At 39.6% G+C, this 72,089-nt stretch overlaps 1 long non-coding RNA gene across 3 annotated transcripts; it reads left to right on the forward strand.

The window, feature by feature from the left end:
- Nucleotides 1-17,155: 17,155 nt before the first annotated feature.
- On the forward strand, nucleotides 17,156-29,840 carry LOC311439967. Of its 3 annotated transcripts, none has more exons than XR_014695114.1 (4): nucleotides 17,156-17,261; nucleotides 17,464-17,740; nucleotides 18,020-18,121; nucleotides 28,405-29,840. It is a non-coding gene; the product is annotated as an uncharacterized lncRNA (long non-coding RNA). The 3 variants fall into 3 exon arrangements; XR_014695115.1 differs by having other exon boundaries at nucleotides 17,156-17,256; XR_014695116.1 differs by lacking the exon at nucleotides 28,405-29,840 and adding an exon at nucleotides 18,680-18,802.
- Nucleotides 29,841-72,089: the final 42,249 nt, after the last annotated feature.

Genomic DNA, 72,089 nt, shown 5'->3' on the forward strand with positions numbered 1-72,089 from the left:
TTGTTGCTAACGGCACCAGAATCACCTTTACAGACAGAGACGATATTCCTAAAATAGCAGTTGCGGTCTGTGAAGTTTGTGCACACTCCATCACTGTGGCCCTTATTAATTCCCCTAGTAACTCTTCATTATTAGAAAAAAATTGCATTGCAGGACAGTCAGTATCAATCGGCGGGTATGCATCTCTCCTTGTTTTTAAGCCAGCTCCTAATGCCACAGCCTTTCATCCCTCTCTGCAAGATTTACCTTTAACCTAGAATCTTTCACCCGTTATCTATAATGTATAATTATAAATACATTGTAGTCTTGAGTAAGTACAATTAAAAAGGGTAATTCGTTTCCCTCCCTCTCTCCCATCCTCCCACCCAAGTCCTTAGGTTTAATTTTCATGATTATGTTAGATTATGAGTCATTTTAAATCATGGTATCCAGTAGAGACTACTCCTACTCTGCAGCTCTTTTCAACAGTTGTTTATGGTAGTTTCAGCCTCTTTCTGCCTCTCTGAGGCTCTTTATTTTTAAAGCAAGGCAGACAAGGCCTAAAATTATTCCATTAAAGAGGTGCAATTTTTGTAATGGGACTTAGAGTGCTCTGCAGAAGTGCAGGCAAGTTTCTTCAATATCCTGAGCATTATTCGCTCATTTAGTTAAATGATGTTTCTAATTCCCTGGTAATTACATGTAATGAGGCACTCTTTCTCTTCTTGATGAGACTTTAGCTTAATATGAGATGTCGTATTTTTTTCTTTCTTTTTTTTTTTTCTTTCTTTCTTTTTTTTTTTTTTTTTTTTTTTTTTTTTTTTTTAGGGATAATTACCCTTCCCAGGAAAAGCAGGGGGTTTGTTGTGCAGAATATATAGCAAATTATTTTATTTCCTGCCATCTTGACTGCCAGTAAATTATAAAATTAAGTTTCAGTGGAGCATTAGCACCATTTTGGAAAGGCTTGAGGTTTTTTTTTTTTTTTTCTTATTCATGTATTGATGTCCTTTGGGACTGTTGAGCTATTATTCATAGAATAGATGTTTTTCTGCCAATTCCTAGTATTAGGCAGTATTGAAGCAGCAACATAGGTTTAAATCTTTTTTTTTTTTTTTTTTTTTTTTTTTTTTTTTTTCTGGATAATATCTATACAGAATGGACTTGTTAGTTGCTATTCATATTTTCATATCAGGTAATTTTCTTTATAAAGTTTTAGTAACACTCTCACCCGCCCCATTGTTGACTAATTGCATTTATTTTAATGCATGTTATAATATTATTAAATGCTGCGGGGTTTTTGTTTTCAATTCTGGAGGGCCATTCTTTCTTAAATTTCTTACATTTGAATAACATTTAGGGTATTGCAATGAATGAGAAGCTGTAGGATGCATAAGTTAAACAATAATGCATCATTTAACTTCAGTAAAAAAAGAATCAAAGATAATTTTGATTACTCTGAATTTCCTATTTTTTTTGTCAGTGACATTTACATTTTCTTCCTGTTACTGATGAGGTGTTCCTTGTCTGCTTTTTTATTTATTTATTTTTTTAAATTAAAAATGCTGTAAAAATTATGAATGAAATAGGATCTGAGAATTGTTTAATGCCATTATCTGCATCAGGAGCTGAATGGCTCCTAAAAACAACAAAAAAATTAGTTGTCTAAGTCCTATGGAAAATCTAGGATCAGATTCACCTCACTTACCTTTAGCTATCTAAAAGCAAGGTTTTTAGTCTAATTTAGAAAGCTGCTGAGGCTCCCCATTTTCCAGTTCTTTGAAGTATTGTAAAATGGCACTTGTTTGTGAAAGAAACTTGTACAAAGGGTGAGGTGTAGTGGTCACGGCGTTCCGCTAGTTCATTTCTTTTTCTCAGCTGTGGCTTGAGATAGGACTGGCCTGAGATGGGGCTTAAAGGTTTTGATGCCTGGCAGCAAGCAAAACCTGAGCTTGGGTGTATCTGTTATGTCGGTGGACTTTGAACACATCCCTTTACCTTTTCCACACCAGTGATAATGGTGCTAATGATGACCATTTCCTCAGCAAAGCCCTATGAAAGGTACAGGCTGAAAACACCATATAGCAGCCCCAGCCTCTGTGATTAAAACTTTCTCACACCATTGCAGTGAATATTACACCTAGCCATACACACAACATGCATCTACTGTGCACACCCACCTTGCAGGAAGAGATAAATTACAACCAAAATCTGGCTGTGCTGGGGAAAACCTTAATTTAATAATGGCAGGGGTGGCTAAGGCTGACCAAACTGGGGAGGGAGCAACAGCAGCAGTGACGGTGATGTTTGGTACCAAAGCCTTGTGTGAAGTCCCTCTTGCTCCTGCCCTTCAGAGGAGATTGTTTTGCAGCTGGTTGGGAAAGCTTGTCCTGTTCGTCCCATCACAGCAGTGCCATACTGGTAAGAGAAGACCATGTAAGAAGGTTTATCTATAGGGTGAGGTATGTTCTTGTATGTAAGTATATTGCCATTATGCTCTTTAAGTCAGTGGGACTACTTTAAATGTTCATTTAAAGGGTTTTGCAGGGTCAGCATCAAAATCCATAGAGATTGAAGGATCAAGTCTTGAAAATGGTGGGATCTTGTATCAAAAGCACACCTACTCTGTCTGAGAAGCCACGGTGCAGCAAAGTTCTAAATATAAAGGCACATCTTTATGATAAAACCAAGAGTTTGAGAGGCTAAAGTGCAATCAGCAGTAGAAAATAAATGTCATAAATAACTTTTTGATCCCAAATACTGTGACCTCAATTCTATAGAAAGAAGCTGGAAAAATATGACTGCATCTCACTCTTTATTTCATCTTAAGCAATTTGACATCAATCAAGTGACTATAGAGGCAAAGGCATGAACGTTTATTTCCCAGCCCACAGGATTGCTGTCAAATTGCAATTTTCAAAATTGAAAGAGTTGTTAAGCTAGATTTTCTCCATTTTCTTCCTAGTTCTTTCCCTCAAACTTTCCAAAATGTGCCTCTCAATTTTGTAGTGTACATTGTGGGGAGAAATTAAAGAAGCTCCTGAAAAAATTCTTCACTATGCAGTGGTAAAATAACCTTTTTCTGTCTGTCTGCAACTCAGTACATAATCTAAAGAAGGATCTGTATCAAAGAATAAGGAACAAATGAAATTAAAGTGTTAAGCTATCACCCTAATGAGGCTGACAGGTAGAAGAAACAAGTGTTACAGCCAGGTTAGGCGATATAAAACCGGCTGGCTGTGACTGGGTACTTGCAGGCTGCCACAACTCTACGCAAATACTCATCCCTGCTAAGCAGGGCACATGCTACATGGTTATATTTTATGGGTGCCAAAATGGTGAGTAAACCCTTTTCCTCAGCTTCAGGAAACCAGTGAACGCATTTACTTAGTGTCTATGGTATTTAAACAAATGGGGAAGCCACAGCCTAACACTACAGAAGTTCAATGCAAAATGTTTCAAAACACAAAATCAGATTTCACAGACTTTGACCATCTACTTCTACTCTTGTCAGAACAGAGTTTGGGCAGCTCGGGCAGAGATGTGTGCACCCTGGTAAAGAGCTACACAAACCCGAGAGACAGCACTCACCCAGAAGAATCCGCACTCAAACCAGATGACACTCATGGCAGGAATTACTCTCATTCTTACTATTCAGACTCAGAAGTAATTTTCTGAGAAAATGTGTGCCTTCTTTTTGTTTAAGGTGCTTAAGCCTTAAGCACTATTTATGAAGAACGCAACCGCTTTCTCAAATGCCAGATACTTTAGGAGGCACCTAGATTCGACTGGTGCTTTACTTTCTCTTACCTTAAATTTCTCTCTGTTTCTGAAACCAAATCTCCTTGATAGACCTGAGAAGGTTGGCACTTTCCTCGTGTTTGAACCCAGCCCTAGTGTTCTGCTCGCATCTCCCAGTTATCACACTCTGGTAGGGTCTTCAAAGCTGGCCGAATGTATGCTATTTTCTGCTAAAATAATAAAGAAGCTTATAGAGGAGGGAGTGCCCATTTAAACTGTGGTGACCTATATTCAGCAGGGTGCTCTGCTAGAAGGAATTCCAGCACCTTTCTGGGGTACTGCCGCAGCTCTTGGGGTGTGGAGTTACTGAGGTGGCAGCTATGATACCAGAGGTAATGATCACCATCACAACTGATTCACTTTCATATTTAAGTAAGTGAAAATGATTAGACTTATTTTGCTACAATTTAGACTTCTGAGAAGCTCTAGGCTCCAGGGATGAGGCCAGGTTCACTAGGGGAAGGTTGTCATTGCAGATATCCCTGTGTGAGTTTATAAGAACCAGAAGCCAAATCTAGAGAATTTGGAAATTATGCAGCTGTCTTTGCAGTTTTCTCCGCTTGGTATTTCCTACCAGTGGAAATCTAAAGCATTACAGCATAGGCATTGCAATAGCTTGTCTGTGTAACAGGCTGCAGATGAAAGTATAAGTCACAGTAACCATGGGACGGTGTGGTGAAGGTTGTGTGTGTAGGCACTGTAATGTGGAGTAATGGTGAGTTGAGCTGATACAGGAGGCTGGGGCTGCTGAAGAACCCGATTTGCTGTTTTTCAAATGCTAGTTTTTCTGAGCTACGGTGTCTGGGGTTTCCATTTTCATCTGCACCTCAGTCAACCTTTCATTTTTTCGAGGAACTTTTGTATCCAATGAAAGGAAAAAAAAAAAAAAAAAGAGCATGGGAGTAGAGAAGGGAAAACTGATTTTTTTTTTTTTTTTTTTTTTTCCAGTATATTTCTGCTCATATTGTCCATTTTAGATAATACCTGGTTGGGAAGCTTCATCTTAAAAGCCTAAAAAATCATGGTAATACATGGTTTGTGTTGACAGACGTCACCAAGTTAAGCTTGCCCTGCTTGTCAGCATTTAGATATTTAGATGTGTAAGAAAAGCAGTTCAGAGCAGTGTAGTGTTGGAAAACTATTCACTGTTATTATGTGGAAATGGTGATAAACTGAGAGGATAAAAACTACATTTGTGCTGCGTGTCCTGGCTGAGCGGGTGGCTGGGCCTGTGGGTGTGAGCCTCTGCTTGGAGCAGTAGGGCCCCAGGGCAGCACTGCTCCAGGGTGAGCCCTTCAGCCTGGCCTCAGCCTTGTGTGAGGGCTGTCCTGTTCTAAATATGAGCATGGAAGGGGGACTGCTCTCAGCTGTGTGCTGCCAAAAGCTGGAAGAGCTCACCCCAGCCACTAAGCTCGCTGTGGTGCCATCTTGTTGGGGGTGTAAGCCCTACTAAAGTCTTGCTGCAATCCAAGTAGAAAATCATTCCTTACTCATTCTGCTGAAAACTTCTTATCTACTGCAATGTATTTTGCAATGCATTCTCTGAATTAGATTGTGATGTTTTTAGTATATGAGCCCATAATGTGATCTTGGTGCTCTGGGAAAGGAGCAGGTTGCATGCAGGTTGGCAACAGTCTCTTAGTTGTCTGTAAGGCAGGAGAGAGGTGGCCTGTGCTGGTTTATGCCTTCCTGTAGTACGTGGTCCAAGAGCTCTGGAGTCTGTTTAGGAAACAGGTTGCCTTCCTCTCTGCTTTCAGCACAGGAAAGGACTCCCAGCAGGACTCATGCTGCAGAGCACCAGCTATGGTAGCATCCGCGTGGACACTTGTCTACTGGAACTGGACTAACTCCAACACCCCTTTCACAAGGGCTAATTAGGAGCCATCAGATTAAATTCACTGTTCCTTATTAGCTTAAAGTAGCTTTAAGCCAATGGCCAGTAGGCAAAAACCTGTAAGTAAATCAGAGAAGCAACCATTTGTTGACATTTCTGTCTGTTAGCCCCAGACATCAGCCGTTATCCCGATGGCAATGTGGCTCTTTGTCGGATGTGCTTACACCACTGCAGATTAGGATATTCAGTTCAGATTGTTACAAATGCCTTTATCCATTCCCATTGACATTTTAAACAAACGGTGATATATTTAGTACAATAATTACAGTTATTTGATTACCTTTCTTTTAGCCTGAAGTAGAAGGCAACTGACAGATGTGAATACCTCTGAGACCAATACTCTGTAATAAACTAACATTATTTATTACAAGATGCATTTTATTAATAGGAATTGGCAGTAATTAATTCACTAAAGTTGATGTTACTAATAATTACATGTAATTCATGAAATATTTATGAAAGAAAATTGTGTATAAAAATGATGCAAAGGTCATTTAGCTAATTAGTTAATAAATATCACCAACATTTCTAGCGAGTCTCTTTAATTCTGACTAGTTTCAGATTTTCCTTAATAAAATAATTTTTCAAGCATTTTTTTCTTCATGCACGGCATCTGACATGGAAGCTAACATTTCTGGTTATTGTTTTGAGTCAATATATGTACTGTTTCCTTTGCTAATTCACTTTGTCCTCTTTTCTTGTTCATAGTGAAAGATCCTAATTAGAGATAGCACTAGCTCAATCTAATTTAGGTTATCAGAGAGTTGCGGTGTCTCCCAGTTTAAGAATATATGAATATATCTCTGTCTTTTTAACTTGATTCCACTGGCTTTCTTTGGAATCAAATAACCATCATCCAAATTAATAGCTGACATCTGAACTGGAAAAATCTTAGCGTCATTTCTGCTCACATTGAATTCAATGACAAAAATACCCATTGACCTTGTGAGATACAGGATCAGACCCCAGGCCGTTTCATTGTCTTGTCTTGAACATTGCACTCATTTGTTGGTAGCCTTTGTTGTAGGATATGCTGGCGGTATTTGTAGGGTAAGGTGCCGAATGAGGTTATTTTGTTGATTAGGTCATCCTGTGTAGTACAGGCTATGGGGAACTTCACCCTGTTTTGAATTAAGCCAGATGACTTCTGTTTGGTTAATGCCAGTCTTTCAGACATTCAGACTCAATTCGAAATGTTGAAAACCAGGGAATCCATGCACCTTTTTGTCAGAGGTTCCCATAGCTAGCTGCGCTCACCTTTCAAACGTGGTTGTAGCTGGCTTCAGTTTCTTGCTGCAAGCCGTTGTCAAACGCAAATTATTAGGCTCAATGAAGCGTTTTCCATATAAAATTCCATGCTGTCTTCTGATAAAGGTCAGACCCAGTGATCTAATATTATGCTTTTCCATGAACCTACACGTGTCACCTTTGCACTTTCCTCATTCTGGCGTTGCTTTATGCTCAATCATAAAAACAGTACTCAGCACTCAGTCTTTTGGCAGAGACGAGAGTTGCTTAAGGACTTCAGGGATGAGAGAGATGAGGAGGTGAGGAGCACGTCATGCTCGCTGCATTAAACTTGGGAGCGAGGAGTGGTGACTAGGGGATGGTGTCACTGCTGCTCCCTGCGTTGTGGGTGGGGAAAATGGCTCCGGCACAGCTCCGAGCGGGGAGATGGACACAAGGCTGCCCTAAATCAGAGAGGAGCTGGCCCCTGTTCCTAAACTTTCTTGAGCAGTTGTTCTCTGGCTCGGCGTTGATCAGAAACAGATTGCAAAACAGATTGCACTTGGGCAGCCAGTGCTGCAAGGAGAAGGAGCAGCTCCCTCAGGCTCTGCTGAGACACTGTAATGATCGCTGTGCTGGAGGGGGGCATCCCACCTTGGTGTGCACAAAGTGCCATGGACAGGCAGGCAATCCCCGACCCTTTAGGCAATGCTTTCTTGTCTGTAAAGGCAAACCTCTGAGTGGAACCACAGTTCCTGCTGTTTTCCTGAACTGCAGACTGGTGAGGAGACCAATCTTCAGTTCTGAGGCTCATGTTTCTTGTGTGCGTCATTCACAGCAACATAATTTGTTCGTCATTCACAGCAATACAACTACGATCCCCCCTTTACTAAAACCTGTCTACTTGGGGCAATGCATATGAGGTTTCTTCCGAGGCTGCCTGCCCACTGATGTTCCAAACAGACATAGATCAAGTCCCTAACTGATGTCTATGATCTACTCATAAACTGAATTACAGATCTGCAACTGGCCTATCCAATGTCTCATGCCTTATTCAGTTTTTGTGGACTAACTTTGTAAAATAAATCTTCTCTTAAGAACAATTTTATTTTGTAGTAAGATCCAATGTAGAAAATTTTATTACATTAGACAATAAAATATATCTGGGTAGGCCATATAGTCTTGAATGGCTAATAAGCATCAGTAGAAATGATTCTGGCTGATAAACATTTATCTTTTACTTAATAGCTGTTATCCTTTTTAAGCACAAATCGTGCCCAATAAAGGCTGAAGATGTTCAGCCTTAGTTCAATAGGACAGGACAGCTCTTTGCATTTTCTGCCAGTAGGGTTAGTTAGTCTTCAACATAATGAGTTCTGCAGAAGCCATTTGTTTCTGTGCAAATATGTTTCTGTGCCATTTTTCATAAGGCAGCAGAGATGGTGTCGTGCCTGCTGGCCTGTGTGTATGTGGATGAAATTGGCTTGCAATGCTTCTCCAATTGGTTATCTTTGAGAAGAAGATTTTGAGGAGGAAAGGATGGCACACAAGTGCAGTTTGTGTCTCTCTGTGTATCAGCATAATAAAAAACGATGAGAACAGCAGTGTGGGCTTGTGTTGGCAGAGTCCAGCCCCATCCGGTGCTTGACCAGGGATGCAGGTGAAGGATCCACAGCAATGCTCATTGGGGCCCGTGGTGCATCCTCTCTTTACCCTTCTCAGCTTGTTCACAGGCACACAGACCCAGGCTGAGCACCTGCTGCCTGTGCCACCTTCCCACCCTGGAAGTTCCCTTTTCCTTTAATACACAGGGGAAAGAAGGGTCTTGAAGGAAAGGTCTCTATCTTGTGTTGACTTCAGGTGAGAAAGGCAGATGGCCAAATGGTGCATATATATATATATATGGTAGTATATTAGCATATAAGTGTTTATATTGGCATATATATAATCTGCTATACATATATATATAGTATGCCAGTAGAATACACAGATTATCTCAGGTCTACTTTGTTGAAAGTGAAGAATCACTCATGTATAAATAATATCAGAATGATGAAATCACCACCATAGTTATAGATTTATAGATTTGAAAGGAATGATTTGTGAATCCATATTTGGTTTCACAAAATGATTTTTTAACTCAATAACTCCTATTATGGTAAGATGTGTGCTCCCATACTTGGATAATGGCAGTCCCAATCCTCTGTGGTGTTAAAGAGGATGGGCTAGAGCCATATCAGTCTCTTATTCTCCTCTATTAAATCCATCTCAGCTCATTTATGAATGCCAAGATTTGGTCTTGCATTATTACATAGCCTAATTGAATAGGAAAATAATTTTCTGAGATTATTTGAATTACCTGCCTTGGAAAACAAAAATGAAAAAGCTCCTGTTATTTTCAACTAATAAACAGACTGTCAGGCAGAAAAAGCTTCAGCAGTAAACAGAAGAAACGCAGCAAAGCAAAATAAGGGAAATATGCACAGAAGGGTCTATTGCACAGAATATGTACAAATCCAGAGCACCTCTTCCTGCTATGTAAACCATTTTAGCCTTTACTTCAGTTGCAAACAGTCTTCCTGATGGGCAATCGCCTTGTAAAAAACTGAACAATTTTGAATTGCCTCGAATAAGCTTCCTAACAGGCAACTGGTTCTGATGGAACAATTTTAAACTCTCTGTCTCCTTATCTTCTGTCGACATCATTTTTCAGAAGGGGCAACAGGACCAAATTAAATCGTTTTGCTGCAGACAGTCTGTCTGTCTGATTGCACTGTGACTGTTGCCCATTTTGAAGATTTTCTCCAGCAGTTTAAAACTAAGAAGAGAGGAAAGTTCATGTGTACTTGCAGGCTCAGATGCACACAAACCTGTGCCTCCCTTTACTTACGCCTACTCAATTATGGGATACATTTACAACGTTAGAAATTCAGAGTCCAGCTGTTATACTGCATGGCCAGATCCATCTGATTGAATGTGTCTTGAAACTGTCCCTCAACCCTGCCTTCTTTTTAATTATTATTATTATTTTTTTATTTTTTTATGCCAGACTAAGATCTCAAAAGAAAGAAAATAATGAGAAGATGTACGTGAATTAGTTTAACCCATGCATTACTTGTGCAAAGAAGCATGGGGAACTGTTACAGACAGTATTCTCACCTGATATGTTGTGTTCACATTAAGGTAGGAGTAAAAGGCCTGATCCTCTTTTGTCTTATTTTTGTCTGGTATTTCTTAAGCCTTCTTCTCATCTCAAGCCTATCTTGTCTGCAGAAAGTTTGATTTTTGACTGAGATGCAGCTGTTAGGATCGAATGGAAACAGTGAGCACAGTGGAAGAGAAAGAAACTTGAAAATGAGATGCGTTGCAGTCAGCAAATGGATTTGGAGAACCTGATTGCTGTATAACAAAAGAAGCCTCTGGGATATATTTTACTTACTGGCGGAAAGGAGAGAGCTGTGGTCTTGGGACATGTTTCTAAGGCCTGCAATGCACAATCATCGCTTTTGGATTGTGTCCAAGTGCTGCTCAGAATCCTGATGGCTCTTGAGCGGCATTAAATCAAGATGGATGTCACTTTACATCTCATTGCGAATGCACTACCTGGAGCATGGGCTTGCATATAGCATTCCTTTCCAAGCAGAGACTTCTGCCTCGAGGGGGATTTGATCTAGCTAGGAAGAAAGGAGGAAAACCTTTCCTCATGGCCCAGATTGCTAGCCAGTCTGTGTATAGCCCTGATTTGCCAAAGCCCCTTCCTTCAGAGCTCCACGTTATGTTCAGGGGGTCTAAGCCAACTCTCCTTAGCATGCCTCTGTACTGAGGGCATAAACAAAGCACGAAGATGAGCTGGAATGACTCCTTATTATTTTAACAGTTTTAGTAAGCTATTGCTGCATGTTGGCTCCTATCTCAGTTCACCAGCTTGTGTAATTGCTCCATCTCCATTGACTGCATTGTGATGCTGCCTGTGTGTTCCTGCTGAAGCCTTGCTCCTTTGTTTCTTATGTCTTAGAATGTCACTAGTTGCAGGGCAAAATCCTTCCAGCTAACTTTATAGGGACAATATAAATATGTGTGAAGAGAATATTTCATAATTCCTATGTTGGGAATTAACTTCATAGTTGATCTAGTAGTTACTCTTGTATTTACATAAACCACAAGTGCTATCAGTAAAGAAGCAAACACAAAAGACTGGTAATTGTTTCTTCAACATCAGATTAAAATAGAGTATATTATTAATTTAGTATTATATATGTAGATAAAAAAATATATTAAAAAAAAAAAAGGATTAATACCTTATGAAAGCAACAATGATGCATTATTAAAAGAGGGTCTTCACTATCTATTCCCCAGTGCAGAAAGATAGTTTAACTAACCCAGACAGCTTTTAACAGCAGTGGGAAACCTGATCTTATCAACTCTGGAAGTAAACTCTGCCATACATTTGGTTCATGGCATTTGAAAGCACCGTCTTGAACTGGGTGGCTATATGACAGGGTGAGGGGCTTTTGGTGTTGGATCAATGGATGGTGGTGACTGGCTGCAGCTGGAGTCCCAGCACAGGCACGCTCTGCAGCAAATAATCCAGGTCAGGAGCTGGGCTCTGCACTAGGCGAAGCACCAATTTTGCTCTCTGCAGGGATCTAGCACCCTGTTTCTCTGGATGTGCTTTGTTTTCTTATCTGTCTGCTCAGCCGTGCTCATGAACACCGAGCATTCACAAGTGAAGAAGATGCAGGGTGAAATTAAACAGAGAACATTAATGAAGCAAACAGTGAAAGCATCAGGAAAATAAAACCGCACTTTTCTGTAGGAACACTTGGTAGAAACCTTAGAAGGTGTTATACTGATTTAATTCTTGCCTTGTTTTATTTGGCTACCGCTTACAAAATGCTGCTGTTGATTTTGGCATATGAAATGAATTACACCATTTTAGACAGTGTTTCTGAACACGATGGTCTTGAACAGGGGTATTTTGAGATGCTTAAAATTAGGAGGTTTTTTAAAATGACAAAAGCTCTCACATCCAGTAGAATGGAAGATTTTCTAAAGCTCTTCCCCCCTCCTTCTTCTTGAAAACACATTTGTAACTATTACTTTGGTGTTGTGTCCTGCGATGGGGCTGTTCCACCCGTTGCCTCAGTTGCTTCAGGCTGCAGCCCCCCCAGGGCAGGGGAGGCAGGGCTGGTGCCCTCCTTGGGTGCCCTCCTGCACTGCCCCCATACCACCAAAGCTCCCAGCTTTACAACTTCATTTCTGCTGAAATTTTCTGTGGAGAGATTTTTTTAGGTGACGGAAGCAGCCGTTCCTCAATGGCACCATTACATTAGAAACTAATGAGCAGGCCTTAGAACTAGAGGTTTTCTGTCAGACTTTGTACAAAAAGCAGTTTCTCCTGTCGCTGTTGAGATGCCATTATGCAATAAGGAATACTTCTAAGCTTGTTGTAAAAGCATAGGCCCAACCAAGCAACGATGGCAGAATAGATCCTTTCTACTAATGTCACCGAATCCTTGGCTGATGTGGGCAGGGACCTCAGTCCCTCTGGGCGCCCAGCCCCAGGTCACAGTGGGTTTGAACTCCCCAGGAGGAGCCCCCAGCCCCTCTCTGGGCAGCCTGTTCGAGGGCTGCAGCATCCGCCCAGCACAGACGTACTGCTGGGGGCCTGGGGCAGCCCCTGGAGCTCCAGCTTGGGGCTGAGACCTCTGGGCCTGGCCCTGGGTGCTGCTGAAAGGAGCATGGGTCCGTCCTCTTAGCGCCCTGCCCTCCCTTTGGGTAGTTATATGCCTTGATGAGATCCCTCCTCAGCCTCCTCTTCTCCAGGTTTAACAGTACCAATAACGATCCGTCAATACAAGTTTTAATTTAAATTATGAATCTGGAAACTTTTTAAATTGCTTTCTAAATGTGTGGGCTCTGTGTATTGTGAGCTTCCCATTTAAGGATTGTCCTCAAGATGAAAAAAGATTAAAATTTGAAGACTAAACAAGAATATTTTCCCCAGAAAACAATTTCCTGTTGGAATCCCTACCTTTGATAGTGAAATATTCAATCACGTAGAGTTCCATAAATAAGAGCTGGAAAACATTTAGTTAGATATTAGAAGAAAGAAGGAGATCAGAAGGGCAGTTTTTCTAGGTATTGTCTTTTCTGCAGTGGCAACCCAATTGTTTACAGAGATGTGTCTTTTTAAAGTCTCGTTTCCTTTCTATGGGCCTGATCCTGCACACAGGTGTGTGCACAATGAGTGTGCAGCAGCGCTTGCACATGTACCATGAGCTATTTGCTTGAATAAGGCTAAATAGTAGTGACATCATGGCCTTTGACAATTACAAAATAGAGGCTATTTTTTGGTTCTGGCTCACATGAGGCTCAATACAGAGCCAGCAAGCTTGGTGTTAGTAAATTATTGAGCATATTTTAGTGTGGTGAGTATCTGATAAATCTACATTGAGATCCAGTGATTAGGAACCTATACAGTGTTTTACATGTCAATGACACCTCGGTTTGTACAATGTCTTTGTTGTCAGTGTCTTCTGTCTCATTCCTTTACAGCCCATCTATAGTGTACTGGTACCAGGCATGCCAGAAATTTGCAAATGCAAAGTTGAAATCACACAGAAAGGAGCAGAGATTTTCCATACAACTGTTTTGTAGCACCACTGTTGATTGTGCATTGCCTAGATTTTTATTTTTTATGACACAGGTAATTGAGTGTAAGGTATGCGATTACAGAAAATTCTGTGTTTGAGTTCAAATAGCTCTGCCTCTGCCTGGCATTTGTCAATACTGCCTGTCACTGCTGACATGTAGACAATTTATCTACTTGCTATGTTTCTCTGATATTTCTCTGAACCTGATCAGTGCAGATTACTTTTTAATCCAGGGTAATATTTTGCCTCTTGTCTCTTGTTGCCTTTTCTTCTGAGCAGTTTTTGATAAAGTTTGCCAAAAGCCTTCAGCCAAAATTCTCTTTTCCCTGCTCCCTACAAGATCTTAATATTACATAAAAACAGCAATAATAATCAGCCTAAGTAAAGTAACATTTCTACTAGTGCCCCATGATTTCATTTTCGAGAAAAAGAAGAAAGTGAAGAAGAATGCGAGGAGTTCTGGCAGTATCACCAATGGCCAGCTATACAGTGCACAGTGATTTAACAAACTCATGAATATAGAGACCTCCTGTTTATCCATAATAATATCTATGAATTTCTAGGAAGGGAAGGAGGAAGGACATAATAGGGCCTGTAATGAAGCCAAACTTCAGAACTCCTCACGGCACCCCCAGAGTAAAGATTTTTAGGTAAATTGCTGTGGCTCTTTGTATATTGTTTCCATGTTGTTTGACTTGTTTTCACTTGACATCAGATTAGCCAACAGGTTAAATATTGTGGTTTCAAAGTGTTAATTTAGCACATTTGCAAATTAGAATTTTAACATATTTGGAATTTTGATGAGACTAAAAGCCAAATTGTAATGTTCAAAGCAGCTGATTCTAGGTGCAGTTCAGCAATTAAGTTAATTTCTAGCTTTCTGATGCTGAGAAGGACACTCAGTCATGATAATAGGTTATTTTCTCAGATGCAGATTGGGGAGCTGACTACAAACTTTCAAACGAGCACGTGTGCTTGATTTGTCTATTTGTATTCAAGTTTACCTTTTTTTGGTTGTCAGTAATACTACCCCACCTGCCCTATACAGCTTGTAGTGCTCAAACCTATTTGGAAAATCGTGTGAATAGGGATTTGCATCATTACAATTTCCTTTCCATTTAGGAAGCATCTGCTATATCTTTAAAAGTAACAGGTTTGAAGAGGCCACAGGCTGTGAAACAGACTAAACCATTATTAAAATGAAACAAAAACTTAAAAAAAAAAAAAAAAAGAATCTGGTTGGACCTACTTCAACAGCAGTTTCAGCATTTTTTTTTTTTTCTTTTTACCTCAAAAAGGTTAAAAGCATTTGGGTCCTTGTGGAAAATGTAATTGCATTTCAGCCTTGTTTATGTGTGAATCTAAAGAATACTGATAATCTGCCACGTGAAAAAGTTCTGTTCTTCTGCTAACAGGCAATCCTTCTTGTTCCTAACAGGTCTTTCTATTAAGTAAACAGTTAAGGCCTAATTGGAGCTTTTATCTGTACCATGTCACACTAACTGATCAACCATTGCTAGCAGTCATATAAATGTCATTTTAAGTACTTCAGTTGTACAGATCTGAGTACTACAAGGAAAGAGGAAAAACCTCAGCTGCAATTTTTCTTAATAACAAATAAAAAGCAAAGTTCTATGAAGCTGTGTTCAGGCAGGTTAAGTTAACAATATTATCCCACTAACCTTCATGCATATAATTTCCACAGGCAGCTGTATGTTTCATCAGGGGAATCGACTTATCCTAGGCCCATTTCTTTCTCTAATTGGGTTTTCTGTTCTTTTGAAGGTGGGCAGTGCTATCACTGCATGATTCTTAACGTTTATCTATCTCATAGAAAAGCTCTATGAACTATTTCTGCTAGATCATTTCTGCTAGGTTGGTGTGTCGATCTGTCTACATAATCACTGAGATTTTCTGCTGACCTCCGTGGACTTCACCGTGTGGGATACCTGTTCTTGTCCCCAGCTTCTGCCATCCTATCTGGTCTGTTTCTCTGCCCAAGGAACAGCTTTGCTGGAAAACAATCCCCCCACTCCCCTTCTCCCCTTTTAGAATTGTTTTAGACAAGGAGGATATTTTGGTTGGTTGTGTGTTTTTTTGTTCACTTCCTAGTCATTGCATGAAAGTCTGGCTTTGACTTCTCCTGAGTCCCATTGCACACATCCCAAATGAAAAATAAAAATACAACCTCACTTTCCAAAAGCACTCAACATTGGTATCTGCTTTGCTCTTTCAGTGGGAGCAGGTTTAGCCAGGGCAGGAGTCCCACCCAACTCTATGCTAGAAAACAAGGTCCATTGAACACTTGTATTGCTTTAGAAAAATTATAGACTGGCTTTCCAGGCTCAGTCCCTCCAGTTATTTTCACTTCTCTAAATACATCCCCTGACCCAGAAATAGAAGCTTCCTGTTTTCCTTATAGTATTGTGGTTTTGTACTGGCTGACAGGCATCACATAATTATTGATATCAATCAGATTATTACTGAATTTGTGATAAAACTGCAAGTTTTTTTTTTTTTTTTTTTTTTTCCAAATGTGATTTTGAATCCTGCAGTTTCGAATGCTGGACTTGAGAAAAGATCCTGACTTTGAAACAATGATAGCAACATCAAGCATTTTAAAATTGTCTCCCATCTGGCACTGTCAAATTAATGGAGCTAGTGCAAATAGGCCATTGAGCTCATTCCTTGTCTAAAGGCAGAACTGGATGTATCCGAGTCATTTGTAAGAAAGAAAGATGAATGCTGTCTTCCTTAGGTCCACCTAGCCCAGCATCCCTGCCCTCAGCAGCAGCTCTGAGGGTGCTGTGGACATGCAGAAGATCATGGCGATGAACCCCACATTCTCCTCCATCCCCTCACAGTTTGCCACTCAGAGAGTTTATGATCTGGAGGTGGGATCCCATTTTCATGGCAACATATGTTACCACAGGGTACAGATTTTACATCTGCTGCCCTACAGTGCCTGCATGAAACATGTAGAGCTCTTAAAGAGTGGGAAGGATCTGATATGGTGGCATCCCTTGACTTCAAGGAGCATAATGCAGCTGCCAACCAGATCTTCTTGCAAGTTGAAAACAAGAGTGCTTGTGCTTGGGTTACCAAGTAGAGAACACCAATTTTTGCCCTCAACATCCAACGTCTACAAAAAAGGCACCTGGAGAGCAGGTTCTGCACGTGGGGGTCTCACCTGCCAGCAGGGGAACGACACCTGCTTGTCTGTGTGGGACTTGAAGGCAAACCTGTGGTAAACTGAGGAACCAGGGTACAGCAGCTGTCCCCATGGGTCACTGCACGAGGATTTGCTTTGCTCACCCTACTTGCTGTGCTGCAAGCTGAGAACAGCTGTAGCTCGCTGGCTCCTGATTTTTCTAGGTTTGCTCTTTCTCTGGCTCACATATATATTGCAAGTCCTCTTGAGAATTTGGTTTTCCCCTCCTCTATCCATCCCCGACACCTCCTCCCACAGCTGGGATTCAAATGAAGGACTTTAGTTCAGATCCTGCTTACAGGCACCTGTACCCATCAGTGCTTGTTTTTTTTTTTTTTTTTTTTTTTTCCTGGAGAAAGGGGTTTCTTGTTTCTGGGTCCAAAAGAAGGCAATGCACCTCTTCACTTTGGGCAAAGTGAGAATAAAACATCTGGAAAAAAAGGCTGATGTTAGGCTGGATGAACTTAGAAGATGAGTGAGCAGCCCAGGTGTGGTGAGGCCTGGGCCAGAGGAGCAGGCAGAAGCATAGGAGTGTGCTTCTCCCGTGGTGCACGTCCTGCACCTGCACATCTGGTCCTGTTTGTGACACTGGGCTGAGTGGAACCTGAGTGCCATGGGGTCGTAGGTTCAGCATTTGGTGCTGTTATGGTGGTTTTATGGTGGTTCATTGGTGGTAATGCTGCCCTGTGACTCAGTTTCCTTCAGGTACACCTACAAGCTGGGACTCTGCTGCTGTGGCTGAAGCTGTTTCAGTGCCAGTGTTGCCCCCTTCACAACAAAAAAGAAATCAGTGAGATTTGGTGGAGGGACCACTTGCTCTTTATGAACTGAGACAAATAGGTAGAACGGTTTGTCTCTCACATCAGAAGAGGAACAAGGCATGCTTGGCTGCGTTGGGGCCAATTATTGTGCTCAGTTGAACTGAATCATAAAAGTTTTGTCTTCAGCGTGGAAGTCCAGAGACATGCAAAAGTACATACACTTGAAAATCCTTGTTGCTTTGCCTTTTTTTTTTTTTTTTTTTTTTTTTTCATCTAGAGTTTTGTTAAAGATTAGGCGGTATTGGGTTTCAGGGAGGTTGTTTTACACTCCGGGCTGGCAGCGTGCTCCATTGTGCACAGTAGCATTATGAAACTTTTGTGCCTGTTGGTGAGCTCATGGCCTCCGGGCCCGGGCAGATTGTTCTTCCTGCAATTAGTATTCATGGTTAGCCGAGCACAACTTATACAACAACTCTTCTCTGCTTTGAAGGTTATGTTACATGGTTTCAAAGCGGCCAGAGGAGATTCCTATATGAAGAAGATATCTGGGAATACCCATTGTCTTCTTGTGTATTTAATGCTTGCATTTCAGGTAGGATTTCCTTCTTATTAATTCAGTGCTTTCTAATTTAGCACATAACAAAGTCAGGCAGCCAGTAAGAACTCAGCAGTTTTAAAATTTTGCACTGAATTTTGTCCTTTTCAATCTCTTTCTTGGATTCGGGTAGAGAGGGGGTATTTTTATTTCTTCAAAAAATTCACGTGTTTTTCTTACAGTTTTTCCATTTTTTAAAATAGTGAATTTTTTTTTTTTTTTTTTTTTTTTTTTTTTTTTTTTTTCTCCTAAAGCTGTTTGTATGGAATACTTTTGTATATTTGATCTTCACTGAAAAGATCACAACATTTCATTAAGCAGAACTTAAAGTGCTTTGAAAAAAGGTGATACCACTTTTCCTCTGTTATAAGCAAGGGTAATTGAGGCAGAAAGAGTTAAAATGACTTTTCTAGGAGCAGAGGTAGAAATACAGTCAGACCTTCAGTGCAAATTGGTAATTAATGGGTTTAGTGATGTTTTCAGGAGAACTGTGTTTCTGAAAGGGATGTCCTAGATGGCAGCCCTGTGCTCTGAGATCTTTCTGTGTATTTACAGGGGAAAATACTGTTGGTGCTCTTCCGTGGGACATGGATGTATCAGCCACTCCCAGGACATAGACAGTGTCTTAGAAAGTACCTGGAGAGGTGGAACACTTTGTCAATTTTGTGGATAACCTGCAATAAACTCATACTTTATCTCATTACAGTATTTTCATGGCCCTAATGAACATTTGCACTGCTGTTGAAAGATAACTATAGGCAAAAAATAAGGAAGCCTTTGGTAACTGAGTGCTGGTACCCTCTGGAGGCAGCACCTCTTATCCTGTGAGATACAGGGATGGCTGCAAGTAAGAGATGCATGCAGTTTTGTTTTGGGATTTCTTTGCCTTATCCTCTGCCATTGACAAAAAAAAAGAGGTAAAATGGTTTAAATATTACTTAGATAATAATGATCCTGTTAAATGCATACATCAGAATAGACACAAGAAAGCTACATAAAATTGCTAACATGGGACTGGTGTATCCATTTTAAAAGACTGTTCAATGTTTGTTCTATTGTCTCGGTGTTTTCACTTAAACTGACGTATATAAAGTAAATTCTGAGTGGGATTTCCTAGGAGGAACATAGAGGAATAAAAATACTCTGAATAATGATGACACAGCTAACATTGCATAAATGCCTCCTCTGCTAAAAAACCCTCCAGGTCACAGCCTCTGCTAGCACAAAATGGTGTAAGAATGCAGAATTTGTCAGAGCCTGAAGACAGAAGAACTTGGGCAAAGATTTGCTTAGATGCAAATGAAACCACCTGACGAGCACGGCTCCTTGCTTGGCTGGGCTCGGCTGGAGGAGCAGTGGACGCTGCACTGAACTTGAATTTTAGATCCAATATTAAAAGGCATTGATTTTTCATTTCACTTGTATTTGTTTTCCCTTATTAGTCCAGGTTTTATTAGGAGCAATTTATTTATAAGACTCTTTAGACCATAACACTTCTGCCAAACTTAGGATCATATCTAGCTCCTGCACATAGCCGAATGCACACTCTCCGCTTTGACCCTCAGCTCCAAAGCTGCCTGGGAATTTTTCCTGTGTTTTTCTACATGCAGACAGCTTGCAAATAGCCCAGTGAACGTTGTCTGAGGCAGTGTACATGATGCTATATACAACTATCAGGCAAATTATAATGTATTCTTCATTTCTGGGTGCAGAGGCTGTAACTGAGAGCACAAAACAGCAGCACGGATGTGTGCAGACCTCTGTTCTCTGCAGCAACATTTGGTATTCCAGGAGACTCTCTGTCAAATGAAATTTTGCTGATATCATGAGCTGAGCAATTTCTCTTTTCTTACCAGTTTGCAGTGTGTTATTCACCATTTGCTTTTACCCCCCTATTCTAGAAATAACTGCTTTTCAAGAACATCACTTTTATTAGAGTATCTATTCTAGAAATAACTGCTTTTCAAGAAATCACTTCTATTACAGTAACTAATGCCGAGCATCTTATTCAAGCAACACTTGAAATCGACACTTATGGATTTGGCCTAAAAAATGCTGGGTGATTTGGGTGTTCATTGGGCTGAAGAGCAATAACCATTGCTGTCAGTGCAGCCTCTTGATTGCAGTCGTTGGGTTTGGGAAAGGGTCTCTAATTGTAAAACATTTTTTGTTGCCATTTTTGAAATGATCTGTGAAATAGATTGTTTTAATGGATCAAATTATCGGGATATTTAATTTTGGCTGTGGCCAATTTGTAAATGGCTCCTGGGAAAAGTTTGTTCTCGCAAGAAATAAACCTCAAAAAGTGGGTTATTCTATTATCCTCTGTGGTAAAGGCAAAAGTGTAGTTTGTCTGGAAGGTTTTAAATGGATAGTTACGAGTTCACTGTGACCAAAATATCAGTGAAAGTGGATCACAGGTGATCACTTTTTCTAATGTAAATCATTTAACATCAGTAATTTTCTTCTGTTGCCAATGCCATTAGTTATTTCAGAGGTAAAAAAAAAAAGGATGTTTTACTTTTTTTTTTTTTTTTTTTTTTTTAACTAGGTACCCATAGCTTAACTTAATGATTTGTATAAGTGATAGTAATTGCTGAAACTACAGTTGAGTATTATTAGCTATAAAATGAACATGGTTATATGTCCAACACAACTAGCAAGGAACAGAAATGCAGTTGTATCCAAGAGAAAATAATTACAGCAATAATCAGTGTAATTCATGATAATGGCTGAATTGAATTTCACACCATAGCTCCAAGCACTTACATTTAATGAATGTAGTTTGTGCTTGTTTACTAAAAAGGTTTTTAGCAGAAAATCGATAATGTAACTTCAGTGTTTCTAATTGCAAATGCAATTTTTTTTAAAAGTAGTGGTTCAATAAGGATTTTGTAGGGAAAATTAAGGTATGTAAGTGCAGCAAATGCTGTTACTTTAATTAGGCTACCTGTACATCAGTGGTATAGTTCCTTAATATTTATTTATTACTACATATTGATTAAAATTGGTTTGTATTCCATTTTTAAGACTAGCTAATGTAATGAACATTGAAACTTTTCAGTAAGCGCTGGCTGTGACTAAGCATATCACTTTATAATGGGACTGTCCTCACAAAGAGGGGTTTTCACCTTAAAAGCATTATCATAAGAGGAAGGGAATATAGGCCAGTCTACAGAGGTGATTTCTGCATGATGAATACAAAAGAGATGCTGGTCCTTTACCTGGAATAGCACAATAAATAAAATGATTGGCAGTTGGTGGTATAATTATAATTGCTTAATTGGCCCAAGCATATTCTTGTGCTTTGTATGACCCTGAGTGCTTTTCCTATGAGGGGAAACTGTTAATTTTTTGCAATGGCAGTGAAGCTGAGGAAAGTAACACCAAAATACAGTTGTGTGCTCCTAAGCCTTGCCAGCCACTGCGATCTAAAGTACGATGTAACAGGTTGGCTGCTGCATGCAGGCTATCAAGAGATACAACTCTAACAAGAATACCCATAAATACTCCCAGAGAGTCATATGTAGGAATAAAACCCACAACACTACTTTTGCTGAAGTCAACAGCAAATCTCCAAATGTCTTAAAGGGTGGAGCATGAAGGTTGATACACGTGTAAGGCTGCAGAGAATAAATGAGGTGGGAATGAAGGTAGGACATTTAGAAAACAGAAGGGAAAATGAAGCCCTTAACATTGGGTTTCCTGGAGCTTTGTTACATGCAAAGAGAAATTGATTTCACTTCTGTGCTCTTTCTTGCTCTTGGAGACATGGGCCCAAGTGCTATGTCCATGGGGATAGAGGGAGACCCATGCACCCCCTGTGAAGTTTCTCATACAAGTAACAGGCACCATTTCCATCTGAAGGAGACAGTCTTTTATGGGTTAAACATCATGGCTGCTGGAGATGTTTCATTCTAGAATATTTTGAGGTACCTCATGCTGGCAAGAACAAAGTCATTAAGTTAAATATCTTACCAAACTAAGCTGAAATTCCAGCAGGAGTAATGTCACTGCCTGACCAACAGAAGTAACGTGGAAACTAAACCTAAAAAGTGGCAGCAAACCCAGTGTGATTCATTGGGGAGAAAAAAAGGGCTTAAAAAGTAAAGCTGGATCGCTCAAGACATGTGCTCTGATTATTTTCCGTGGCTACCTGCCCTTGCTGCTAGAACCAGCATTGCATTTTCTGCTGGGTTCAGTAAGGCATTTTACTCTACAAAAACAACTAGCTCCTTTCCAACCAATGATTACTTGTAATTATGCTTTCCCCTGCTATTATTCTAATAGACTGTCATGCTGCACAGAGGAGGCATTTGGAGGCTGCTTTTATGGATGGACTGTTGGAACACTTAATATAGCTCTATTTTTGAATTATCAGGTTCTATCCTTTTGAAGTCTGTGTTAGTGGAACTCCTATTTATGAAATGTGCTGTGCTTAAAGGTTTGCTATTGATGAAGAGGTCCAACAGAGGCCTTTATCGTAAGTACTGTAGCATTCTCCCTGAGAAATAAATAGCCTTGCTAAAAGGTATGTTGTGTACCAAGGTTGCAAATTATCAGCCAAGCACCTTATAACTGTATACTTCAAAAATACCTTTTTGCTTTCTGTTTGTTCTCTTTTTCCACAACATGAGCGGTGTTTTTAAAAACACATAAGGAAACAAACCCAATTTGCTAGCTCTTTAATTGGACAGCATGTTCTCGACGAAGAATGTTACTCTTTAATATATACATATACCTGCAAAAGAAGTTGTTTACAGGCGTGTCCTTCTCAGCATTAAACACTGAAAGTTTGGAGGCAGTTTTCAGCTCTCATTCGGGGAGTGATTTGAATTGCTGATTTATTGCAAAATTCCATCAGTGTGCCAGCCCCGCCAGCGCTTCCAAAGCTGTGAGCTGGGGATTACTGCCAATTAATTAGGAAACAATAAAGAGAACAGTGCAATACATACAAAACTGAAGACAAAAAACCAGGAATCTTCATAGTAACTAAGCATTTACAGTCAAAGACCGGGTAGGAGGGATCTTTGTAGATTCATTTCCCTTTTGTGTTGAAATTAATGGGCGCTCACTCATGCGAGGTCCTGGGTGCTCTTTCTCCCCTTTGAAATCAGCTACCAAACCTCTCTTAATTCTGCTATTTACCGCTGCTCTGTGCCTTAAGCTTTTTGGACCTAAAGTCAAAGTGTGCTGATATGAAACACATTGATTTCTCTATCTCCTGTTGAGTTGTATGCTTTTTTTTTTTTTTTTTTTTTTTTTTTTTTAGAACCGCAATAAATCAGAAGCCTATGCCAATAGAATTTATTTGAAAAATTAAAAAGAAATACTATTTTTTTTTCATTATTTATGCTTTTATCATCACAACATGCAGACCTCTGTGGAAACTACTACATCCAGCCATTCCTTTCCTCTCCTTAGGAACTTTGTAGGGTTTTTTTTGCAAACCTGGGGTGTTGCACAGGGCAGGTGACCAGAGCTCCCTGCTGCCCTGGGACTGGAGGCTGGCGACTGACCTGGCATGTTGGGAAAGGCACCGCCGAGGATGCTGATCCAAAATGGCAAAGTGTGTGGGACAAGGGTGACAGCAGAGAAAAGAGTGGGTGCATGGAAATGCTAATGTTGTGGATGTTGCAACATGGAAGGGGGTTTACATTTAACACAACGAATAAGGCAAGTCGTAGCTCTAAAGTGTTTATCTGGAGTTTTTCATTTGGAAACGTAATGTATCAGAACCTTGACTTTGTACTCCCTAATTCATCTTTACTTATATATTTTACTATTACCGATAGCTTTCCCCTTAAGCCTGTCTATTTGCTAGTAGATTTGACAGATGACAGCTACTCTTTGGGATGTTAGATGGCGTTTGTATGGCTATGATGCCAGGAGCGTTCTGAGCGCTGGTGTTGCATATTTATTGATCTCCATATTCCCAATAATCTGATGCACGTCACATTTGACAACATTATGTGGAGAGGTCAGCTGTATGGGGCTAATGAAACTGTTTCAAAGATGGATGTTGTTTTCCACAACATTAACCTTGCAAATAGCTGTCACTAGTGCATTTCACTATGGGGCTCAGCGTTTGAGAACCTCCCTTTTTTTATTGTTGATGTTAACATTAAACAAAACCTGAAGCCATTAAATCTCAGTATTTATATATGATAGAAAACATGGACGACATGGCATCACTCCAAATGAAAATCTTATTAGCAGCATACGGTGCTTGTGGCAAAGTCCTGAACAATCTGAAAATTGGTTTGGCTGTCTGAAATGTTTGACAGATTAGCTAAGGATGATGTAAAAGGACTGAACAGGGAACAGCTGAATTCTAAGGATTAAAGTGGCAAATAGAAAACCCTGATGTAATCAGAAACTGCATTGCACTTTCATATTTTACTGCAATGTTACTGTTTTCACCCAGAGCTTATTACATCCAGGGCAATATAAAATTTAGATTACCCTTTTATTTTAAAATTATTTCACTGGCATGTATAATGTTACAAGGGAGCACTCGGTTTCTAAAGAGGTCTCTTGAAGTTCTTTTTCCTTAAAAAATACTGTTATGGTGATTTAAATATTTAATTGTAGGTTTTCTGCTGTCACGCTGAGGCACTTCAAAACAGGAGTCCTAGGGGCGATAAAAATAATCCTTGGAGGCCCCTTTTCCACATTGCAGTGTTTTAGAACAGTTGTAGTAACTCTTTTTCGATGTCATACTGCATCTTTTGTAATGTAAATTTTGCTCATACTTACAGAACACAATTCCAAATATGATTTTGATAGGCAAGCAATTTAGACAATGCTTGTGTTGGCCGTCAGTGCTGTGGAGTGCCACATATTTTCACAGCGTCTTCTGGGACTTCAGTGCTTTTTAAGTGAGCAGGAAAAAAAACCCTACCCTCGTCCTGGTCTGGAAACCCGTGATTACATTTTAATATTTTAAGCTGCACACAGTAAATGTTAATATAAAGCCTATTCACAGAGGGTGAGATTCTGACTCCTGCACTGAGTAAAGGTCAGACGACTGCCATAAGGACAGCTGAATGTGGCCTCAGAAGGCCTTAAGGTGATGTGGAGTTGTTGCAATGTCTCTGTGGAGTAATTGCTACTATGGCTGTTCTGCAGCTAGCCCCACTTGCCAGCTGTTGGTGCAGTCCTCCAATATTGGACAATAATTTTTTCCTTTCAACTTGCTGTAATAAAGCCACCAGCATTTATCAAGAGGTGTCCCAGGTGCTGCTCAGAGGTGACATGGCAAAAGGTGGTGGTGAGTGCTCAGACCCTGAGCCAATAAAGGTACCAGAAGGCATCTCCCAGTTGAGCGTCATGAGGTTCAGGTCATCCCCTCAAATGAATGCCTGAAATTAAAGGACAAAAAAAGGTCAGCTGAGATGGAAAACACCTAAGGCAACCCTTTTAAAAATGTTGACTAGGATGAGCTTAAAATAGACTGTGATTAGTTTAGCTTGCCGTAAACTCTCCAAAAGTTAAATGTTGTCTCTAAACTAGTCTCTGGACTGTCCATGAATTCAAAGAAGAGAGAGGGGGCTTTGGGGGAAACAGTTTATGGGTCAGGATGGGAGGAGCTGCCACCTGGAGGGAACTTCTGACTTTAGGTCTAGAAGGGTTGAGGTAGATGCCCAATTTTCAGTCAGTCAAAACCAACGAGGTGGCAGCCACCCCAGTGAAATACTTGACTATAGTTTTTATACTATAGGAACTTCCAGGTAACATAGTCCTCAGGCCAGTCTTGAGATTTGTTCTTAAGATGTGGTCAGGAAAGAAGAGTAAATTATTATTATTATTTTTTTAATTTCATATTTATTGTATAGCACAGTGTAATGCATTCTAATATGCATTTTTTTTTCTTTCTTATAACTTTGTTAAGAATGCAAATATTCACAAGTAATAAAAAGAAGTTCTCATCCCTCAATTTCTGGCAGTGTCTTTGGTGCCTGCATTATTTATTTTGTGACTCAGTACAGGATCATGAAGAGTTTCTCCAGAAGTAGACTCTAATGCCAAATGAACATTGTAAGGGGAGTTAAAACAGCTGATTTATACTTACAACATCACTTAGTAATGTGTACTATTACTAATTATAAAAAAATTCTCCTGTGATAATTCTCAGTTTGCACAGCATCATTATTGTGTGAGGCTGTGCAAAAACATTAATACACTTCTATAAGATGATTTCTGATATTGCTAAGCTCATATGCTATAAAATACTAAGTGTTCACCAAAAAAGAATCAATGGAAAAAAACCCTTTTTATTCTAAAAGCTAATGAGCTATGATTTCTTATTTGTCTTTTGAGTTTAAAACCTCCAGACCTTGTTTCGAAACTCTTTTCTGAATCTAAGAGATATAGTTTATTTTCTAAAGAAAATAGAGAGAGGTCAGCAGAGCCTCTCACAAGTACAAAGGCTTCAGGAGCTTGGGCTTTAAGATTTCAAGTGATTATGACATAAACAGCTTAAGCATTGTCAGCAATGCTTTTTACTTTTTTTTCAACCACAAAATAAATATAATCTATTGAAAGATGTTAACCTAATGGACAGGTTTCCTTGATGTAGAAATACACATTTATGTACTTGAAGGTGCAATGTTACCACAATGATGAATCTGTAGACTCTGTAATGCTCCATATCTATCCTGGGACTGGGAGCAAGGACCACATTTGTTTCTTGTCTTTGCCATTATAATCTCATGACCTGAGATTTTTTTCCTCTCTCTCTCTTTTTTTTTTTTTTTCCTTGTGAAATATAAATGCCACAGCAGTAAGCAGCTGCAGACTGGACGTCCACCTGGGAGAGCACAGTTTGGGCAGGATGGCTGTGTTGCCAATAGCACATAAAGGTATGGCATGGCCAGGATGACTGCTCAGATGCCTGGTGTGAAGGATCAGGTATCTGTTTTCAGATGGGTCATTTGGCCTTGGCTGCCATCTGGAGAAAGGCTAAGAGTTATGTCTCTGTGTCTATAATAAGGTGCTGCAATGCTCAGCTACTACATCCTTAAAGACTGAGAAATATCTAACCTTAATATCACTAATGCCTTCAAAATAATGCTTAAGTGGGACTTCAGGGGTGGAATGAGTCTAGTTCTAGACCTCTGGACAGAATCAAATTTAATCCTTAGGGAACCTTATCTATGCCTCAGAACTGCAAAGTGCTGTGCACTCTACCCTGATTGTTCGGTAACTTGCAGAAATGAGCCCATATAAAGCATTAAAGAACTTCAGAGCCCGGCATTTGATTGCGCAGAGTTAGAGAGAGAGGAGAGATGAGAATAGCGGCCATAGGACCCAGGCTGGCCCTCAAATTAGTGGGAATTTCTTAGCAGAAGCTCCCACCTGCTGGGAGAAGTGGAAGTGCTGCTGGTGTGAGGACTGCAGGATTTGTGCCAGGGTCCTTGAGACCCAGAAAAACTAATTGTTCACAAACCTTCATCTTCAAAAAGGCAGGATTAGATAGTTGCCTCTTAAAAAAAAATAATCTGAGAAGTGCTTTTAATAGCAAGGTACAGGAACACAAATGCTTGAATCTTGCTCTTTGCAGTTTGTTAATATGTGTGTCTGTGGCATCATCGCAAGGATGCCCATCTACAGAATAGCCCCGTGCTTGCTCCTGGCCCTTGGCTCAAGGATCAGGACCTGGCAGTCAGGGGGAGAACAGGCTGACCATGTCTCTTATGGAAAAGGATTTTCTCAATTTGTGTGTGTCATGAATATTTTTCATCTGAGGAAAAGTCTTTAAGGAGGCCATGTGTGTATGCGCTTGTGTAACATCAACATAAATTCCCACTGAATTTCCATATTTTACATTAAAATATGTATTTTTGGATCTTTCGAATGTGAGTTAAAATATTATTTTGTAAGTGTTGAATATGTATGGTTTTGGCCTAGTTATCTAAAGAGATGAAATGTTTTCCAAGGGCAGTGTACAGCAGGGAGTTGAGGAGATGCAGATGTGCTGGTGAGCATGTCAGGAAAGCTTGCCCTAATGAAAGTTTGGGGATATAAATACAGAAGTCATTTGTATGATCTCAATTTGTATGACCTTGTTCCAGTGTTAAGGAAAAATGTGTTGTTATTTTCATAGCATTTTGTATCTCAGTAGTAGCAGTCGAATTTAAAATGAAATACTGCAATATGAAATTGTGCTACAAATACAATGCAGCTGTAATATTCGATTTAATATATGTATTTTAACTCTCAAAGACTAACTAAAACAGTTTGAAACTTTTTTTTTTTTTTTTTTTTTTTTTTCCCAGATCAAAGTTTCTCATTTGTTTTACAGTGAAATGATTTATAATCCCATTCCCTTCAGATGTGTTTTGGGGAGAAAACGCCTTATGTGAAATGAAGATTTTTTGGCCACCTGATTCAGAAGAAAACATGAGAAACACGTAGATGGGAAATAATAAGCCTCCCGTGTAGATCTTCCCCCAGTCCTAAAGACTATGGTGTTAGTCCATAAAGCTAAAGATCTTATTTATTCCATAAGATCATCTGAGATTCTGCAAATCATGACTGGACATTACTTCAGAAATGTTTCCCATTGATAGATGGAGGCAGAAATTTTAAGCAGCCTTTTAGAAGTTGGAAAACAGGTAGAAGACAGGAAGAGAAGTCTTGCTCTTCACATCCATGAGTGTGGGCTTATGAAGTGAGGGCTTCTGTCATGTCCCTCAGCAGCAGGTGGAGGTGAAGCCCCAAATGGCCCCCAGTGAGGTTGTCACCACAGCCATTGATGTGGGGTGCTGGGGGGAGCCTGACAGAAGCACTGGTAGATCCTCACTGGTGGTGAGGATCCACAACCATAACGCAGTTGGGGAAGTGAAGCGATGTGACACAGTGCAGCAGGAAAAGGCGCTTTGTGGCCTGAATGCTGCCAGGCCATGGTGGCCAGGCTGTGGCCTGGGCTGTGGCACGGTGGAGATGGGCTGGGCCTCCATGGATGCTGGGCTTCCCACAGAGAAGTGCAAAACCCCTCTGGAAGCCCCTCTGTGTGGCAGGGCCTGCTTTCTCCATGTCACAGCCTGCGTACAGTCAGCAGTTGTATCAAACCGGCTCTTAAATGCAGGTTAAAGGCCCCGATGAAACACAGAATGCCTCGGAAAGACAACCTAAATTTTTGCCATTTTAAACTATGCTAGAACAGCCACCCAGGTTAATGAGCTTCAAATTTAAATAGCAATTGAAGAAGTCAGTTATAAATATAGAGCAGTTTGCTTTTTGCCTTCCTGTTGCTTTCCTGGGCTCCTGAAGGCCTTCCACTGATGGAGAGCTTTTAATTTCACATTTTGGCCCCCACCACAGGTGATAAACAAAGGTTTCCCATTGCTGTGACTCGGGTCAGTGCTGCAGCCTTAGCGTCAATCCCGCTGCCTGTAATTACACACAAAAGGTTACCGGGATCCGCAGCTAATTTGCAGCCTCTGTTTAGCAGAATTTAATAGGAGGTATTACTGGTGCAGCAGTAATTAAGGACCTTTGTCAATAAGACGGAATAGATGGCCACACTTTGTTGTAATCAGTGGACTCTTGAGAACCCAGAGGAGTGAAAAGCAGTGAGAGGAGCAATCCATTTTGCGAATAACATGGCTGTCCTTTCACCCCCCCCACTCCCTCCCCCCTCCTGAAACCAGCAATGGAATAATAATTCCCCAGGCAATGAAAGTACAGGAATAAAAGTACTTACCCTCCAGCCTGTGATTTTTTTTTTTTTTTTTTTTTTTTTTTTACTTTTTATTTACTCTACTGTGCTTTTTATTTGCTTCAGGCTGCATTTGATGAAGTATTGTTTAAACAGCGCCTAGCAAAATGGATATAGGGAGATGGAAAATAGAAAGAGGAGGAATTTTAACCAGGTGGATACATGCATTTGCCTTTAAGGTGGACAGCATTCGGTTTATCAATTATTTCCTTTGGATTTTTAAAAAAGAGAAAGAAATGACAAAAACAAGTGGCTTGGTGAAGAGGTGGAGAGAGTCATTTAGAGCTGTCTCTGCACAGAGCCGTTCAGCTGTAAATGGGTCGCAAACAACAAGCGAGAAGTGAACTTGGTGCAGCATTGTAGCCCCCACTATTTCCCCCCATCACTAATGTACCAATGAATGGCCTGGCACAAGGCTGAGAGAGCCAGACACACGGACACACGCGTACACGCGCTGGCGGAGGGGGGAGAGGGAGAGAGGCTGGTATGACACAATTCAAAGAGTGCTTTAAGGTGTACACTCCTTTCAGTAATTGGTGAAGAAGCTGCATTTCACTCACTGATTTCCTGCCTTTTTACAGGTTTTAACAAGCATGATGCTTTTAATAGCGGTTTGAGTACTGGCTCTTTATGAAGGCCCTCTTTTTTAAAGCAGCTTTAACTATACCCTTTCTGTCAGTAATGTCTGAAAAACTTCTACCTTTAATCATTCCTGGATCAGGCAGCAAACAAGCAGCTCCTTTTCCTTTTTCAATTACATGCTGGATATTCAGCACAGATATAAAAAAAAAAAAAAGGAAAAAAAAAGAAAAAAAAAAGAAAAAAAAAAAAAGAAGCATCTTGAGCCTATCATGTATTAAATGCAGCTCTTTGCTGCTGCATTAAAATAACACCAAGGATCTAGCTTCAGCCAACAAAAGCCAGAGATACGAAGTTAAAGCTGCAGTCCTCCTTTTTATCTGCTCCATTGTGATAAGACATTGTAGCACTCTTAAAACAGTACAGCATTTTCCATACCATATGGGTTGTGATGCTTAACTAAGAGATCCTGAGCTTTCTGATACTGAGACCCATAGGAAATCTTGTATGGTGTCTTATGGATGTGCTCTGTCTAGTACTGTTTCTGTGAGGGGTTGCATTTTTTTATTTATTTTTCATTGCTAGTTCAAAAAGGGAGTGAGGTAACAAGCTGTTTTTTGGCTAAGTTTATTTTGTCAGAGCTTGATGAGGTTTCCTATACTCAAAGAAGAGCTGAATGGTCCTTAATGGATATTTGTCCACAGAAACAAACAACAAAAAATGATCACCTCAGGGGAGGCCAGGGCTAAAATAGGAGGGAGCTTGAAGGCCAGGGCTGGTATGAATCAGAAGAACCATGAGAGAAAGCCAAGACATAGCTTACAAAATATTGGTCATCATTAAAACAGTTCTTTTGATCTTAGGCATATTAAATTTGCACAAGAGCATGGTTGGTTTAGTAGCATCTTCTGGTCTCCTTGCTCGCAGAGGACACCGTTTAAGACATGGATATATATATATTTTAACTTCAGCAGAAAGCCTGGTCTGAAATAAAGTGATCAGACTGGATTGATGTAATAGTGTTGGGGAAACTCATTCCAGAGCAAAATCCTTAGTGTCCATGTAGTTTACCCTAACTATCAGAAATTGTCAAAGCTTGAAGAGTATGTTTGTTTTGGTGGTTGATGGACAGAGCTTCCCAATCCTGTTCATTACTTTGAAGACTTAGGCTGAGTTGTTGGATTACTTGCAGGTGGGGAGCGGATCTGCACAGATTTCATCTTCAGTCCTGGATGCAGTTTGCTGCAGTATTTGAGTCTGAAACTACTGGGAGAAAAGAGGAAGAGAGCACTTGTCAGAAAGCATTGTGCACAGCATTGCTGACACCACTAATCATCTTGGTGGACCAAATGGACATCTTTCCATCTCACGGTTGCAGACAATTTTGAGGAGCATAAAACTAATATAATTAAAGAAGCAGTAGTGTAGACGGACTGGTAAAATGCAGGAAAATGGTCATGGCTGGAGGATGGAATGGGAAAAACCCTAACCCTTTTGAAAAGATACTAGGTTATAATTGCATGTGTAAATGCATACAAGATAAGGACTGTGTAGGGCTAGTTTTCAATATTTTAGTGTTTTCCTACAGTTCTCCTATTAGGACAGTCCTCAGTGGTTGGTATAGTTGGTATAACTCAGCTCAACCCAGCTGAAAATCCATTTTCTTGTCTTGGACTCAGTGGGTCCAAGAAGGGAAGAGACGATAATCCAATTTTTCAAGGAGACTGAGGGAAAGATTCTAGGTTTCTTCCATTGGTGTTAATAAATCTGCTTGCATATGTGAGCAACCACCACAATACCAGCAGCAGTTTGTAATCTGCCTAAGGGAAACATAATGCTAATTACAAGGAAAGTTTGTGAAACAGCTAGGAATTTTGGTCAGTATTTTGAGTCACTACATACTGTAGCTCATACCTGCTATTTCTCCCAAGAGCAGACCAACAAACTATGAGACTATTCTGGAGCATGTTAGATGAGGGAAAGAAGGATGCATACAGCTTTTTGATGGATATAGTTTACAGCAGAGTTATAATATTTGTATTATTATTTATAAAAAGTGTGGGTGCTTGCTTGGATGCAGAGTTAATTTGAATAGAAACCCCTCAAAAGTAAAGTTTTTAATGACAGCTGTGATGACACCAAAGTGGAGAATGATGTACGTGTTTTCCTTTTCTGATAGATGCAAATTTATTTTGCAACAAGTAAAAGTTAAGAGATAATGTCAATGGAGAAGAAGTTTTTTTGCAGGATAATAGTCTCCTGATGCTACACAAATGTCCAAAGCTTATCCTGGATACTTAATTTCTAAGCAGGAGCCATTGATGTGAAAGGATGTTTGCCACTGCTTTGTAGTGCAATCCTGCAGATAATATACCCAGATATGAGATCTCATGATGGAGTTACAGTAGATTAACTTCTGCATGGATGGGGATCTAGTCTTTATGCATGCTGGGATGATGACTGAAAAAACAAGGCTTATTGCTGGTTGGAGATGTTGCCAGTTACAGTTAATGGGACCTAGCAAGTACAAAGGGCAGAATATAGCCAGATGTACCCCAATCTGATCAGAAGGGTGAAGCAAACCTGATCTGTTCAGGACCGTTCTTCTACTGAAACTTTGTCAGTGAGAGCCAGAAGGCAAAAGATAAATATGGAGGTCTGAGGTTCAAAGGTTAGTTATTTTCCTTGAGGGAAAATGTATCTCCTGCAAGAGCAGTTGAAGGTCAGTGTTCAATAGGTCACACTCTTTAACCTTTCTTCAGCGCTATTTGGTCATTTGATATCCATGCCACTTCCCCATAAATACAAAGCAAGTTGCATGCAATTTTCACAGATACAAACCCACATGCTAGAATTGTGACAGAAGAAAGAATAACATCTAGTTAATGAGCTTGCTTGAGAAAGGTTCGTTTCAAGGTAAATTTCTTTATGGTCTCTGAACAAAGTTTGACTTCATTCCTCTTCCCACCTGACTTGCACCTAGAAATGGTTGCTGTGAAAGGCAAGAGACGGTGGCTAACTACAGCCTGTCCTTGAACAGCTCTCTCATTGTTCCTGCCAGGTGTGGGCCCCGACACCTCCCCTGCCCAAGCCCGTTGCTGAAGTTCTGCTGATACTGAAAGGTGCAGGCTCAGCTGAAAGCATAAAGCTCCTTTTCCTCCATGTCATCCTAATTTTCCTGTTCTTTGCATCCTATTTGAACCCTGTATTGGTTGATACCCTGGATAGTTATTATTGCTTAGGACCTTCCAGATCCCCAGATTTGCTGGCTTGAATAGCTGTGGACTTGATATTGTGCCCCCTTCATTTTGCACAAGACATTTCTGTGGCAGAGAAAAGGAAGGGCAGCATGGGGGGGCTTTGCTGTCCCCACCTAGAAGTTCGTCTAGACAGGACATCCCAGGCAGCATCTGTGAGTTAATAAGCCTAGACACTGCTTCCAGTGCAAGATGATTGATATAGGGCGAATAAGAAACCCAACAATAACAAAAAACTCTAAACAAATTGAATAAAAAACCTCTACCCCATTGGAGTTACCAGCTGCAGAGGATGATTGTCTTCTAGTTTTGCTTCTTCACACCTCCACTTGAAGGTCATGGTGCTGATAAAGATGGGAGGAAGCTGGGGATAACTTTTATATTTGCAAGTGACAGTGGCAGGCAGAGGCTGAGAACCGCAGGAGTGCGATGCATCACCTGTGCTCTCCTCTGCCCCATGCTGCAGGTGGTGGTTGCTGTGCTGGCACTTGGGCTTTCACAGCAGTGTCTAACCATGGGGAAATGGCCAGTCTTGCACACTTCTGGGGTGTGCTGGGATCAGATCTACCCCTCATCCTGTTGGTCTTGTCCGCACAAGGATTTTTTTTTTTCCAATCCTGAATTTTTAATACAAATAAAAAACTTGATCTCTGCCACTGGGAAACTGCATCCCATTTTTTTTCCTAACAGAAAAATGGGAATAGGTTTCCTTTAACTAGTGGAAGGGTCTAGACTCTAAAAAGGTTTTTATTATTGTGCGCCCGGGGTCCTTAGTTTTAGACATTTATCTTCCGGCGAACCAGTAGGGAACAAGAAAGGCAGTATTTTGCAACTCCTAGACCCCCAGCTCTAAATAATGACTCAAAGCTGAAATTGAAGCAGGTGCATCATCTTCTTCATTGTGTCACTTTTAGCACAGACATTATACTTTATGGGCTTCAACTATCAAAATAGTTTGTGCAACGGACCCTAAAAATGGTGAGGCATCAATCAATCAGTCAAGCTTTATTGCTTCAACTTTCTTTACAGCTGGCTTATAAGCCATATTATAATACACAACAAGAAACACAACAGAATACAAATGCATTGTAATGCAGTACCATTTCTGTGTATTTACTCCAAGAGCCTGTGGCTGCACTCTCAGGAATACCCCAGTGAATCGGTCACACTGAGGCAAATGCATCCCTGGTGTAAGCTCATTGATTCTGCCCTGCCAGACCAGCTCAGAGGGGATGGATTCAGCTGCTCCTGGTGGCTTGCGTGGGCTCCTGAGGCCAGCCACGCTCTGGCTGTGCTGCTAAATAGGGTGGGTTGTGGCTTTTAAAGAGGACTGAAGGATGAAATGGGGTGGCTGGGCGAGCAACCAAGCAGGGAGCTGGTTTTTCTGTGGGGTTGGACTGAGACTGTGGGGTCTTCAGCCACCAGATGAATATTTTTCCTTTCTGTCTTTGGGATGCCAAATGCTCTGCACAGCTTAGGCGATGGGCAGAAGAGCTCTGTAATGGTGTTTGGTCAGGGCTGCTCCCACTGAAATGCTGTAGGGCAGGATTATACCACCCACTAGGAGGTGGAGCTGTTGTCACTGGAAATTGCAAGGGTTCCCTTTGCCCTTTCCATCCGATTGGCTTCTCTGCTGTGGTGGCATCTCGTAGGCTTTCCATAAATGTTATATGTGGGCATTAGTTTTGTCATTAGCAGGGAGAAATATGAATGGGACAGATGCATCCACATGTACACTGAAATAAATGCAAATATAGGTAAGACTTTATGGAAATATGCCCAGCATTCAGGAATATTAAACTGTTATTGCAAGTGAACAAATGGCCATCTATGCATTATTACATGATTATTTCATTAAAAATTTGCAGTGTAGGCCTCAGGCTTTCCTGTAAATATTTTGGTTTGAAATGGCAGTGATTATGCCAGGTGATCACGTCCTCATTAGTGCTTACATCAGATGCATGCACAAATAGCTCTTACCTCTAAACTGTGTTCTCACATCTTCACCACTTTCTCACATCAACCAGTTCTTATGCAGTTCAGAAGAGTGATCTAGGAAAGCTTAATTAGAGAATGAATAAATAAATAAATAAACAAAAGATGATTGGGGGAGTAATAGAAAAGAACTTGGCTCTTGAATATAAAATTCCTTATGTTATAGAATGAACTATATACAATATAGATTTTGAAGTTCTGGATTCTTTTAAAGAGGACCAGAATTTTAGTTAATGTTGCAATAAAAGATGTTTGTAAATATGTAACTAACAACTATTCTGCAAAACCAGATTATTTTATAATACTTGTCCCTTCCCCAAATACTCACATTGTTTATATCAGCTCATAGAGTTTATTATAGTATTTGTAGTGGAAATCTCTAATTTGATATTTCTCTAGTGAGTTTAATGAGCCTGAAAAGTGACATTTAGAGCTAGTTTTCTCTTTGTGCTTTGAAAAATGAAATACAAGTAGTTATCTGTTAAATGAGATAATTACATTGCTACTTTGCTAAAGGCACATATTAGTGATTTTTAGCTTGTTTCACTTAATTAAAGCTTTACAAAATGTAGAGTGCCAAACCGTTAATAGACCTGTTGGAACAGTTACTGAGACCGTGAAATAAAACCAGTTGTTCTAAACAAGTCACAAAAAGAGATTGATGAAATGGCTGGCAGCTCAGACGTAAATTTAAGCTTTGGCTGCATTAGAGCAAATGTAATAATAGCGGCAAGTAACCAATATTTTTAATTTTACTGATCTTTCTGCAATAATTATAAGGAACTTTTAATGTCTGTAATTAGACCGTTAGAGATAGGGTGACTTAGACCAGTGCTGCACTGTAAAAAATTGGATACTTATCATAATTGAAAATTAATCACTTTTCATTACCAGGAAGGGATGCAGTTATTATTTTGAATGGGCTGAGATACATCACATTAATTATGGGCAAATAAATTCACATATTTGAAGTTAGCAACTTTGATGCCAGTGGGCAAGTCGGTGCCAGAAGTATCTCTGGTGCCATAATATGTTTGATACTGAAAATTGCTGTATGTTTGTCTGACTAGTAATTGCAGCAAAGAAGTTCATCTTGCTAAAAGACTCCCTGAATTTTATTAGTCATTTCCCCAGTGAACCATCTTTGGGCTTTGTCATTTAAACAACCAACACCCAAATGGGCAGAATAACTGATAAACCCAGATGTAACCCAAAATAAATTTATGCAGCTCTCCCAGAAGCCTCTGGGCAGATTTAAACAGTGAGGTAAGGAATAACCTACAATGTTCATTACACTGGCAGAAAATGGTGCAAAAGCTTTGCTAGAAGTGTTAACTGGTCTTTCTGGTGGCTGTGCAGAGGATGTGCCTTTCCCTGCTCATGTAATGGGAGCATACGGAGAGCCAGCTCCTCACCCAAACAGAACAGCTCCGGTGAAATCTCTGGAATTCAGTAAAGTTTGGGCTCTCAGGCAGGTGAGCCTCTAGTGGGGAGAAGGCAAACACAGCTTGCAAAAGAGACTGTTTTTAGGCTTGGTGCTCTTCGGATGAAATTGTTTTGTCCTAAGTGAGGATGTGAGCACTGCAGGACAGTCCACACAGGGAAGTAATTTGTAATCAGGGATTCAGGGAAGGTACAGAAATAATGTTTCTGGACTGGCAGTGGTTTTAAATGGAAGTACATTCTGAAAAGCTAACATTTTCATGTGAAAATGTGCTTGAAAAGTAATTTTTTTTCTGTTTTTTTTTTTGTTTTGATGAAAAAGATTTTTTTTTTTTTTAAGCAGCTCTGCTCTTTTGCTATGCGTTTTCGCTGACACCAGATTTATGACTTTAACCATCATGTGTGGCACCCTCAGCACCCTGTAATGCCTTTGCATTTAAAAGGTGGCATTTTATGCTCAAAAGATGATGTGAAAATGTCACCATCTTGCTCAACAATTCTTCTCCTCGTGCATCTGTCACAGATTCCAGCTGCCAAGTGCAAGGGCAGCAGGCATACAAAATCTGCTCCCAACACTGTTTTGTATGTCAGCAATAGGTTCTTGCCCGGTTACGAATTTCTTAGAAAACACCCAATCTTAGGAGCAATAAATGAGCATAACAGTGAGGGAGATGCTTCCCTTCTCCCTGGCTTTAATAGCTTTGTTCTGGCTGCAGCAGGAACGGTGGAAATAAAAGCTCTGCCTGTCCCTGCGGTTTCATATGCACAGCCCAAGTGTCCGCTGCACACCTTTCTCTCCTCTCATTAGGCTGAGCAAGGATGTGGCTGCTCATGACTGGGTGATTGATGTCAAATGTAGTAGCAACATTAAATTTGTCTGAAATGGACAAAGAAAAGCATTATTCACTGTAAAAATCTTGTCTAAAGTTCCCATCTAGCCAGTGCTGTTCCTAAATTACATTTGTATGAATTTTAAAATGGTTTTTTAAATTTCTTGGCCCATGATTGTTCCCAAGGTCACAACATCAGAAAGCTGGGATCTCAGGCTTGTTAAGACTAGTAGTGAAAAATGTGCCTGTAATATATCTTCATATTTGCAAATGTATTTTATTGCTGTCCATATCCTGTGAGAAAAATCCAATGTTCTTAAAAGACAAGCACTGCTTGTTATATAGACACTTATTAATGTTTATTAGAAACTCATTTCACTAACATCCATGGCTTTATTGGAAGTTCCTTAAGTAGCAAATCCAATTTCCTTTCTTATGCTTGTGCTTACTTAATTAACATCAAAAATTGAATGAAGCAAAACAAAGTTTGATATTCATTTTAATAAGTTATATAAAGTTAGCATAATCTCATTGAGCACATTCTTCATTGCTCCAACTGCATACACAAAGTGCCTTTGCAGCTCCTTAGTTTAGAGCTTTGCATCATGCGTGTTAGATAACCTAGCAACTAATGAGACAACCAGGAGAAGAAAGGAATGAATTTTAAAAGAATCCCTTTACAGCCTGTGTTCTGGGGATACAGGGCTGCGTGCGGTGCAGCGGTGTGTGCTCGGCAAGTAGCTGGAGATGCTTCGGGGTAGTAAAGAACTGGGACCTTCTCCTGAAAGGAGAGGTTTTGCAGAAAATCCTTCAAAGAGCCATCAGGGAATCCATGGCATATTGCTTTTAAGGATAGAAAACAGGGATCTACAGCATGTTTCTGTTTATGACACTTTCTGAGCATGCATCATCCCACCCCGCAGTGAGTTCAGCCCGATGCACGCACCAGCTTAAGGCTGCACCCGCTCTGGCAACTCGCTCTTGTCAAAATATTTACCTGGTCATGTGATGTCTGTTGACCTTAGAACAAGCGTTATCATATTGGAAAGTAATGATAAAAAAATGCAGTACTACAGTAAAGCTATTATAAGCTTGTGCCATTACTGGGCAATATGGTATTGATTTCTTAATAAATTATGCCATAACTTACATTTTTGCCTTAGGTTAATGTTTAACACTGCAAGCAGAAGAAAGGTACAATATCATACTGATACCAGAATAAGATTTACACAACCACAGACTTCAGCACATGCTTTGAAATCAGGAGTGGTGGAGCCTTGGCCATGTGGGTTTGTGATCGTCTCCTCTCCTGCGGCTCCTGGGCATGGGGTACCTATGTGGTGTCTCAGGGGACTCTATGTGTCTTTGATTGCTCTGCTGCCCAGTCCCCCTTCCAGATGGTACAAGGTTCAAAACCAAATTGTGACCATTACGTGCAATGAGAGATCCTTGCTCCAGGAGAGCTGAGTATCAGCAAGGAGCGTCTCTGAAGTAGTTTTATGGAAGTGAAAGAAAAAAGAAATCCAGCCTGGTAATTGTTGTGAGTAGCTGTTTTTATGTTTAAAGTGAAGTTTTCTCTGCCAGAGTGCTAGATGGGAGTTTTATTTATAACTTTTATTTTTCACAGTTTTTATTTTGGAAGAAAAAGTCACTTTCATCAACTTTTTCACTCTATCTTTTTCCAAGGAAGGGGAATAAAATCATTAAAAGAGAGATGGAGAAAGTTCAGCACCATTTTTCTAGCAGCTAAATATAAATACTACTGTAAATCTTGAGCTGTATCTCATGTATTCTGCTGGTAAATGGGAATTAAAAAAAAGAGTCTTTGCTAAAAGGGCCTTCAGTGAAACCTAAACAGCAGCTCTATCTGTGTGTATCAGCATTCAGCTCAGAAAGAGAAGGTGGGAAAGGAAAGACATCTGGGCTTTGGATGGAGTGTTGCTCACTACTGCGCTGTAACCTTTATTCCTGAGACAAATATTTCAAAAGCTATTTTTGCCTCCCATTTTCTACCCAGTTAGCATCAAACAGCCACTCTTTCCTTCATCATTTGCAGGAGTCCTAACATCGAGCCACAGTTTTCTAGGCAGTGCAGTGTTTTCTAGGTGGTTCTGAGCATATCACTCCCTTACATCATTACTTGGGTACATCGTTATTGGGGTACATAATGATGGAATAAGTGTTTTCATGCAAACACCTGTACATACACTTTTCCCTGTTCATGACTCACAGGCAATCCAGGTGTGTAAGCCCCATCACTGTGAATTTTCTTACTCCTACAGATATACCAATTTGCAGCAGAAAGTTCTTAAATGCAGGTCTCTTCTGAGTGTGGTCTCCATTGCCAGAGGAAGCCAGAACACCTGGGGCAACACAAGCAAGAGTCTGAAAAATTAATGTGGAAGATAGTAGACAGATCCAAATCTATCACATATATCCACATCATGAGTATCTGCAACAGGCCAAACTATTGAGAAAGCAGCTGATCAAAGAAAGTGAATGAGTAATTCAGGAGAAGGTTGTATTTCCAGAGGAAAAAGAGCTAATGGGCAGGACGGAAATGGGCTCTCCAGCACCAGAAAATGAAATCATATTTCCTGTTACTAGGATGTCTTGTTAATGCTGTACTGACAAGCGAATGAACTCTCTAGAATAACAGTTTCAGCTGCAAAGACAAAATCTGCAATCATGGGTACATTTGTCTTTCTGAAACCTGCATTTGTGTATCATTTCTACCCATGTGCTTAGGGAATATGGTAGAAATTTTGCTCCCTCAGTGTAGGAATAAACTCAGACAATTTTTAGATACTTACCAAAATATCCTCTAAGTAAAAAATTTAGAAGTCCCCATTAGTATTAAACATTTCCTCTTCATGCTGTCAGTGCTGCCATAGAAAGAGAAATGTACCTCAGCTTGGCTCAAGCTTAAATCCCCTCTCTCCTTGTACTCCTTAAATAGCAGATTGTCAGCTTAAGAAACTTGTTGCTGCTGATGACCATGATTCATGACCTATCTAAAAGAACTGGGAAGTTAATGGCTGGTTTTCATGTCCTGATAACCGCATTGTGCTCTGATCTCCTGGTGTCTAGTTTTACATTCATTTAGAGGTCTTGTAGTGGCTGTATTGTCTTTCAGTCCCCATGGGACCTGGTTTCGTATTCCTCCCAGGGCTAAACCTGCCTTTGGTGGAGCTGCCCCTGACTTACACTTGTGGAGGAGCAGCCCATGAGGCCGTTGGCTTTAATGAAGTCAAACTATTGTAATGAAACCAAAGGCAGGATTTATCTCCTTGGTTTGAGGTACATGAGCACTTCTGAACCTGGGTTACTTTGAAAAACCTGGCTTGATTACATGGAGCATAATGGTCTAAAATTAAAAATCATGTTTGAAAATTCATATTAATTAAAAAGGGACATCTGAAGCCAAACAAAAAATCAATGAAGTAGCTGGTTCTTCCTCAGTTAAGTAACGTAATTTGTTCAATTTGTTTTATGTCTCTAAGTGAAGAACCTTTTATTCACTTTGATTCATGGATGGAGGTTAGAAAATGGTACAGTAGAAAGGAAATTAACATTTAACCTGCCCGCCTGCATATCCTAGCTGATGTCTCAATGTGACTGCAGCTGTGAGTAAATTCTCCCAATAAACCAGACAGAATATCTATAATATTCATATGGCTACTTGTGCCTTGAGGATAACTAAAGCTCTTTTGTAGCCATTACAGACCAAATTAGGAAGAATAATCTGAGCAGGATGTAATACTCTTTGACATCTATCTAGTTTTTCAGTTAAAACTTAAGGGTACAGACCTTTAGCCAACATACATCACTGCAGCTTCACAGACTTAAATCCTGATAGGGTCTGTGAAAACTGTGAGTTTGACAGCCCGGAGACCACAACCTGTCTTTTCTGAATACAGAATTATTCAAGCAAAACCATGGCACGACTCTATTGGAGCATGCAAATTCAACGTGTAGAGCATTTATCTCCTCGTCTGCAGGCAAAGCTCATGAGTAAAGAGACAGTGTGGACTCCTGTGGATCTGTGGATCTAGCCTATGAATAGTCAGACTTGAGGCCTTGTCCATGTTCTTCCTTTCCCCTACAGAAAAGTGCTATAACGTGACTGACCTTGCCTTAGAGAGACGATACGAAAAAATATACCCACTACGGTCACGCAGTATTTAGTTTATGTGGACTCCTAGGCTTCTTGTCACCAAATGGCACATGGGTGACTCACTGTCAAAAAAAGAACTTCACAAATTGCTGAGAGAGAAGGCAATATTTTAAAATAAAACTGGAAAGTACATTTTAATTTCATCAGGAAGCTTGAGGATGCTTCATGATGTTTCTCAATCTTGTTAGCACTTCAGTATGTCCTGGCAAATATGTGTGCTGCAAGAACAGTAAAGGTCAGTCCAAGGCATCTGAAGACAGATATTTAAAAAAAAATATTTTATTTTATTTTTATTGTTTAGAAAGAATGAAGGGATTAAGAGCCATCTATTTTATAGTACTGACAGAAGAAAAAATAGAAAGTTGAATAAAAATAAAAAATCCATCTCCTTTCTTGCTAGCTGTGGTTTGCTACCCCACTATAGAAACTAATGGCCTTGAATTTTTCACTGTCATATTAGAGGTACAGTTTAATTTATTTATTTTTGGTCATAATCGCCATAGAAGCAATTGCAATACCACATCTACTAGATGCTGGTATCTGTGAGTGAATCAGACAAGAGAAGGAGGCAGATGACTGGTTATAAAAGAAGAAAGCTGGTGTTTACACTTAGAGATGTGCACCTTGTGTAATCAGCTGGGATGGAGAAAAAGGCAGAAAAGACCTGTAACAGTTTAATGGGTGTTTTGATAAAATATTACTCTTTTTTTTTTTTTTTTTTTATATATATATTTTGCCAGAGTGAGGCAGTGTTTTATAAGCAGGATGATTATGGTCAATGCAGAAAGTCTTTTTGTATTCATGTTTCTGCCCCCTTCCAGGTAATACTAGCCTAATCACACAGTAATAAAGATAGGCTCACAAAATCTGATTTCCTTGTAAATTCAAAACCTGACTGCCTAAGAAGTTGGGGAGGATATAGGAGCCTATTTCTTCTGCGTAATGTTTCTGACAATGGGTGCAAGACAAGACACATATTTGTCACATCTACAAGCAGAGATGCTGCCTACATATTAAAATTCACTGTGGCCTGAATTTACCTGAATCTTCAATCTCCTTGTGGCCTTTCCTGATTTCCTTGGCTGTACTGCAATGTTTTGTGTCATGTCAATGGTATGCTCTTGGAGATAAGGACCAAAATCTTGCTTCTAGCATCTAACAAAAAGAGTTTTACATTATTTTGACAACATGACAGTGTTAAAATTAGGACAGCTGCCCCGTTTAGGGACTCCCTGCACTTCTCTGATGGAAAAGGTTATGGCCTGTTGTCATTCCCCGAGTCCTTTGGAAGCAGATTTCTCCTCTGTTTTTCTGGTTGAGCTCGCTGGGTTCTTGTTTCCCAATTTACTGTCAGTCAACGTGAATTGGTTGAGCTGGGGTCATTTAAGTAGTAGATCTTTGCTTCCATTCTTTGAAATTCATTCAGGAGCAACTACGTGAGCTGGGCAGTTTGCAGATCTGCAGGATGATCGCTGTGGCAAATAGGGTCACAAACCATTGACATTTGTCTCTTGACCTGCTAGCTGGAGCCTAGGAGGATGCTGGGGGTGATGTAAGGTGCTCTGATATCTTAACTGGGTGTTGATGGCTGTAGTAAATAAAGAGTATAAAAGACGCGTGTGGACTCCTTCCCCCCACTCTTCTGAGTGCAAAGAATAGAGCCTTTATATGTTTTAGGGCTGTACGCAGTATGTTGGGTACAAATTCTAAGCTATTTTTATGTACGTAATTCATGCTGAAATACTTTGAGGATGCAGAATGCAGAAAACAAGAATAAGATAATGCTAAGATACAAGACAGTGGCAGAACCTTATATTGTACAAACACATTTCTGTTTCAAATGGGGTTTGGTTTTGTTCCTTTGTGGCTATTATTAGAAACAATTTCAAGACAGTAGCTTCCTATGCCTCTTTCAGAGACGTGGAGTAAAGTATCTGTCTCCATATGATTCAGACAAGAAAAAAAAAGAGAACAGAATACAGAAAATATTGCATATGTCCCGTTAGATCCAGCTTTTTTGTTTGCATGTCATTTGATTATGAGTATTTTCAGCCATCTAACACGTTAATACTTCTCTGCAGGGAGGGGTAGGGTTCATAGCCTTTTCAAAGCAGCACTAATGAGTGCCTTTAACTTAATAAAATGATCATTTGCCAACTACTTACCATAATGTGAACTAGATGCTTTCAGTCCAGAGATTAAAAGGAGTTTTCTTTGTAAATGCACTGTAGTTACTATTACTTCATGATAAGTAACATGCAGATATAAGGGATGCTCATGGATTATTGTTTTAGAAATCTCAGGATCTCCTAAAATAGGTTGGAAGGAGTTGCTAGAGTCTATATTGTTCCAATAATATATGGATTATCACTCTCTAAATACGCAATGACATAAAAGGCAATAATGCCTTTTATGGATCCCATGTGGCCTATTACACTAATGATCCATGAATAATGGGGTCACGGGATGAGTTTTGAACAGTGCCTTTCTTTGTTGGTTGTTTTTCTCATTTATTTACCCAGGAAAATTCAGTTTTAAGTATCTGCTTTTCAGCAGGGTCCTACCATTTACTGAGTTTTCATGTGGGTTAATGGATGCCAAAGAGGTCAAGTGACTTCCCAAAGGTTATACAATGAGTCACTGAATTTCTTGAGAATAAAATATGAGAACCTCCTAGATTTCTGTCTTTTGCTCTGACTGATACTAAAGCAGAGAGATTTTGAGACCAGAACGACCTCTGCTATATCCTTGTGCTTTGAGGAGGCATCAAAGCCTGGCTTTCACTGGAGAAATCTGAAGCTCCCGAAACAATATTTCCCATATTTCTCACTGAAACAACCAGAAAGAGCAGAAGTGCTGCAATGCAAACAGGCTTTTTTTGGTCCTTGCAACATATAATTGTCTCTTAAGAAACAAACAAGCAAGCAAGCACAACCCTGTGCAAAGTAAACACATGGAAGCTGGCAAACACAATTAAATCTAATGCTGATCCAACACAAGGGTGTTTGTTTAGACGTAATTATGTTTGCCATCTTTAACTGTTGCTGCAGTGGTGTCCCTGTCCTTCCACGTGGAAAGACAAATGGGTCTCCTCCATGGAGGCTCAGTTGCAGGAGGCATGGCCATGGGTGGGCGACCGTGTGGCCCCCCAGGTCTCCATGTGCCTGCAATGCTCCCTCTGAGCTCTGCTGTGTGTCTCTGGAACCACCGCCTCCATGCTGGAAGCACCAGTGGAGACGAAGAACACAATGTACAGGGTCATCAGCCTTGCTCTGGCCTTCCAGCTTCTTCTTGAGCCCCCACCAGGAGGAGAGGGGCTCCCACGCTGAGAGGGATGCTGGCCAGGTGTGCACACCTGGGCACGTCTCACCTGGGTGCCCGTGCTTGCTCAGCTGCAGAAGTGATGCAACTCTTGCTATCTCTCTCTCCTGGTTTGGTGTGTGTACAGAGCTCTCCAGCTCCAAAGGGCTTGTTATTATTATTATTCCTACATACTGAATATTATTTTATGCATTTAATATACTGGAAAGCAATTACAGAATGTAAGGTACTGCGGAAATATGGAAAGATCTGCCTGGAATAATAATTTGATTTGGAAACTTTGTTGCTAAAAGACTTCAGGGTAAAATTGTAGTGCAACATATGAGCTTTTAATGAAATGACTCCCATTACTTCTAATATAAATGGAAAAAACCTACATACCACATGGAAAATTTTCATTTAATTAACAAATAATTTGTATTAGAATAGAGTTGTCAAATTCTAATTCATCAAACAGTATTAAGCAATGAACTGAAAATGTTTCTAGTGTGAATGTCTCCATATTTATACACCTTCAAGCTGGAAGCTGTGTCAGTTATTTATCTGGAAAGACATCAGGTTAAAGCTGGTGCTCACAGGTGTAGAATTATTACAGAAGAGCCATGAGAATCAAGCAACAGATCTCTGATCCGACTACATTTACTGTTAATACCTGGTACTGGTTTACTGGAGGTGGCTGAAACAGGCAAAGGGCATGAGGCCAAAGAGAGTGTTTTAGTTATTTCAAATTAGTAGGAGGTCACAGTTAATTAATTAATGCTGCTTGTGGTTCCTTAAGCTGTGTGTATGCTGTGTGAATATATATATATATATATTTGTGTGTCATTTTGCCTTGCCTCCGCATGAGCCAGTACTGTTGCTCTCTCTGTAATAGCTGAGTGCCTGCAACCATCTTACTTAAAAACAGATTTAAGACTCGTACTGTTGGGAAGTCACACAATGGCTTTCTGACAGCCCGTTGCACATGCTGATCAAGGCACTGGCTTTAAAACAGTTTGGCTTATAATTATATCTTTACAGCTAACTGGGCTATCCAAATGATTTTCTTCTCTCCCCCTCCCCAAGTCTACTGACCTGTGGCTAATGAGATTTGTGTTTCGATTAGTTGTAGAACATAAATTAACTAATCAATGAGAATGGATTCACATCCTTTCTTGTAAAAGAGCTCTGCTGCAGTGATCTGTATTTAATATTCAAATCAATTTCAAATTCTCAGGATGATTCTGCTAATATGGCAGGCTGGGACTTGCAGCATCTGTATCCTTGCCACAGACTGTAAATAGGGGATGCTTATGAAATCGCTCACTGACCTCCAAAGCCTTCTCTGGTCTCATTGATTTACTATTTCACTTAATAGTGATGATGAGCAGCTTAGAGGCTGGCAATGAAGCTTGGAAAGTCACATGAGAGAACATTTTCTCTTTACTTTAAAGAGTGTTAAGACTAAGAAGATCTCAGGACTTTGAAAAATGCTGTTTGTTTTTGATATGAAAATTTAAGGTCAATTTTATGTTCCAACTCAAATTTCCCCTGTTCCGGAGATGAGGGTAAGAGACAGCCATTACCAAAAAGCAGTTTTCCAAGGGTAAGGTGCTTTCATTTGCTTTCAAGGTACTGAGAACTTTATCTTTTGCCTTGCTGTAATTGTCTCATCTGTACAATTAACCAGCATCTTGGCATAAAATGTGAAAATTTGTACAGTGTTCAAAGCATCTGTGGCCTTTATGGTACAAGTTCTGTTAGTACTGAAGCCACAGAAAATTAAATGTTCCCCAAAGAACTTCCAGATGTGTTTTATTCTAATAGGGTCATTATACAGTAAATTAAAAAGCAGGGTAAATGGAACTGTAAAATTTAAATTACTCTAAAACCACATCTCTTTGCTTTGAACATTCATTTGTGGGGTTGCATTTGCAATAAATGTGAATTAGGCAGCTGCAATAACTGTTAATCATATATTTATAAAATAGTAATGAGGAAATGAATAGCAGAGTAAGACAGCTGCACATTTCTCTAATAGTATGTCAACTGTGAACATAATAAGATGTAGAAAATTGTTTGGTGCTATGCTGATAATGCAGCCGAATGTAAGAGATCACTTCAACCTCTTAACTTTACAGGAAATTATATATAAAATCCATAAAAAGCCATAATAATACATTAGGCCTCTGAATTGTAGTCAATGTTTTTCTTTGCTTTGATTTTTCTGAAATGGGCCATACTTTTCCCAAAGTAATCTGCCAAAGATCACTAAGGCTTTTGTTTCAGGCTGCACTTTATTCACCATCTTGCAATTTTATTTAAAAGATAGTGCTTCTAAAAGCCCAAAGTGATCTAACTTCCCTCTTCCAGGGGGTGCTGGACCCCCCTCCCTCTCCTAGCAGAGTTTTCGTCAGCTCTCCGAGCATCACGCCTCCGAGCCCCAGCGGCGTTATCCCTGCTGAAGCTGCTGATTAAATTCAGAACCCCACATGAGGCAAAGAAAAAGGTGAAATTAAATTTTTATATGTATGTACATACAGCTTTAAAAATAGGAAACGGTTGTCAACACGGTCTGAGGGCATCTGGCTGTCTTTTGTAGCCGTGGTAAAATCATAAAGAGGTCAAGATAATTGCAAAAACAAGCCAACCACCCTAAACCCAAGAAGCAAATCGAAATGTTTGAGCAGCCCTCTAGACCTGCCGCCTGCACCAGCAGGCTCCACAGCCTGCCCTCGTGCCAGGTGCTGCTCACTTGCACTTGCAGTTTTTAACCAGCCTTAATTGAATTTTGCAACTGAATTGGGGTGAAGAGGAGAATTAGAAAGCTAACAGGAAAAAAAATTAGGCAAGTGCTGGGCTGCAAACAGCTTATCGGCCAAGCAGGGAATAGGTGCTAAATGTGTAATAGGAAGGCTGCCACATGAAATGTCACTTATCAAAGTGTTAGCACTTGCAAGAAAAAGCAAGAGAGGGAAATGAGGGGCCCGATCCCAGCACTAAGTGACAGCAGCACGATTAGAAGTTGTGTGCTGGGCACGTGGTTTGGAAGTTGGGTTAAAACCCTTTAAAACCAGAGGGCAGAGGTGCACGGTGGGCACAGGAGGCCTGAAGGATAGCACATTGGGCAGTAAATATCCTGACTTGCTATCGAAGACAAATGTGTTTAATGAGCCTGTTTTCAAAATGGCATACATTTTCTTGCCCGATCTTACTGCTTTCTGCTCTACCTTGTTGCTGTGTCTGTTTAATTTTCATTTGCATTTGGAGTGACACAACCAGCTTACTTTTTTTTTTTTTTTTTGTCTTTCTTTTAAAATATGGTTTTTACTGAGGGAAAGGAAGACAGAAAATCTTATAATCACCAGCCTTTCTGCCAGAATCTGTGGCAGTCCCAGGAGTCAGGCAGGGAAGGAGAAGTTGGCTCTCTTCTGGCTGGGAGCGCTGCCTGGGGAAGGTCAGACCAGAGGAGGTCAGGAGCTGTGCAGTACCATGAGCTCTCAGTGTTTTCTGAAACCTTTGCAGTCACTCCATGGACCTAACCTTTAGCCTTCATCAAGCTGTTGCTTTAATGGACACAACATTTTTTTTTTATTTTTTTTTTAAGAGTTGGCACAAATCTTTTCAGCCATCTTAAAAACTATAAGGGCATTGCACAGTGCCCAGAAGGAATAAAAAGCATCCTTGGTGTAGCCCCATCAAAGGAAATATTGTTTGTAAAACGTCACCGTGTTATGTTGAGCTATCGTGGGCAAAAGAGAGACAGAAAGACAGATATGGATAGAGACAAAGATATGGAGATATATTCAGGCTGAATTTGTCCTACATGATTTTGGCCTTCTGCTTGCCAAAACAAAGCAAAAAAATTGCTCATATTATTAAACATAAATTAAAGGATAGCAATGGAAAATGGCTTGTTTTCATTTTTTTTTTTTTTTTTTCCTCTGAAATAGACAGTTCAATTCTCCAGGAGAAGCAAAGTTCAAGCTCTCATTTCCCATTGTACATTTCTGTGTTAGTGCCTCACAAAATAGCAGTTCATTTCTGGAAATCCTATTACTGTCCACACTCAAGCAGCAACTTTAACACATACATCTGTTACCTGGCAGCTTCTTCCTACACAACTCCCACCTCTGAGAGTTAAAGCTTATAGTTTTAAAAGGAAAATTGAAATAGCCCAATTTTGAACAATGCACATTGGAGAGGGAAAAAAAAAAAAAAGGAAGAAAAAGAGCACATGCCACTGTCAGCTACGAGAGCCTCATCTCGTCTTACATTCTGATCCAGACAGATATAGAAAGCAGAGCGGTGCATTATCATTATCTTAGAGATGTTTATTTGGTGTGTGGACACTCAACCAAAGAACTAATGCAATCAGAAAGTTAAAATATATGGGCTGGAAATACAAATTCATTAAACGTACACAAAACGTATGCTGCAGCGGATCTGTCATATAAATTAGATTTTGACAATTATATGGATAGTCTGGTTGAGATGATATATGATTTGCTCACTTTATCTGTGCTGTGATTTAATTACTGCAAAAGATGCGCAGAGTTAGGACCCTGTCATTCTCTCATGGACCTACGCTGAAGCGGAGCTGGGCCCATCTTGCATGCTTTGTGTCAGCAAATTGAAGGATTTTTGTGTATGTATGTGTGTGTATACATATATATATATATATATATATTTCTTTTACATGGAGTGAGTCTGTGCTTGTATCCTCTGGACTTGCTGCAAATCTTTCCGCTGACCTCAGCGGGGCTGGGCCTCACTCTTTCCCTGTGCATGGCTTTCCAGCCCCATGGGATGCTCCTGATCCCATATTTCACTGGTCAGGATTCAAAACAGACCGTGAAGAGCCTGCTCACCCCCAGGATCCTCTACACAAGCACTCGTGTGCGAGTGCAGCCACCCTCTACTGCCAGCAGAAGAAAAGCGTCAGCCTCTGATGCTTGGAAAGCATTGCCGTGAGGTGAGGTGGTGGTGTTAAGCTTGGCCAGGTCACATCAGAGATCTGGAAACATCTCCCTTCCAGAATCCTCAGAGGCTTAAAAGAGACATCATCGGTGATGGACTGCCAGCTCCTGGTGTGTCATCAAGGGGGAATGGGGAGCTTCAGCTCCTTCTGCTCAAAACCTCAGCTAAGCGGTGCCGGTGCCTCCAGCTCCTGCCTGCCGGCAATCAGCGACCGTCCTCCGTGCTGTAAACACGGGCATGTACACGATGAATGCAGCATCAGGCAGACAAGTGACAGCAACATCTCTTCCCTGTCTGAATGTCGAATACGTATTAAAAAAAAATAAAAAAAAAAAAAATAAAATCCCACCACTATTAAAACTGAAAACGTGATTTGATAACTTCTTACAAATGCATAAATGCCACTTCTTACAAATGAACACTAGCAATCAATTTAATTTCTCAAATAAAATGATTAAATTGCTGTTATTGTGGAATCATTATTTTATTGCTAAAACCTTTTAAAATGTTAATTATTGTGCCCCTTGAAAAGCTTTCATCTTGCCTGACTTTGCTCTTACACAAAAAATGTCTCCTGGTTGCGACTTGCGAATTGAATGAAAATTCATGCTTTACCTTTTCTCTCCCTCTCTCTCTCCATCTCTCCCTCCCTCCCTCTCTCTCTCTCTATTTTAACACCTGCAACTATTCTCCTTGGCTGTAATATTTATATGAATTTAACTTTAATTTTTCTCTGCTTTCATCTTCTGAATTAGTCAGTATAAAGCATAGATCACTCCTTCTCTGCTGCTTTCCTGTTTATTTGCTTTAACAATAGATTCATTAACTAGATTTTGGTGCTCAAGCCATGCGGACACATCCATTTCAAAGGAGGCTTTAATGGCATTTCATATTTTTCTACATTAAGGAAGATTAAAGTATATTACAATACCCTTTACTGCTCTATTTTCTTCATTTTAGAAGTGGTCAGTTTTTAAATTTTTTTTCCCCTTTCTTTCATCTGCAGTGTTCAATAAATTGTCCAGGCCTTTCAGATGATAGTTCCAGCAAATTGAGTTCTATATTACAACTCTGAACCATTGTTTAGCCCATCATCAGTCAGATAAAGCACTCCTATTCACACAGGACATCAAAAGAACAAATATATGTTCAAAGTGGCTAAAAAGATTACTGTGACTTAGATATATCATTTTGTTAATTGTTAGTGATTATTCTACTAGTTTAGAGGTGGTAAATTTGCTGACTCTGAACTCGTGCTTGTGATGTAATCAGAGTGTAATATATAGATATTCACGGCTGTAAATTACACCATTCAAAAAGGGTCAGGTCTATCATCTTCTAATAGCTGGAGGTGGATTAATAGCAACATTTTAATGACAAGGAAGATGCAGACGGACGTCTTCATTTCACATCTATGGTACATTGCAAAGTGCTCCGGAGAATCTCAGCTGCACCCATGCTGGGATGAATGGGAGGACGATCACCTTGGGTGCCGAGCCAAATCCAGCCTTGGTGCAGCTTGACAGGGACTGGTTGGGTTGTGCCTGGGAGGAATCTGCCCCAGTCAGAATTGAGGCTTTTTGCTGGGTGAGGATGGTTAAGGTTAATGCAGGCAGGTTCCGATCCTACAGATTGATTCAGACGTGGTTAATGCTGTGCTCTCTGAGCAATGCCTTGGAAAGCAGTGGTGATATTTTAATGACTCCCAACGCCACAGTATCCAGGTACCACACAGACCTAATGTGTTTGTCCTCAGATCCAGGTGCAAAAGGGAGGGATTTCAGAAGTGGGAGACAGAGATACACAACCTGAGGCCCTCTGGGATACAGAGGCTCTGAGAAGCACTCCAGCATCTGCCTGGAAGTTTAAGGTCACAGTAAGAGGCTGAGGCAGAGAAGGAAAAAGAAATGAGCCTGTCTGAATTGCCAGCCTGCAGAGACTCAGGCTTCCTCTGCAACCACCGACACATAAGTATCTCAATAAAAAACATGCATATTTGCAGGATATAAAGCGAACACGCGTACATCTTTGCAAGCTTCTGCTCTTCAAAGCTAATCTCAGAAATCTTGCAGACACACATACTTTAGCACAAAATGTTGAATTGTCCACAGCTGCGTGCTGCAATTCTTTTCTCACACACATTGTCCCTGCATCGGGTGCAATAGGAAGGAAATGCTAAGGAAGCCTGATCGTATGTGAGGCTACTGGCTGGAAGACAGATTTTACAGCAGAACAATCGCAGGGTGTAGGTTTTAGGCAATAAGCAGGTAGCCTCGTTCTCTCAAAAGAAAAAAGAAAATAATGGAAAACTGTAACATTCATTTGGAGGCCTCAAAGGCATAAAAAACCCAATTCCAACTGTTATAGGTCCCTGCAGGAGTCTACAAAAGAACTAAGCTTTTTAAGTAAGAAAACTAGATTTTGGCCCAGAGGGCCCTGTCATTGCTGCTTAATAGATGAAACTCTTTTGATACAAATATGCTGTTTACTTCTCAGCTTCAGCTTTCATAAAATATAACCTTTTTATGATTTACGACCCCAGAAAAAGTGCAGGATGGATTTTTAGCTCTGAATTGGTTGAATGTCAACAAGAAAAATATAGATAACATATAGAAATAGCAGGGTGTTAATGCCACACAAAATGATGAAATTATTTTTGTTTAGAAAAGTTAAGTTTGTTCTTAAAGTTCTTTGTGAGCGAAACTGAGGAAAGGGTTTGCTGGTAAAGCACGGGAAGCCTTGCATAATACTTCCTTTTTGCTTCAAGACAGGGTTGGTCTGGTTTGAAAATGTAAAAGCGACGACACAGAATCCAGCTGTGACTTTGGGAAGGGCCAGACCATGTGTGGTGGCTGGTAACTCTGCTGGTATTGCCCCAGATTTATCTATAGTATGCCAGAGTAAGCACTTTAGATTTAGGTCTTTAATGATTGATTCAAATTTAAAGACTTGTTTCAAAACTAAAGCTGTACAAAGACACTGATTACTTATTAAAATTGTACAAAAAGGATCCCAGAAGACACAGAATTGACGTTATATATCCTTCCTTTTTATTTGCCCATGTTATTGTATTTTTTCTTCTTGACATGCATATCCAAGCCTATGAACATACATGTATTTTAATATACCATATACTGGGCTGTGATTAAAACTAAACCCAAACAAATTATTGGTGATGCAAAATGAAAAATATCAGAGTTTTAAGGACTGAGACAAAAAATGTTAAGATGAGGGAATAACTATCACCAAGAAGACTGCACACATCCTCATTTTTATGGTTTTCCATGTTGAGCTATTTCTCTTGCTGCTTCTTTGCTTAACATTAGTGGCATGCTTCTTTTTGGGTGTTTTTTTTTTTTTTTTTTTTTTTCATGTTGTTTGTGAAGTGGCAGAGCAAAAAAGAAAAAAAAAAAAAAAGAAAGAAAAAAAAAGAGAGGAAGAAAAAAAGTTGATTTTTCTGGATGCTTGGGGAAATAGCCTGATTCCAGACAAATTGCCCAGGAAGGCTCTGAAATGACTTAGCCTGCCACAAAGGCAAGGTTGTAAAAATTGAAAAGGTTTTCACTTTTGACTCTTCCAACTATTGCAGAAAGAGATATTTTCTGGTGTATGGCTTCTGAAAACTCTCACTGAGCAAATTAAAATAACAAAAATACCAGTCTGTGAACGTCACAGGGTGCTACTTGGGCAGGGTGTATGTTGGGTGTGCAGGGACAGAAGTGGGTAGTGCTCAGCAGGTGCAGGACAGATACACAAATATTGTTGTTAGAAACCACCTTATCCACTGATCCGGATGCTCCCCTCCTGGACATTGCAGAAAAGAGAAAGGAAACATGAACGGAAAATGGTGGGAAGACCTGGGAGAAGCAATGCTGCTGGAACGTTATCCTGGAGCACCTGAGTCCTCAGGGCTGACATGGTCTGAAGGGCAGGGTAGGTATCTGCAGCAGCTACACCAGGGTTATCTAGCACAACTCTTTCTGCCTGCGGGATGGCCAGGATCCTGTCCTGGATCAGGGAGCCAGCAAGAGCCCCGTGAACCCAAACTCTTACTTATGACGTCTTGACTTTCCTATATCTGTTTAAAGTAAGGTGGAGAAATCCACTCTTCTCCTAAAAGATTTTTTTTTTTTTTTTTTTTTTTGTCGTCATCACTCACCTATGCACAGACAAACCAGGCAGCCATTGAACCGTTGGTCCTTTATGGTAAAGGTAAATACAATGCCCTTGACCTGGTCTTCAAGCTGGAAGAACTGAAAAGCAGCAACCTGGCACCTTACAATATAGTGCTACTTACAAATAAGTAATCAAAAGTTGGCCTAGCTCACCCATAATTTTGATCTAAAAAAATCCTGCTAATTTTATTTTTACAGCAGACAACGACTACATAACAATTATTTGCACAGTTGTACAAGTGTGCTTCCTGGCTTAAATTTTTGGTAAAGTGATGCCAGAAATCTGAAAGCTGTCAATTTTGCAGATAGCCACAGCATAACTCAGTGAGTATTGGTGATATGACATCAAACAGAGAGGTCTTGCTCAGGGTCCTTGTTTCTATACCTTTATTTTATGGTTAAAGTCAAGTTTATTCAGCACCTTGAGCTGGTGATGCTGGCTGATCTGGTTTGCTTGCCACAAAGGAGCACTCTGTGTGTTGCACTGCCAGGTTCTTGTGTCTATGTCTCATGGTGCGTACTTTGAATTGTGAAAAAGACAAGCAAAAATAAATCCTTAAAATACATGCCTGAAATATACAAATGAAGGAAGGGATGCCATTAGCTGCCTGCTGAGCAACTTGAAACCTTGGGGCTATTTTTCCTCTTTATTTACCTCTGAAAAGCCCTCTCTCTCTAGGAAAGTTTTAAGCACTTGGTTGAAGTTTAGTGCACAGTTTAAGTGCTTACCTTAATGCCTCTGTCCATTTTTCCATTAGTCAGTCAATATCTTTACAGAGCTTTGAAAAATGCCATGGAGGAGAAGGAGAGGAGACCTGCAAAGATGACCATTGATTCAGATGTTCAAAGTTACTCAAGAAGCAAACAAGGCAAATATTCGCCCAAGGGGATCTGCAAAAACACCAAAACAAGGGAATACTTTAGAATTAAACATACATTGAAACTTGACATGCAACTGGTTGGAAACAGAAATTAGAGGATTCCCACATTTTTCAGGATGGTGTCTGTTCAGCTGGTGAACTCAAGAAAATAACCTCAGAAAAGGTTACAAGACTAAGCAACTACCAGCCTGGGTCACACCAAGGCGTTACCTTCAATTTACACAGGTAACCCAACTCCATTTGACTTCCCACTGTTTAGGTCAGGCTAGCCATTGCCACCACTAAAAAAGCAGATTGCCTCAAGAAGCTCTTCACTTGTATCATTTGCTACAATATGAATTACCGGAGAGCTGGGCCTTTTTTGTTTTATTCTGCTAATCTGAGCCCTACCTCACCCCTCAGTTTGGAAGTCTCCATGATCCCCAGTGAGCTTGGCTGTGGGAAAAGACTGTAGGAAGGTCAACATCTGCCTTTGAAGGTGCCCTGAAACCCTTAAAGTTTGCCTGGTCAGTGCAGAAGATGGAAAGAGACTTCAGCCTGAACAATTCAGCCTGGGGACAATTTTGTTATAGTGCTGCTGCAGCTGTCAGGGTAAAGTGTAGGTCTGCACAGGGGTCTAGGAGACAAGAAGCGCAGAAAGCTTCAGATAAAACTAGCTCAGAAACATTCATTTCCTCTAGGAATACTCTTTTTGAACTTGTGACTGAAGCCGTTTCTTGTAGATTGGTCTCTTCCTTGAGTGAATATATTAGTGAAAATAAATAGGTACACCTCACTGAAGAGATGTTGGCTACAAGAATATATTTCTGCATACACCCATGTGTGAATGCTGTATGTGACAGTTTAAATGTAACAGTCCATCTGATCTGCTCTCATGCCCTTGTTAAATGTACAGACATATTCCTGGGACATTATAGTCAGCAATATGTATGAAATGAGATTGCATTAAACCTGGAAATGACCCACACTCTGAACTCTGCATGCAATATATTTTCAGACATATCAACCTTAGAGCTGTGAAAACAAGAAGGAACTCAGCAGCAGGATAGCTTATACCTGTATGAGTAGGAGAAGGAAAGCAAACCTCACGCCTTCTTGTCAGGGCATTCCCAGCCTTCCTTAGCCATATCACTTCAGTGTCTCTCCCAAGCAGACTGAGGCTCTTTTTGGAGTGGTTTGGAGACTATTTTTGAGGAACAGTTTTTTAAAGGCATGTAGTTTACTTGAAGTTAGACATATGAAAATACACCAGCTTCCCATTGCAACAATTTACCAGTGGATGTGCTGTGATCAAAATCAGGAATCAGAGTGTCAGAGTGATTCCCTCTCATCCTGGTCTCAGTTACAAATATGACTGTAAGTTTGGCAGGTGGAAGGCGAGTTTACATGCAAGAGTTGCAAGAAAAGTTACCACCTCTCATGCCATTAAGAAGTCATCCATAATAATAATTAAGTCATCCATAATAGCCTTTCCCAAAATGCCTCCATAATGAAAACAGCCAGCTGCTGTTCTGGGGGCTAAGATTTATGCTAAAAAACTATTAAAACTATTTCATTTTCATTTTTCCTTCGGTCCCTTTCATTGCCTTTATTTATTTATTTATTTATTTATTTATTTTTTAGAATTTTTCCCTAATTTTTCCAAGGTTTCTCTTGGTAGGGAAAAACCTCTGCTTAATAAGACTCCACCTTATATCCATATGCTGAATGCCAAATGGCAAATCTGGCGGTGTGATACATCAGTACTAGGATCATTCATTTTACTTGGAGGACTCATTTAGCTGGCGGCAGTGTGGTTATGTCCTGCTTGATAGCCTTTGGGTAAAGTGAATTTACTTTACTTGCCTACTTTGAAGATTAGAAATATGGTAGTGTTTCATTCTCAGGTAGAAAAGCAAAGAACTGTTCAGATATTCTCTTGAAGCTGTCCTGAAAAGTGGCTCATAATGACAGAATCATAAAGGTCATGTGCTATTTTCTTTCCATAAATCTGGCAGTGGAAACATTATGGGTTTTCCTGGTCTTTATCCTCTCTTGCTGTGATGAAGGTGTCTGATTCTCTTATGCTCCTGTGAAATTTTGAAGGTTGGAAATAAAACGCAGAGCACAGATGACTTCTGCTGCACCTTAGAGGCTGTTGCAATTTCTCTGGGTTCAGGAAATAGCAACTAGAATGTAGGCTTGTTGCAATGTAAATGCTCACAGAAGATCCTCACAGCCCACTGGAAAGGATTCCTTACAATGCCAGAATTTGAAGGAAGACAAACCCTCTTGTAGCATCAAATGAAGAAAAATAAGATGGGCATAAAATTGTGTCTTGAATTTTTGGGGCTAGCTCCAAGCTGGAAGTTTTTGGAATGTGTCAAATCCCTGTAACCTGGCTGGGAAATTCTCTAACCGGTTCTCATGGAGACACTAGAAAAGCCAAAAAAAGTAGATTTGAAATAAAGGCATGAAAGAGAAGTCATTCAGTGTTAGGACTACCATTTCACCACACTTGTAGATCATGTGCTACTTTGCAGCCATTTAGTAAGGGTCTCTTTGCACTTTGTTATTCATAAAAGGAGGACTACATACTGAAAAATGTGTAAAAAACCTGAAAACCTGACCTCAAGCACAAGACATGTTTCAGCTAAGTCTACCTGAACAGCTGTCTGGACTCAGCTGCTGGAAGAAGCTGCGCACTGACGTAGCTATATGGCTTCTGGATCAACTCAAGAGGAAAGAAGAGGAAACCATTTCTGTTTGCTCTTAGACTACCTATTTTCCTTGTAAAATGAACAGAAAATGAACTGATGGCTTGGCAAATATTGCTCTTAATATATATATAAATGTATTTTTTTTCCTTAGCTTAGAGATATATATTTTTTAATAATGAGAACTAGTGAGTACAAAGGGTGGGGTTTGAATTTCAAGCACGATAATGATTCCTTAGTAACTCCCAGTTTAGGTATTTCAGCACTCCACTCAGAGTGTCTTCTTGCAGTTTAGCACTGTGCAGCTCCCTTTGGGAGCTGGAAGGAGAGACTGGCGCGAGTGTGTCCGCAGAGTGGAGAGAGCCCTGGAGAATTAGCTGTTCTGCAAGAGCTGCTTGGGATTATTTCTCCAGACAGACAATTTCTAAATCTGGTTTTCCCTGAGTGTTGAGACAACATTTGTGGCTGGTTGTGTATATGTGAGTGAGTGTGAGTAAACGGCTTTTGGCAGGCGGACAAGCACAGTTGTTTATCCCAGACACAAACCTGGCCAGAAGCTAGGTTTTTTCACATATGTCGTTTCATGGCCATGACTGTAAAGTCTGCCAGATTTATAATCTTATTGGTCAGAAATGGAACTGGAGCATTAATTAAAAGTAGTAACTGTGATTGGTCCTATAAAATACAGCATGTGTTTGTGTTTCTAGGACTGTCCTTTTTTTTCTTTTGCGTTTTCTTTCTTTTCTTTCTTTTTTTATTTTTTAAATTTCTATTTTTTATTTAGTATATACATTTGTGGCCTGATTACAAGTCTGTTTGGCTCAGTGTCCAGTTTATTCCACTCCTCTGATCCAAGTCAACTTCCGTGCTATTCATGTGGACTTGGTGGATGACAAAGAACTAAATTAATCTGGAATCAAGTAAAGGTGACAAAACTTGAACATTCTATTTTTAGAGGAGATGACCTATCTTTTGAACCTAGTACTTGTTTTTCCTGTTTTTCTCTGGTGTAACTGTAATGTGTTCATGTTCTTGACACACTTAAGTACTCTGATTCTCTGCTACTTTACTTGGTTAATCATTCACGTCTGAGGGTGCATAATTCTGTAAAAGATACAATTTTTGATTCAGTGGTATGGTATCTTTAACTCACATATCTCTTTGTAAATTGGTAGTTAGTTTTATAAGGGTTGTACCTAAATTCTTGGGAAAAAATTATGTGTTATGGTCATTCCCAACGGAATCACACTTATTTAATACCAACGGTGAGTTTGGTCATTTTGTTTTTCATGACTGTTTTTGAGCCAAAGCAAACAGATCCCAAAACATTTATGAATGGAATAAGTCCAGGTGAACTGCACAATCTATCTGAGGGTTTTGCTTTATGTTCTTGAGGATCAGTTACATCACCAGGTCTCAAGGCAGATTTTGGCGGTGTTGTAGATAATGTTAAACTCTGTGTCACCATTAATGTAAGCTACAAATTTGCCACGAGGCCATGTGTCTGGCTATATTTTTTTTTAAACATTTCCCTATGTCTGTAAAAATTAAAAAAACCTTTAATATGAAATCATTGTTAAGGCTTTTTTTTTTTTTTTTCCCCTCAAAGTTAGTATGTGTTACCCATGTGACTAAATGTTCATTCCTGATGTTGATACTGATTCTTGATACAAAGAGTAAGACTCTTCTTTGAGAAACACTAGGCAAGGTCTGTTTAGCAAAATCCTCTGCAAGATTGCCATGTCTGGTGTCACTAATTGGCATTTTAACAGAAACAGCATGGGTAGGTTCTACTCTACTCTGAAGCTGTAAGCATCATTTTTTTCGGAAATGGTACCATGAGGGTATCATGTCAAGTGCCAGAACATCCTGCTTTATCCTGGCTAATGGAGTCAAACCCAAGTTTTGGCACAACAATAACAGTTGAAGCCTTGCCAGTTTGTCTGTGGCTCTGAATGCAATGGGGCATTAGTAAATCAGATTAAAGTAGCCAATGGCTTGCAGATTTCTCCCTTTCCTTTGCAGCAATATCCTGGAAATTGTCAATTTATTTAAGACAATTCTACTGCTCCCTTGCAGGGTTACTGACAATGCTGCTGTTGCAAAAGAGACAAACACTTTACCAGCATTTCCAGTTCTCTTCCACTGTTGTTGCTTCCTGTTGAACCGAGACCTACAGTCATTTGCACACACAAGCAACAAATATCTTGCATATGTTTACCCTCCCTTACAAGCATTTGCAGTTTGAGTAACTTCAGCTCAGATAAGGTTATTGTTCTCCTTACAGGAAAGTGCTTCAGTGTGAACCTGTATCTGGGCCTTGCAGTAGAAACAACATATATATAAAGGAAATGCTGAGAAGAGTAATAAAGAACAATCTTCCTGTGAGTAAATAAAAATTACAAAAGGAAACAATAATCAATACATTTTGCAGTTCAAGAGTTCAGCACATGCTGTTGCAGTACAGTACAATGGATAGGCGGCATCCATGGATTATGAATTCCCACGTTTATGTGGAAACAGAAGTAAATAACTGAAACAAGAGTCATGTTGCAAGAATGTAAAACCAAGCTGGACTTAATGGTGTGCTATATTTAAAAGAGTGATGAGGTCCAAGGAGTATTCACTTTATCTTTTCCTTCAAGCCTGGCTGCCTGCAACTTGCCAGGACCAGCTAATTCAAAAGAAACCATTTTTCTCCATTTCAATCACCAATAAAATACAATATGCATTGCACTTTGTTGCCCTGAATCCCAGGGCCTGACATTACCGAACAGCAATGCCAACCAGGGCATGGTGTTACAGGTGTTAAAAAAAAAGTGCTTCTTGTTCCAGTTGGACAACCATTGCTTGGACCAGCTATAGGGGAACAGCAGAAGAGTACAGTGATGCTGTCTGCTTTCTAATTTTTTATTTTATTTATTTTTTTAATGGGTAGCTTCATGACATGATATAAAACCTTTTAGCTTTATGAGTCAGATACAGAAATACTATCAGAAACGTAGATTACCTCTCCAACAAAACAAGAATTTGTGTATGCTTCAATGCCTCTCCTGCTCTCCCAACTTGCTTCTCCATCTTTTCATGCATTCATTACAATTATCAGTCAGGTACTGATCTCCAGCTTTGGTCCTTTAATCTTCCCATCAGTGTGAGGAAAGGAGGGGCTACTTAGCGCGGCAGCCAATCAATCTTCCAAGTGAGAGGGAACTTCCAGAGGGTTTGAGGTGGAGTAGTTGGCTTCTGATCCCACCTGCTAGAAATGCTCTTGGGCAGGCAGTATGCAAACTCATCCCCAAGAGGAAAGTGAAGCAGACTTGGTCTGATGTTGTCTGGGAAGCAAGGGAAGTGAGCAGTGGGTTGCCCTGCTGCTTCACTCTGGTGAGGAGCAGATGTTCAACCACATTTTGGTCTGGAGAGGCTGGTCACTAAGCCTGGCTTCTGCATAATGAAAACCTCTTTAGCACAGGATTGCAGGTGGATTTTGGGAGAAAAAGTTGAAATCCTGGTTTGGCTTACGTGTTCCTGTTGCCAGGGCTGGTTCCATTTTGCTTTAGCTGATTGTCTTGTTCCAAAGTGAGGAGTCTCATGCATAATGTGGATTTTGATTTGATGAATGGCCCATTTTCCAGGTTAGCATGTGTTTTACCCAATAAAGACTATATCTTCTCACACATTAAGGGTCTGGGCTTGTACATCATGTCTATGTGATAATGCAATCCAGGAAATTATATATGAAAAAAAAAATCTGACATAGATGTACTTTCTAAAACCTATATTAAAAAAGCTATAATTTAGAAAAATAGTTCTTGCAATGTCATGTTAAGAACGAACAATTTTGAATAAAAAAAAAACACAAAAAGGATAAATTTTGAGTGCTTGGCATTGTCAGACAAATACCATTCCTATAATCTTCATCAAAATCAATCTTATACAGATAGTAACAGTTGTGCCCTTGTTCTAATATAGTAGAGCCATTTTGTTAATTTCCCTGTATTTTGTGAGGTGCATGGAAAATACATTTTATGAGCAGGTGCTCTCTTACTTTATATAGGAAGTATTAAATTTGATACCACTTTCCTTTAATAAGACCAGATAATGGCACAAAATCTGAATCTATTATCACAAGGAAGAAAGTAACAAGGACAGAAAACGAAACAAATGTAATTTTTTCTTATTACAACATTCACATTTCAAACTTGTGGAGTGTCCGTGCTTTACTTTGTAATAACTACTGTGACTGCATAATACTAAGATAGAGATTGTTTAAAAAATCACTGATAGCCTATTCAGGGCTGTGTCTTTGTGTGCTCATGGTAGCCCATCTCTTTAAGTAGGTTGAGTTGAACAACTACCCAGCAGGTGAAAAAATGTTCTGCTACTAGCATATTGCAATCTTTCATTAAATGGTTGCCAAATAATCCTATATAGCAGTGAGAAAGGAATGCATTTCTACCTGCTGGCAGATATCTTTACAAAGTGCAAGGTATCGGTATTGTGTGGATATAGGCTGATGCCTGCAATGAAACTATGTGCATTTTCTCTGCACATTTCCCTCTTCCCTAGCAGCCGTGATATGCTATGAAAATCAGCCAGCAGAACTAACGCAAAATACATAATAAATGTTCAGGCAATGATTTTTTTTTTTTCCCCTGTACATACAATATCAGCCATTAGCCTGCAAGCAATGATGCTGCATTTGTATTTAGGGTAATTTTCACACTAATGTGGCATATACAAACCAGATCCCTCACCAGAGTGAAAGTGGGTTAACATCTGAGTTTATGCAAGGAAAAGGATTCTGATATTTATCAGCAGATTTTGTTGTCAAAGTGACATAATTTTTTTTTTTTTTTTAAATGGGAAAATAACAAAGCTCCCTCATCTGTGGAAGTGGGTGAAAGTTTTGTGAAATTGAAAATAAAATAGCAGAGTGTGGTTTGTACATAAAATTTACTACTATATACCAACAATTTCTCCTCCACATATGCATGAGAGATGTTACTTGGTCAGCTCTTTCATTTTAAATTCCTAAGAAGAAATAAAAATCTATATATATATTAATGTAAATGAGAAAAGATATAATTTGCTCCTGGGACTCTTAAGATTTGTGCCATAGAGTGTATGGAATCTTCTGCACAGTCCTTCTGTGCTTGTATTTTATTTCTCAATGGAGTGAATTGTTCCTGTGTTTGACAAGGTAAAGGCTGCAGGATGGCCCACAGATTTGGCTGAGATCCAGATTTTTTCTTCCATAACCATATAAAGCCTCTGAAGCAAACCATCCCTGTTGAAAACAAGTCCCAGTGTTTTCACTTATTGGTGCTGATGGAGCTGGATCTTACATATGGGTAAAAATGCAGCAAAAATGTTCCTCTTCATCTTTATGTTGACAAAACTATCAGTGTCCAATCTCTCCAGGATTGCAAAGGAAAGTGGGTTGCCCTGAAACTGTAGTAACCCTGATCCAGTTAGGGATATAGCCAGGCATTCAAAACTGGTGTCTTCCTATAACGTAAGAAACAGAAATCAATTAAGAAATACAGGAAACAAAAAATCATGCCTGTGCTGAGAAGTTCATACATAAAATTTTACCCATTAGGAAATTTGGCTGAGTTATTACCTCTCAAAAAGAGCATTCATAATGGAAATTCTGACAGAGCCCTAACTACAGCTGTGTGAGTGGCACAGCTATAATTAACTCTGCCTTCAGACGCCTTCCATTAATATTTTAAGGATTTTTAATTAAAATAATTGTATTAGTTTATGAAAAATACTCTCTCCCTCAAGTTGTTTAATACAGAAAATATGCCAAACACACTCCTTTTCTTTTTTTCCTTCTTTCTTACTTTTTTTTTTTTTTTTTTTTTTTTTTTTTCTGTTCTTTTCTTTCTCTCCTTTTGCCTTCTCATCCTCATCTGCCAACAGGTTCCTCCTTCCCTTCATTGTCTGTTATAGTTAGATCCCCATAGCTTCTCCCCAGATTTTCAAATATGAAGATTTTCCCTTTTGATTTTGTGCCTTCTCATGTTCTGGAAACTCTGTGGGGTAAAGCCCATGTTTGTGGTCTCTGAATCATCCTGCCACTTGCTCAGAGCTCAGACTGGCATCCAACCTGTGGGGCTCTGCAGCTGTCCATCCATCTCTCCAGCAGCACATGCCAGCTGTGCTTTGGGGTCACTGGCATTTCTGGGCAAAAATAATACCTTGGATTTGCTCCATAAAGCTTGGGGAGCTCCAGGAGAGCTTCTTCTTTCTCAGTTCATTTGGTGGAGGAATCATCCCCAGCACGGGTGGCATTGGTGGTCTTGCTCCAGGATGCCTTGGGACCACGCTCCCTCCTCTCCACTTCTCATGAGCATGGTCCTAGGCTCATGTACCCTGCCGGAGAAGTTGATCTGTTAATAGCAACCATGCAAAGATATTGTTTGTATTTTAAATATTTTGTGGTAATTTCATACCTGTCATTCTATGAAAACCATTAGTTTTAGCTTGATATTTGCCATTTTTGCTAATTCAAATACGATCAGAATGTGCATTTAATATTTCACTCATAAACAAGGCCTTCAAGATCTGCAATTGATCATTTTTGGTGCAAACAAAACAAAGAGAAGCTATGAGAAGTGATATTTTGTTTTGGAATAAAAGGTTCATGAAGCCAGAGTCTTCACTAAACTCTATATTCGACTTTTCAGTATATCACTAAAATGGTGCTAAAATAACATTACACTCCTGACATGTAGGTGGGCAAGTGAAATGGTCACAGGCACATAATAAATTGCACCGGTCTATAATAAATCTATTTCTCATAGCTACAAACTGTACAATTTCTCATACAGATAATACTTCAGTGTATGATAATTTATTGAGAGACTACACTTCTGATACATACAACTATTTGTACACAAGAAAAAGCCCAACATGAATAATTTAACCAAATACTACAAACTGGTATAAAGCAGAATCTGCCATCCAAAACAAATGAGACCCTAAACAGATGCTTCTATTGACTTATACTTGAATTCATTTCATCTTTATTTTATTTCAAATCTACCTTTTTTATTTTTATTATTATTATTTTTTTTTTTCTGTAATTCTCCATCCAGAATATGACATGTGTAACTTCTGAGCAGGCTCATCATTTGAATAATCAGCCATTTAGTGACATGCCTAGTCCTGTTTAATGACTGAATCTGTAAAAGTATGACCTCAAGCACTGGTTAACTTTAAAATAGCTGTGCCCACTGCATGACATAGCCAACAGGAAGCCATTAGAGCTCCAGCAATTACCATTTACATCCATCGACGAAGTCCCTATTTTATTTTAATCTGCTTAAGTACATTTTCTGCACGAGGTTAAAATATAAATCCCTTCTCCTGAACAAGACTGGTTTTCTGGCTGACTTGAGAGCACAATTTACAACTGATTTAATTTGTTCTTCACAAACATTCCTAATGACATTACCCTGGTGCATATACTGACTGCCTCCTCTTATTCCATTAACTCCCAAATCGGGTTTAAAGACCATATTGATGCTAGATGTTATTATGGGTGATTATCAAAACAACAGACAATGGGGCAAAGTGTTTACTAACTGGTTTATATATAATTTCTGTAATAACTACAACAGATGGTAATGCTACAAACAATAAATCAAGCTTTTCACTGCTGAAATAAATTGGCAGCCTGCAGTACAGAAATGCTGTATGTAACTATATACAGATGCTTCAGTCATCAACTGTATTGTTCATCTTATTAGAAAATGGGTCTGTTACTGCTATTACAGGAAATCTTTCCATTTGCAATTACAAATGTATATTTTCAATTAAAATTGTTTTTAACTGCCAAACTGGTTTAAGTATACTTTAACCTTTAATTACAAATAGAGTTATCACGTACTGCCAAACTGGTTTGAGGCATTTGTTTGTGTCTGTGGAAGTTCCTCCTCAAATTGGGTTTCCACTCCATAAATATATTTCTGCCCTTCAAGAATCCTCTGGCCAAAAGGCATTTGCAGTAACTTTAGGAAGTTAATTCAATAGTAGCTGCGTAAAAGGATGCTTTATTCGACAGTGCTTAAAACAGTATCAAACCTGCAATTAATTCCATTCACTTTTGTTTGTAGTAATTTATCAAAACATTTGTCTCTGTACACCGCCTTCTTTCCAGGTCCTTTATGGGGAGCCGATTGCCTATTTCCAAACTCATGTCACCATCTCCTGGTGTTTTAAAGCTCCTGGGCCATCCGCTGGCAGTCCAAGAGAGGAAAAATCCCCCAATTGCTCTTCCAGTAACTTTGTGATGGAAGCTTTTCTCCCCAAGTTGGGAACCACTGATAGCAAATTTTGGGGAGCTGCCATACTCTGTTATGAACTGTAGGAATGTTTGTCAATGCAGAAGAAGAAATGAGAACATCATTACAATTCCAAAAAAATTAGTAGGATTTTTAGTACCTTCCCCCCTTTTATGGCTCACTTGAATGGTCCTTTGCATTAAAATAATGCCATAAAAAGAAGATGGAAATAGTGAATTCACAGTGTTTTTACAAGCAAGTTTGCTACTGTGGTTCCTCAAACCAACTGAGGCCTGTGCTCTATAGGTGCCTAATTTACAAGGATTTTTAGTTTGACTTTAGCAATATCTGTTGCTCAGAGGAATTATTTTGAAAATTGCTCCAAGTACCTACTTACATCTCTAGGAATTTATTTCTCTTAATAAACATAGGTACTGTTCCATATTTATTACTCACAAATATTTAGTTTAGATTTTTCTCACTGATCTCCAGTGTATCCTTGTACAATGATATCCAAACATTCCAGCTTTGCACATGCATTTGAAGCCTTCATACTCTATGAAATCCTTTAAAAGTTTGGCACTGAGGGTTACCGAAACATGACGCATCTCAAAGAAATCTGAGTTTTCATTTCCCAAAGAGATGACAAAGGTAGAAACAAACCCAAAAGCTCATAAATAAAATATTTTTGACAAACTATCAAAACTGAAAACCATTTTTATCAATGTCTTTTTGAGGTGAAATATTTAATATTCAAAACCAAGATAGAATTTGTCTGCAAGAATCCTGGCAGAACCCAAGCATCATGGTGGACAGGAAAGACCTGGAGATGTAGTGTTCATATGGTGCCACATTGCAAATATCCAAGAAAATACAGGCTTTAGCTGAAGAGGTTGTTTAAAAAGTCAGGCCATTAAAAGAAAATAAGTAACAAAATCAGTGATATTGCTGATCCTGTCTATAATTCTGATAAATTCTTATGGGTCTCAGAAAAGCAAAGTGCAGGAAATCCAATAAATGTTGTTCATATATTTCAAGCATTGTGTAAAAGAAGGGACACATAACGAGATGGAATAAAATGTTTGTAAGAATATTCAAAATTAGTTGTAATGAATCCTTCATGAATGATCTGTGAACTGAAACATTTCTTTTTTTGCCCAGAATAATCACATAATAATTTCAAGGAGTGAACGGATCCATGAAAATCATGATTGCTTTATGAGCAACTTAATAACAAGAAGATAATTGACATTCGAATTAACTTTTCAGGAGCAGTGAGAATAATAGATTAGGTCTTTTACATAATTTTTGTCCTACCTGTGATCTTACTAATAATAACTGTACTTTGGTATAACTGTTGACTTCAGTAGATGCTTCCATAAAAGAGGTAAAAATGCCCCTTCACTGACTGATCTATTTGTAAGTATGAAGGAAGAGTTTTATTCCTAATTCTGATAGGGTGGGACAGAAGTGACACAAAGTGCCCCAAATTCAATCTGGTTGCTGACAGATGTTAAATCCAGATTCTGTCTTCCTCAGCTCATTTGCAATGAAAATGCCTTTAACTAAATGTCTTTGATAACTTCACCTTTTAAGGTTACTTTAGCAGAAGCCCTGTGGGTGGTGTCACTGTCATTGACTGGAGGTGATGCCTGTACTGTGTGACTGCAGTGGTGGGAAAACACTGGACAGGGTGACTTTTCTTCCACATCTGGAGTAGTGAGGTGCTCTGGTCCAGATCTGAAGCTCACACAAGTATTGGGGGTCGCCAAGAACTGGCTTGGAGCCTAGCAGGTTTAGCAAATTTTAGCAAATTTATAGGGCACCTGCTGCACATCCTCAACTCGTATAGAGTACAGAGGGGCAGCAGGGGCCACCATGTTTACTCTTGTACTAATCCATGGCTGAGACCATCATCAATCTGGATGTGCCCTTGTGTTTCCCCTACTGCAAGCTCAAGACACATCCCTGTTTGCCCTGGCTTAATTTCTCTCCTCTTTACCAAGTTGCCTGCTGAGAGTGACCTTGCTGCTGGAGGTTGCTGCTGCATGAGAACATTTTTGTGTGACAGCAGCCTGCAAGATAACTCCTGCTAGGGAGCATCAACACACAGTACAAAATGCTTCCTCTTCTGTCAGTTATATGTATGTATGCACAACTGCGTACAAATGCAACCAACATTATAAATTATATCTGTGGTATATAATAAAGATTTAAAAAATACATTCCCAGCATTATAAAGAAGTTTAATTAGAATCCTGCAAAGGTGCAATGTGATTATTTGCTAATTGCCTTTCCATATTTTTTCAGAGCCTAACAAAGCATCAGGGATACTAAAGAGCAAACAGTGCTTTAAGGCCACAGTACAATGTGACAACAGTGATAGATATGCTAATTTCTTCATTCACTCCACTTCACTTCTTTTATTCTTTCCAATTAAAGCAAATGCTACTGAAACTGTAATTAAGCTAGTGCCGTAGCCCTGATTGCCTGCTGTTTTAATGAAACCCTATTGATTTTTCTTTTATTTCTAATGGCCACACATTGCGTTCAATGGTCAAACACATGGATGTTACAATGTGCGGCCAAACTTAATTTTTGTTCTCTAAAGGGGTGGCCTTATCAGGAAGAATATCAAAAGAGCTATTTGTGTGGGGTCTCTATAGTTTTTCCTCTGTCTGCCTGAAGAGACGCACTTTGGGCAAACATATTACCATTAAAAAGAAATGAGCTACATTTTTAAAGAATAAAATTTACCATTATTCTCCTGTGGTTGCCATAAATTGCACACAGATTTGTCATATTCATGATTCTCAGTACACTTTTAAGTTTTATTAAAAAAACAACAACAAAACAACAACACAGAAAACAAACAACAACAGAACAGCCTACCTAGAAGAGGAATTGGGAAACATTATATTCTCTCCACAAGATATTATAAATCAAATCACACTGGCAATTTAAGATGTAACTGTCCATGAGCACTTTCCAATCTGATTATAGTTTTATGGAAGAATTAATTTTCACCAGGAAATTTCATGAAACTATTTTCTGGTTTGCCTGGAAATAGTGAAAGTGATAAGGAAAATAAAAATTATTTCAAAATCCCATAAAACAGGTAGTATACCTATACATTTATTAGTCACTAATTAGATTATTCAGCTAGGGGAATTAGGCATTTAGCAGAGTATAATTTTATGGTGATTTCATATTCATACTTAGGAGTCAGTATGTAAAAATCAGCGTGCTGGAAGAAGACACTCACCATGAATGAACCCACCCAGCCTCTTGTAACACAGCAGCAGAAATTCTCCATGTGTACTAGGTACATCTACAGGAAGATCAAAAATTTTAATTCACAAAATATGAATATATTACTGTTTTGCTTGAGGAAAGTAAATGATAGTAAGAAATCATGGTTTCCTACCATTCTTTATCTAAAAATATTTCTCTTATGACTGCTGTGGAAGATAATCTATAATCACATTCAGGATACACGAAGTCAGCAGTCAGTTTAGCAAATGCACAAAACACATGAGCTACAGCCCTGATTGATCCTGTGCATGCTGAAAGGCATTTTTTTCCCCTGCATTTGTTCTACTTTAATCCAACATCCATATTTTTCTTGGATCATGGCTCCAGTTTGCCACTTGTACAGGGAAAGCTGCACCCTCTCTGCAATTCTTTAATCAGCATTTCTAAATCACAAAATACATGTTACACTAATGGCACTCTGTGGAGGAAGCATCTAATCATGATAAGTGACAAGCTGGGATATAGCTTATTTCACAAATAGAATGGGACTGTATGTGTCCTGGATCTGTAAAACTGGTCTTTGAGCATAGATTTATTTTGGTCCAGTTCTCAGTGAATTTTTGACACATTATAGAAAAATATTCTTCCAGTGTCCTAGGTGCTCATCTTGCAGTCCCATCTGCATGAGCACATCTTTATGCTTGCCAAGAATCACAGGGAAAGCCTCCATGGTGTTTCCTTCATGTACCACCACGTAGGATCACAGTCAAGGACAAAAATTACTTTGGCCCTAAAACTATGAAATCTGGCCTTGGAAACCTATGGCTTGGCTCAAGTGAGGCATTAGTGTTTTCTCTACTCTTCCCATGCATGACCAATCAAGAATGGCTGTCTTTATTTTGAACAGGGACAGAGGTCCATGCCAGAATCCACTAATAAAATCTTCCTGATAGGTTCAATGGGAAATTGACTGTACGTACTGCAGTAATACACATAAAAACATGGTAAAATATGCATTAGAGTGATTTATTAAAACAAACAAACGAACAAACAAAACCCAACCAACAAACAAACAAGAAAAACCTACAACATCTGAAAAACAGAAAGCACTTAAACAGCTGAATGTAACCTATGTAGGATTTAGGATCAAGAAACAGATTTGGGCACAGCTCCTGTACCATTTTTCCTTGCTTACTCCCTGCCATGTGCATTCTCCTTAGTTTACAACATCAGAATCATTTTCAATGTTCACATCAACATGGGGTTCCCATGAGGCTGACCCAATCACACAGTTACCATAACCCCACAAGTAAGGTCTTCTTGACACACAGCAAAATCAACAGAATGCAATGGAGCAGTACCAGAAGAGTCTTTGACCCTACAAGTGGAGGTCAACCAACCCAAACCCAGAATGTGTGCAGGCACTGCCAATGTCTCCAGATCTGTGTCTCTAGTGGGGTCATGCAACTTGCACCCAGGGCAGTCACAGAGTTGAGAGAAATTGTCCTCACCGATCTGCCTTGGCATGACAGGTGTTTAGCTCTGCACATTATATGGGAAACCTGTTCTCAGCACTAAGCTCACTTTCAGTAATTACAAAAAAAAAAAAAAAAAAAAAAAAAGACTAAGAAGGGATGAAGGGATTGTAAATTTTTGTTAATAGAGTTGCATTCCAAATTCTAGCTGCACTGTGCAGAAAGCTCAAATCTTTGCCACAGCCACAATACTAGCACAATTTAAGGTGAGTAAACACATGTGCAACAGGAAGACACATTACCATTTTCCCAATGTTAACCAAGAAGTCCAGCCTGCCTTATTTCCCAGCCTTTGCAGCTACAGTTCTGAATCACCTTCTGTATGTGACCGCTGAATGCTAAATAAGCTTTTATTTTACCTGTAGGCACTAAATTTTTCAAAAGCCTCACATTACTATTAGACTGCCAGCAAACCTGGAACATCAGCTCTTTTTAATTAGGTTTTCTAAGTATGATGTTCATTCAACAAGGGATAAATTCCCTTTAGTGGAAGTTGTGGATTACACTTGGACTTGTTAGCTCCGGAGAAGTGAAAATAATAAATAAAATCTGTCAGGGAAAAGGTAACAGTAGGAATAGTAGAAAATAAGATATCATCATGTGACTACTCAGCCCTGTCAACTGTTACACTAATCAGGACAGAATTAAAAACACATTTTCTCCCAAGATGTTTCACAGCCAAACCGGTTAAATACAGATTTTAACAAAATTGAAAGCATATTATACGGAGATTTGTGGTTTCCAGCTCTGTGAGTGAGTGCTGAAAGTGTGATGAAATAACAAAATTGCAGCCTAATAATCTATAGAATAATATTGTCAACTAATGGATTATAATAAAATAAA

This window comes from Aythya ferina (assembly GCF_964211825.1).
Source record: "Aythya ferina genome assembly, chromosome: 7".
In the NCBI taxonomy this organism is placed as follows: Eukaryota; Metazoa; Chordata; class Aves; order Anseriformes; family Anatidae; genus Aythya; species Aythya ferina.